At 37.7% G+C, this 72089-nt stretch overlaps 2 protein-coding genes across 2 annotated transcripts; both read left to right on the top strand.

The window, feature by feature from the left end:
* The first annotated feature begins 18195 nt into the window (after window positions 1-18195).
* LOC134749683 (hornerin-like) lies at window positions 18196-46239 on the top strand. The gene is made up of 7 exons (XM_063684701.1): window positions 18196-18369; window positions 20589-20784; window positions 21389-21763; window positions 22797-22997; window positions 24135-26842; window positions 42380-43181; window positions 44899-46239. Exons 1-7 carry the CDS (start codon window positions 18361-18363, stop codon window positions 46083-46085), a joined length of 5478 nt encoding a protein of 1825 aa, XP_063540771.1. The 5' UTR covers window positions 18196-18360; the 3' UTR covers window positions 46086-46239.
* Window positions 46240-55335: 9096 nt separating this feature from the next.
* On the top strand, window positions 55336-57478 carry LOC134749298 (pupal cuticle protein 36a-like). The gene is made up of 3 exons (XM_063684197.1): window positions 55336-55886; window positions 56359-56489; window positions 57122-57478. Exons 1-3 carry the CDS (start codon window positions 55363-55365, stop codon window positions 57433-57435), a joined length of 969 nt encoding a protein of 322 aa, XP_063540267.1. The 5' UTR covers window positions 55336-55362; the 3' UTR covers window positions 57436-57478.
* The last annotated feature ends 14611 nt before the right edge of the window (window positions 57479-72089 follow it).

The following is a 72089-nucleotide window of genomic DNA, read 5'->3' as shown; positions in this document are numbered from 1 at the left end:
TTTGGCATACAGATAGTTTGAGTCCCGGAGAAGGATATAGGATAGTTTTTATCCCGAAAATCATCCCTTAAGAAAGTGAAAAGCGGGGTGGAATTGAGATAATTAATAAAGTGTCTGCTAATTTGTGTGCATAATATTCCCAAATTGAATGATTGCCATGAGAATTTTTCCAGGCGCTATACTTACTTTATCTGCTGTTACTAAGTCCGCGCAGACGAAGTCGCGGGTAAAAGCTAGTGGGAAATAAAATCAAGTATTAGATTTATCTTAATAACTCCACAACTTTTTGCTCGACACCCATAAGTCACAATTACGCGTGATAAAGATTAAGAGCTTACTATAAAAAATATTTTTTACAACGTGCAGTAACGAAGTGATATCACAATCCGGATGTTTGGGTGCTGTCAATTAAGCTGTCGATATGACATCACTATTAATGCTGTCAGTAAGCTTAGGTTCTGTTGTACTTAACGTTTTCGACGCCAATGACGGATATATCCGCACCGTAGGTCCAAACGCCAAAGACGGATTAATGTGTCACAGACAACAGAGCAAAATAGACCTAGGTGTACATGCATAAAGTTCATTCGGTTCAACGTGAGACACTTCATTCGGTTCTTGTCTGTTTGTCTGATTTAATTTCTTGTCTTTTAATTACTTTATATAACAATTCAAGTCTTGGAGACCATTTACAACTCTAGGATAATTTGATGATCGTTTTATTTTATTATATAAACACCTAGACTTTTACATCTCTAAACTATTTTAGTACGTGTCTGTTGTTTGTATATTTTTCAAATATCTGGGACACCGAGCTTTGCTCGGAAAACATATAAAAACTCAAAACTGCCCGTTTTCCCAGAAATAAGACCTAGCTAGATCGATTTTTCGCCCCTAAAACCCCCTTATAGCAAATTTCATCGAAATCGTAAGAGCCGTTTCCGAGATCCCCGAAATATATATACAAGAATTGCTCGTTTAAATATTTTTTAATATAGTTTTTTTTTTCGTGTAACTCGACCTTTAGAGACTGGATACATCTCTAACAAAGTATCTAATATTTCATTGATTCCATATTTGTAATTGTTTTCTGTAATCTTTGGTCATTTTTATTGCTTGTAAAAAAATTACATGCAAAAGTGCCCCTGTGGCCTATATATTTGCTGAATAAATGTTGGATGTTTCAATTTCAGTTTTGACACTTCCAGTGACGTGGCGTCCGAGTGACAGCTTTTGTGTTTGACACGGCGTCGAAAAGGTTAATAATAGACTAATGGGTCTGACCTGTGGACCTCACGAACTATTTTAAACGAAATTCAAAACTAAATCGACAAATATTTCCATATACCGTCGACTGGGGTGAATAGGGATGGCTGGGGTGAATACGGACAAAACTTAAAACGTGATTTACCTGACAATTTCTATTAAAACACCCATACAAATTGTATCATTCGATTGAAAATAATAGTAGATTTTGTATAATACAATTTTTGTAGGTATTTTTTTAAATTGATAGGTAAAATACATTTTATCCCTATTCACCCCATTGTCCCTATTCACCCTAGTTGACGGTACTTACCTAATTATTGAACCTGATCATGTGCAAAATGTTTTAAGAGAAACTGTTGAGAAATCTATCTGTAGATGTGAACAGCCGATAGCAGTTTTGGCCGAGCTGAAATAGAGACCTTCTCTCTCGCTCGGTCAATTATCTCAATAAATAATTTCATCTGAGGTATTCCACAAAAAGGTCTACTTTGTCGTGGACGTGACGCGAATGACGCGATACGCTTAATTTTTTTTATCATCCAGGAAGTGTTAAAATAATAGCGGCTCGTACCTTTTCGACACTTCTGTAATGCCCCGCCTAAATAATTTCATTTTCTCTGTTAAACTGAATATTTACTAGAGTCAGACCAAGAAAAGTTTGCAACGATTTCGATAGCACACGCAGTTGTTGTCACGTATTTTAAACGTCAAACCTCCATAAAATTATGACGTATAACACTTGCACTGCGTATGCTATCAAAATAGTTGCTGACTTTCCGGTGTCGGTGATGATTGTATCACATAGGTTAACAGAAAGAAAATAGAGAAGAAATTTATTCCTGTATCAGACGGTAATCGATGCACAGCAATGATTATTCACTTGCTACATGAAGTAATATGATGATCTCTAAAACTCAGCATCCGGTTTATTTTAATTGGGCACTCATTAACACAATTTAAATGAAAAAAACTTGCAAAGCGCGAGGCGTGATCAACTGATCAGACTGATCAGCCGTATTAAGATGATATTATGACAGCTGCGTATTACAAAAAACGCATATATTATATTACGTAAATGTACTTTAAATTTGCTCATAGCTAAATAAGGCAATGTTTTTAGGGTTTCATCTTCTTCTTTTGGTGCCATGCCCATCTAATGGGCGTGGGCAGTCAGCATGGCATTCAGCTTCCTGGTCTTTGCTAATCTCTTGAGAGTGGCTGCGTCTTTTGTAAGTGTCCAGTCCTTAATGTTATCTATCCATTTATATCTAGGTCTACCTCTCCCTCTTCTTCCCTCAAATTTCCCCTCGATAATTGTCTGTAATAAGTCGTATTTCTTATTTCTGTATATGTGACCCAGATAGGCTGTTTTTCGTCTTTTAAAGATGTTGAGTATTTCTGGAATCTTCTTCATTCTACGCAGTACTTCTTTGTTCGTAACGTGTTCAGTCCATGATATCTTTAACATCTTTCGGTAGAGCCACATCTCAAACACTAAATATTTATAACACAACTAAAGGTAGGGTTTCATAGTTAACAAGAAATTCTCATCTATACAGGATACAAGATAAACGATACAAGACAAACGATACAGGATACAGGATATAAGGTAAACGTCCGAGTGTTCGACGCGGTACTAGTATATAGCATGGCCACTCTATGTCAAAGTGACATGGCTTAAATTCGAACTAAGAGGATTTTTCTTCATTCGAATTTAAGCCATGTCACTTTACCGCGTCGAGCAATCGGACGTTTACCTTAGACTCAGAAAAAAATACTAAAATGTTAAAGAGATATAAGTAATTATGTTCAAAATATCTTCAGTGCTTTCGTAATTTAGATGTAAAAGCCCGCCTGTAACAATAGTTTGCAATCCCTTTTACGGCTGGCGTCCACTAGACTCGCCGAGGCGAATCGAATCGAATCGCAATAATTCGCCTTCTATACATTTACTATGAATGGTAAATTCGATTCGACGCGCTGCGGCTCTTCATCAATAGTCGCAGTTTCATAGTAAATGTATAGAAGGCGAATTATTGCGATTCGCCTCGGCGAACCTAGTGGACGCCAGCCTTTAGTTGTGTTATAAATATATAGTGTTTTATTAAGTTTGTTATATATGATTTACGGATTTACTGTTTACTGGCCGAGGTGTGTATACTATTGATATGTTCGACGAAGCCGGAAAGCGGCAACTTCGTTTAGCGCAACGAGTGGAAATTGATTTCCTGCAGCGCCAATTACAATGGCTGAATGACATGGGCCCATTTTTCGAACGATATTAGTCTAATATTATTAGTGTGTTGTCATGGCAACTCATACGATATGACAGTTCGTGGACTAATAATATTAGTCTAATACCATTCGAGAAATGGGCCCCAAATGTCATTCTGATATCAGTGTACGTTTGAATCGGCCTGGAAGATGACACCGCGGCCTCCGCGCAAGGCCGGTAGCGATCAATGGCGATCATATCAGTGAATTATACTCGTATCGATTCGTTATAATAATGGATCACGACCGACTATTATATAGATATATGGTTTATTTGAGTCGTGGGCGGGCACTGTGGGGGCTATTCTGGCGATCGGTCGAAATAATTGGATATATTGGATACATGTAACTAACAAACTAACTATTTTGGCTGAGTGATCCAAAGAGAATCTTGGTCTCCGAAATGAGAGTGTGCCACCTGTCCCGATCCTGCGAAACTTCCTGACGCGAAGCTGTAGCAGATCCGTCGTCACACTGTCTTCCCAACGATACCTGGGCGACCCACCGGACGACTACCAGTCGGTTGTACCCAAGAACGCAATGGATAAGGGGCGTAGAAATAAAGGATAAGTGAAAACCTAATATTATTTTAGTATTTCTACAACGGGTATTTCTACAGCTCAACAACGGGAGTCATGGAAATCTAAGGGAGAGGCCTTTGCCCAGCAGTGGGATACTACAGGTTATAAAAAAAAAAAAAAATCTAACCATTGTGTTAGTGTCTGCAGACTTTTTTGCTTAAATGTTATGGGTCTTTTCAAACCATTTTTCATTTCGCTAGCCTGAATGGCTACCTTTGAACTGGATAATTGAGAGTCAAATATACTTCTTGTGTTCTCAAATCGAATAGTAAACGTTAATTTGCTATTACTTTACCCATATTGTTTTAATAGTAATACGACACACATAATGTACCTATTAAATATATTTATTCTTCAGATTTATGTCTTTTGTACACAACAGATATGTAGACCGAGTCGAATCGGATCACGGGGTGAATTGGATCCAAAGAAAGTATCACAGGTCGAGCGCACAAGAATAGACCCCGTAAGGTGTATGCGCGGAAGTGTGCAGCCAAGGAGATGTCAGTGAACCCTGACCCGGGCATCCATCGGCGGTATTCAAACTTGTATTCTGTGCTATTGATCGAGAAGGGTGAGCCCTAAAATGAGGATCCTCTATCAAAACCGGACAGCTGCAGATAGTTGCCCCCCCCCCCCCCCCCTGCAAACAAACCCCCTGTAATGCGGCAATCTGGAGTCCACACGAGTCAAAATATAGGTTAATGTTGGAACGCATCCAAAATAAATTTATTAGATTTATATATTTAAAATTATACGGAGTATACCCTTTTTATCCGTTAAAGTATCCTACGTTGTTCGTGTTAGGAATGGTAGTCAAATTGACCTAGAGACAAGTGTCCGAAACACCTGCTGTTTAAAAACTGTAGAGTTCATCGAACTATTGAATAAATGGCAAATTATATCAATGTGACACAATCTAATTTTTACAGTTACAACGGTAGCCTGTCATAATGTCATTTTGTTTGACAACGAGACATGGAATTAATTACGATACAGATATACAATAAAATATCCGATTACGTACAATCAGCAACATGGATAGATTGGATAGCAAAGCGGGAGAAGTGTTCAAAACGATCTGAATTCGCTCTAAGTAAGGTTGTGTTTTGACCGAATTTCACCTTCCCATACAAACGGAGTTTCGTTCTCATTTTAAAACTACGTGTTGGATTATATTGAAACTTTGCACATACAATGGCATTAGGTATATCTAGGTCTGTAATTAGTTAGCTCTAGTATATAAAACAAACGAAATAGAGCATAAACAAGTTTTGTTTGAAAAACTTAAATTCGCTGTATTTTTTACTATTGTATTTGAAGCTACATAAACTAATTACAGACATAGATATACCTTATCCTATTGTAAGTACAAAGTTTCAGAGCAATATAGCTAGTCGTTTAAAATGAGAGCGTAACTACGTTCGTATGAAGAACGGAGCACCCCGGGGACTTAAGATGAGAATACGCTCTTTTCTTTTTTTTTTATAACTTAATAATTCATTTATTATTTATATTTTACAGTTAGATATTTTATTTTTTACAGTTCTAGTAAGTTACAGAATCTATGGCGCCATAACAAAACACCATTCAATGAAAACATAAAAAAAACATGCATACTGAATTATATACTACAATACAATCAAAATCATGAACTGAGCCTGAGATTAATTATTTCCAATACATTTATGACATAACAAATAGAGGTTAATAAAATAAGTAATTTTTCAAGCGTAAGCAATGATGATGGGTTATGGTCATGGGATGATTAATGATTTATTAATGAAATTTCAAAAACGGGTCAATACATATTATCGAATCGCTATCGCTTCAGCTTATGGAAGTGCACGAACTAAGAGACAGGAGGGCCTACCGCGAAAATCGAAATTCACGGGGATCTTTCTTTTACTAGTTTTACTCTAACGAAGGCGTAATTAGAGTGACAGAGAAATATGCCCGCAATTTGAAAACTTCGATTTTCGCGGTTATAGGCCTGACTTTTAAGCAATACTGTAACTTTACTATGATTGTATTATTTTGAATTCGTATCAAGAAGGACGTATGTTCATGTTATTCATATATAAGCTGGCTTGCTTTAGTTAATTTATTAACAATTGAGCAGTATAGAAATAAACTATATGTGGTATTTTCTATAAAAAGGGACCTTATTGTCGATTGCGCTCACACCATTATTAACGATGCTCGGACATAAATACAATGCCGCGCGACGCTCTGCAGCGTAAGCGCCATCGACAATAAGGCCCCTTTTCATAGAAAATGTCCCATATAATTGCGTATCTAGCTGTAATATTGCTTCTAGAGTTACACCAAGAAAAGTCTAAGCTTAGAAGTTTGACGTAAAAAATAAATCGTTGCAGACTTATCGTGGTCTAACTTTAAGATTTTCTATCGATTGTGGATGTTTAGAGAAATTGCGGGTTTTTACTGCACAACTCCTTTTGTCACCGCACGGTCAAATACCTACAGTAATCGCGAAAAAAATCCAAAAAGGCCGAAACTTATTTGGCCTTCCTCTTAATCGTGAGCTCTAAGAAAAGTGATATAAAAATGGTCTGAAATTAGGTAAGGCGGTGGCAATCAAGTTTAATGGCCACTGCATCTATCGCTTGATAGCCTGATAGGTCATATCAATTGGTGTCGCGTCGACTAACTCTCTCTCTGGACAGATGTATAATCTAAGATGTGACCCAGACTCTTGCAATCAGATTTACTTTAATTCTTTTGCCGCAGACAATGTTAGAAATACGTTATTTTACGAATTTACCTCTATTTTTCTTACAAATAACAAGGTTTTGGTGGCTATTTTTCCGGAAATTGTGTGATACTGTCATTTCTTAAGTTATGAGACCTATTAGCATAACCTACATTCCGATTGTTGTAATTATTTGACATCTTTATAACATAATATTGTCTTCGGTTACCGCGATAGTTACTCATGAAATAAAACTATGAAAACGGATTATATCGCGTATATTGAATTTATAATACATCCCGACGTTTCGGTCACCCGTTGACCACGAACGCTGTAAAGAGTTCGAAACGTCGGGATGTATTATAAATTCAATATACGCGATATAATCCGTTTTCATATCTTTATAACAATTTCAATCGACGAAATAGTGTAATATTTCTAATAATGACATTGAAACGCATACTTAATATAATTCATAAAAAAACTGTTTCGGCCATTGGGCATTGGTCATTTGACAAAACGTCTAACTTTCCACAGACCAGCCACACCATCAAAATCACCAGCCAGCGAGTAAAAACCCCTCTTTCCAACGAAAAGCCAATACCACAGAGTTCATCCTACCTGGTCGGTTCACACATTACGAGCACCTTCTGTTTATATGGCCTGTCATTTCTAATTACTGTTAATATGAAAAATGGCTTCAAAACTGATCGATCATGATACATTTGCGGTTAAAAAAACTCATCTTCACTATCTTCAGAACCTTATTGTCTTTAAAACAGAGACCGCTTTTGAAATGTATCTAGTTGACCAGTTACTGTTTAATGTTGTGATTAGTTTAACCTTATACGCCAATATGGTCACGATATTACGAGTGCAGTATCGGTTGATATGGGATGATTTGAGATACTTTGCATATTTTGGTTATTAATTGCTATTATTTCTTTAATTACTACATACAATGGTAGATAAATTGTTTCAAGTTCTATGTGGATTGTTCGTGATATATCTGCCCACTTATTCGTTATATTAGGTTGATTTTATGTGAGTTCGTTTTGCAATCTGACATTCAACTTTTTGACTGTTTATGTACCTATTAGTATCACCGTCTGACGATTTATTTTATTCACAATAGCATCTAAACTATCATCTGACAAAGTTTTAATCGGGATGGGATGATAATTTTTTTATGTGTTTGAATTTTTAATCTTTGTTGTATTTATTTTTGTATCTTACAAAAAGAAATAAAAATAGCACCATTCGACTCCTAGAATTTTATTAAAAATAAATTGTATTTAATGTATATGTACTTTAAACGCAATATTTCATCGCCAACATCGCAATTTTCTTGCTTTCCATACTTCAAGACGGCTGGCTCGGCTTCAACTAATAAACTACCGTTTAGTAAGAGGTCTGTATCCCTAGTACAAATTTCATTCGATAGCGTGACGTGACGTGTGTCTCATTTTGCATGGGATCTTGAGTTTCCAAAACGTCCCGCTTGGCGCGCTGTTCAAAATCTCATACAAAATGAGACTTAACGCAAACGCGTAGTCTATCACGCTATCGAATAAAATTTACACTAGGGGCTTGGCATTTGTTGGTATATAAACAAGTGAAGGTCGCGGAAATTCGGTGGAAGCGAGCGGCACAAGATCGGTCGGAGTGGCGAGCCCTGGGGTACGCCTACGTCCAGCAGTGGACGTCTATCTGCTGACATCAAAATGAATCAATCGTCTTTTTGATTATGGCCCATGAATCTTATAATGCAGGTAATGTACCGTTATTATCGATTACCAGATCATTGGCGCCTAAATACTTGCATTAATTTTTACGCCAAGTTCAATGACTTTAACAGGTTTGTTTCAACAGCTTTTCTGGAGATTAACTTACTAGGGTTCCGTTGAGATCGAAAGTGAGTCGAGCTTTGATCCTTCTAATCCAAACGAGTCACAGCCACGTAATGTTAAAATGTCTTGTTATAACTTACAATTAATGTATTCTAAGATCAACAAGAAACGTGAAATTTAGAAAAGTCTAATTAAACAAATAAAAGAAAACCGTATAAGCATTATCATCAAACTAAAATGCATAATTAGGTGATTGCTGTTGGTATATTTATATATATCGATTGTCCCTATATAGTTTTGCAAAGAAAAGTTTAGATTGTACTTAGGTCAGTTTAGCATTTCTTTTTTTCAGATTTCGATCAAATTTGGTGGATAGAGAGATTTAGCACAAATTCACTGTACTTATGTTCTAAAATATGTTTTGAAAATGTGTTATTTTCGTAGCTTGGCATTCCTATTTTATATGCGACAATTTTTTTTCGGATTTATTCCGCCCGGATCTAACAAAAGAACTTGAACTTCAATATATTCGGAACTTTAGGTGTGCAGTTCCGATTCACACTTGGCTGTTTTTTTGTCATCGACCGTTTAATAACTTGAGTAATTAGATTAGGTACGAGTACATTGTCCATAGTGTTAACTGACAATTCAATGTAAACCTTATTGTAAGGACATAACGGTGTTGTTGTGCTCGTGATGATTTAATGTCATTAAACGGCTTCTGATACGATGTAGGATAAGATTTTGATTCAGGCAGCATTTCTTATTATAAGTTGCATTAGTTAAGAGATGAATATTCAATAATTTTAATTATATCGTTTTGTAGTACGGGCGATTTTCCGCAACTCGACGACTGGCGCCTATTTTGCGTAACATGGGGGTGGGCTAGTCCTGCCAGCCCAGCTCCTCGAGGAATCCTATCAGAACTTTTTAAGTTTGAGTAGGACCTGGGGGAGGTCTCTCGGGGATCCGAGATGTTTTGCCCTGTATGGGGCCACTCCGCTGCATTCCAGCACCACGTGAGAGGCTGTTTCTTCTGTCTCTATGCATCCTCTGCATAGGAAACTGTCTGTGACACCTGTTATAAAAAGATGTTTGTTAAATAGTCCATGACCTGTTATGACACTGGTTACCATGCTCAGTCGGGTCTTCCCTAGTTAAAGGAGCACCCTTGTGAGCTTTCCGTTGATACCAGGCATGGCTTGTTTGGCCTGTCTGTATCCAGTCTGGTTTAGCCAATGTTCTGTGTGTAGTTTCCCTGTACGTGCCAGCAGCATTGAGCGTACCTTGCTGAACGGTATCGGGAGGATCGGTTCTGGGCCAATCGCTCCCGCCGCAGCATCGTTACCCCGGGATCCGCTGTGTCCTTTGATCCATTGTAGGGTGATCTTATTGTTATGATATACATCCATTAGTCGTTCGTGGCATTCGTGTATAAGTTTGGATGTGACTATATGGCTTTTTAGAGCCATCAAGACTGCTCTACTGTCGGAGAGTATGCGGATGGAGGATCCTACTTCCTACTACCTTCCTTGCAGTGATGGCAGCCGCCGCGTTTATGATACCCATGCACTCAGCTTGGAATACCGAGTTATGGGCTCCTAGCGGAGTGGTGATTGACATGTTCAGGTCTTCGGAGAAGGTTCCAGAGCCCGATCCGCTGTCTGTTTTGGACCCATCAGTGAAGATTGGTACGTTTGCCATCATGGCTAGGCCCCCAGGTTTTAGACGCCAAACATTACGTACGTCTTGCAAGATATTGAAGATATGCCATCTAAATTATGTTAAAATAAACCATAACATGTGTGTCATCAAAATTGTTGACTAAATAACTCCCTAAAACATGTCACGACGACGTGGCTTCATAGGATGTAGATTATCATAATCATCTTAAATGAATCTCAATCTTCATCTCATTGTATAAAAGGGCGCGTTTTAATATAAACGCTCTGTCGTTTACGTCCTTTTTAAACAAAAATTGTATCACGATTTAATATTTAATTGATATGATTAGTTAGTAAATGGTATAATCATACCGTTTATGGTGTAATACGTGAATCGCTACTTAAATTACTATGTGCATGATTTTGGTGGTCGAATTATAAAATTGTATGTTAATAGGATATTAAGGAAATGAGTAGATAGAGTAAATTATGTTAAAAACATATATTATAACTGTTTTTTTATTCCGTAGACTAAAATGACGTTTCATGTGTAAGACATGACATTTCTAGTACCACATGGAATGTCATTTTAGTCTACGGAATAAAAGAAAACAGAATTTAGTCCGCCTAAGCTAACTTTGCACAAACATGACAAGCGGTAGAGCATGGAACCGCCACCGGGATATTATGACGATCATAATGCTGCTGTTATAAAAAAAAACTACACAAGTGTGATGAAAAAGACGTTGAATCACGTTCGATTATAAGTTATGGTCTTATGGTGTAGGTAGCTCATGAAATGCAAAATAGGGTCTAAAATTCAATTTATTTATATATCTAGTTTCGATGACAATGCCATTATCGGATGTCCTAAGATATCAAAACCTAGTAAGGTAGAATATTTTTTTAAATTGGTTTTTAATCATACTTGGACCCACCTAGTAAGTCCTCACCAGATTACAAAGACACCTGCTCAAAAATCGGCATAATTAACAGATTTCGACACCTCCAAAACTAGTAAGTAGCATGTCTATTGACGGTTTACCATTGTATAACTCAGCAAGTTACAAATCCTATATCAAAACCTAGTAAGGGACTGAGACATACTAGGTTTTGGCGTGGATATCGGCCATCCTTACTAGCTTTAAACGGGAATTTGATGGTATATTAGTGGTTTTTTGTCTTGTCAGCTGAATAAGTACTTTTTAGGGTTCCTTACCCAAAGGGTAAAAACGGGACCCTATTACTAAGACTCCGCTGTCCGTCTGTCTGTCACCAGACTGTATCTCATGAACCGTGATAGCTAGACAGTTGAAATTTTCACAGATGATGAATTTCTGTTGCCGCTATATCAACAAATACTAAAAAGTAGAGAACCCTCGGTGCGCGAGTCCGACTCGCACTTGGCCGGTTTTTTTGTCTGGTCAGCTGAATGAGTACTTTTGACGCTACTGTGGAACACAAGACACACAACATACCCACATACTAACATAAGTACCTACATGGCTACATACATATATACATACATACCTACACTGTTACGATCGTCACTTTCATTGTTTCAGTCTTTTAAATGACAGCTGATCAAAATCTGGATGCAAAACATTTAAGCTACAAAGGTGTCAGCGCGATCAAATAATTAAAGGTGTTATTGTAAAAAGTCGGAAGAGAACAATATGATTGTGAGCAAGACGAGTAACGCCCAATGTTTAATTGCTTGTTCAATTGTTGACTGCATAATTATACGCTATTTGTTAGAGATATTTGTTTTCAAACGATGTTCCGAAATAATTCTATGATTTCAGTGCGTGTTTTATTGCTATCCTTTACATATCCAGAATATCCAGATGTTATAACAATGTCCTCTTATTTTTTTTAGCACTATAAGAGTAATTGAAATGAATATAGCTTTTAGTTATTTATTATAAGATTAGTTTTACTTATTTTTTTTTTTTACATAACAATAAACATTTATTTACATACAAGATATACATATACAGTGGTACTACGTTTATTATTTACTACGTTTTACTTATTTTTATTCGTTGTTACATTGAGTAAGTAATATATCGTAGTAAAAATTCGGTAAGTTTGGCACATCAAGTTAAATTAATGAGGGGTATCGTTTTTTTGCTCACCAGTTGGCGCCTCTGTTGATGGTGGTCCAAAAGACTAAAGAACAGCTGTCAGTCATTGAAGTGATAAGTGACATTTGACATTTCGAACTATGGAAAAGACCACCATCTACACTAGCGCCCCTAGCGGCGAATTCATACGCGTTAGCCCTCATTGACCTTAAGAATTTTCTTGCCCAATAAAATACCTAATTGTGGTTTGTTTACATTCTTTTAAATACCTACAGATACAGACATATATTTTTTTTAATGAATGTATTCACTACTCTATAGGTACTTTACAAACGCAGCAACAATGATTATAAAAATAAGATTTTAGTACCATACAATAATACAATTCAAAATATTTAGCTCGATAATCTTTTCACCTCAGCAGCTCAAACAAGCCTACTTTCTTAACTCCCTGGAGTGAGGAAAGTGCGACTTTCCTCACTCCTGGGAGTGACTAAAGTGCGACTTTCCTCACTCCAGGGAGTGAAACAAAGTAGCTTTTTAATTTAGTGAAGGCCATGAACTGCCACTTCATTACAATATTATTATTTTTTTCATTTCTCTGTATTATTCTGTGTAATTCGAAATACATTTTAACCTTTAATATGTTCTCACTACTGAAGTGAGAATTTTTATGTGCAACGCGAGAGCAAAGTTATTTTACATCTCGTGTTTTTGAGTCCCTCGCTACGCTCAAGATTCTAACTTAGAATCACACGCTTCGCTCGTGATTCAATTATAGAATCTTTCGCTTTCTCGGGTCTCAAAATAAACACTCGCAAGAAAAACCAACTTTCCTCTCTTGTTGCACAAATAACTATTCATACTTTATCAGATACCTTTTCCTTTTTTTGGTAATTTCTCAAAAACAGCTCTAGCGATTTCGACAACATATGGACAATATTGGGACGTATGAAAAGGACAATTCGATCAAACTAGGGTGCATTTTTAAAATAATTTGGGTATTAAATTATATAGTTATTTGTGCAACAAGAGAGGAAAGTTGGTTTTTCTTGCGAGTGTTTATTTTGAGTCCCGAGAAAGCGAAAGATTATATAATTGAATCCCGAGCGAAGCGAGTGATTCTAAGTTAGAATCTTGAGCGTAGCGAGGGACTCAAAAACACGAGATGTAAAATAACTTTGCTCTCGTGTTGCACACATAATTTTTCACCTCAGTAGTGAGAACATATTAAAGGTTAAAATTTATTTCGAATTACACAGAATAAACAGAAAAAAAGTATTTTAATATGTACGATACTATACGATACGATACGATACGATACGATACGATACGGGACCGGATCGGACCGGACCGGACCGTACCGTACCGTACCGTACCATACCATAAAAAAAAATGTAATAAAAGTATGAAGCTCATGGCCTTCACTAAATTAAAAAGCTACATTGTTTCACTCCCTGGAGTGAGGAAAGTCGCACTTTCCTCACTCCAGGGAGTGACGAAAGTAGGCTTGTTCGAGCTGCTGAGGTGAAAAAGTAATAATTCGATTTAATTTCAAACCAGAGGCTAACGAGGGTGAAAAAATCGATCCATCTAGGTTTGATTGTTGGTAAGATTCGCTTTTTTAATGTTTTCAAATAAGAAATTCAATATTTATAACATACTTTCATTGTGCTAAAGTCGTTGCCTATGTTATTACGTGGCAGTGGGACGTAAGTATGTATATATATATATATATATATATATATATATATATATATATATGATCGTGATGATGATACAATCATTGTTTACATGATATAAAGTCTAATTTCTTGAATTTTCGAATAAATGCCTGCAAGAAAATAGGAATATGATAGATTTTTTTGCCGCTACTGTACTTCACCAAACAAGATATCAGAACTTGTCGAAATAACAATATGATTTCTCCAGGATTCCATCATTAGATCCTGGCTTAATGACACTAACACCAAATCAAACATACCCATTCAAATAAAAATAGGATTCCCCAAACAGCTCCAGCAGTCTTCCAGGAATCGTGAAACATACATCAAGAACATACAAGAAGTTTTTTGTCCAAAATGTCATATGTTTGATACAAGCTTATAAAAGCTTACTGTATTTTTCTTGCAACTACTACATCAAGACAATGGGGTTGGCCGGTCGAAATTATTAGCAGATGGCGCCAGCATAGCTTGCCCTGTCAATCCCTAGAATTGTGTCAAATTTTTGTTTTATAATGCCCTGGATGCCAGCTCTTTAAGCAAAATCTCATAGAAAAAGGGGCAAGCTATGATGGCGCCAAGGTTAAACCTTTGACAGTTGCGAACCCCATTATTACAAACCCAAATATTTTTAAAGAAAACTTTATTGAAGTTAAACTTCCTTAGGCGCGACTAGACGGTAACTCAGATTTTTTTCTGACGGAAGTAACGCTCAGGAGCTTGCAAGATTTGACCCGAACAAACATAAATAGGTTCAAATTAAATAAGAGCTTGTAAAATCAAATATCCCGACAAATTGAGAACCTGAAAAAAAAGTGTGTGCGTGTAATCTTTACGCGCGATTGAAGTAAAACTTGTTTGACGTTTATCGCTATGATGGCACTGAGCGTTACTTCCGTCAGAAAAAAAACTAAGACCCTCTAGTTGCGCCTAAAGAAGTTTTACTTCAAAAAGTACTGAACATCACCCGGGAACAAAAACCCCGCCACATATTTGGCTCACAAGCAGCTGTCTAGGTTTATTTTCTCAAACAAACTTCTGAGCCCCTTTCAGTCAGGTTTTCGGCCGGGACATAGCACCTGTACTGCGCTGCTTAAGGTGACTGAGGACATCAGACGTGGCATGGAGAATCAAATGGTCACTGTACTTATCCTTGTAGATTTTTCAAACGCATTCAACACTGTTGACCATCAGATTCTCCTTGCCCTTCTTGAGCACCTCAATGTGTCGCCTGGTGCGCGAAATTGGTTCTCGGCTTATCTTTGCGGACGTCAGCAAGCGGTACGAGTTGATCGCGCTTTGTCGGAATGGTGTGACCTAGCCACTGGCGTGCCTCAAGGAGGTATCCTTTCACCACTACTGTTCTCCATATTTATTAATTTTATTACTCCTGACCTTCGCTGCTCGTACCATCTTTACGCCGACGACCTGCAACTCTATGACCATTGTAGCGTTACTGACCTAGCTGCTACTGTTGACAAATTAAATCTAGACCTCTTACATATCCAGCGATGGTCTGAGAAGTTCGGTCTGTTTGTTAATCCGTCTAAGTGTCAGGCCATTATCATAGGTAGCGAACGCCAGCTCGCGAAAATAGATTCTACACCCCCCGTATATTTCAATGGCACTCCGATTCCTTACAGCCAGAGTGTAAAAGACCTAGGCGTCTATTTAGACAGCACCCTGAGTTGGAAGATACAGGTAGCTGAAATTTGCCGAAAAGTCACTGGATCTCTACATGCCCTTAACAGACTTAAACACTTTTTACCCGTTAAAACAAAAATATTATTAGCACAGACATTAATCCAACCCATAATTGACTACGGTGATGTGTGTTATCCAGACTTAAATGAAGAGCTCTTGAACAAGTTAGATCGTTTACTAAATAACTGCATTCGTTTCATTTTCTGTCTTCGTAAATACGACCAGCTCTAAACTCGGCTGGTTTCCTATACGTGTTCGTCGAAATATTCGCATGCTTTGCACCCTCTTTTCTGTTATTAATGATCCCCAATCTCCCGAATATCTCAAATCTTTCTTCAACTACTATGGTGTTTCTCGTGTCCGTCAACTTCGCTCTACTGGCAACCTTTCTTTGTCCATACCATTTCACCGAACAGGTTTCATGTCCTATTCTTTCTCTATTCAGGCAGCTCGCCTTTGGAATAGTCTCCCTGTTAAAATTAGACAGTGTCCGAATAGATTTGCATTTAAAAAATCCTTACGTGAGTACTTTGCTGGCAGAACGATGAATTCTTAGTGTTTCTGTTTTGAAAGTTTCATCTGATATCTTATCTATTTGTATGTATGTATATTGTATGTATTTATATGAATATTATATATACAGATATATGTATGTATGTCTATGCCTATCCATTATTTAACTATACTTGTATATATGTAATCACTATGTTGCACCGCCTACAAATTGTCTGCTTTGCCCGAAGGTTGACTGGTAGAGAATGCCTCATAGCATTAAGTCCGCCTTTTGTACGATTGTATTTTCTTTTGTGCAATAAAGATTAAATAAATAAATAAAATATTTGAGACCCCTAAAAATAAATATGCACACGCCTGCTTTGGTTTAATCATTAGAATCGTTTGTCTCTGTTTCGCAAGCCATTGTAATGTTAGATAGCTTGATAGCTATAATTAGCACAATCAGATCCTAGTTTGGGGCTGTGATGCCATTTTAGGAGGATTTAGGTCGAGTAATTTTAATTACTCATATTTACTTTTATAGTAATAAAGCGTGTGGAACTTTGGTACGAAACAGTTTTTTCTGGAATTTAAGCGAAATTTAAAATCATTGTCATTGAATATAGTTGGTCAAACCAATTTGTCAGTCAGTAACAACCAGGAAAATTATACTCATCCCTTTCTTTTGGGTGCTAGTACTAGTGTAAGACAAAGATAATATGATTCTCTCTGTCTATGTTTGAAATGAGACAGTCCTTTGACAAACTATACCTACTTAATGCATGTCAACATCATGTCAATAATTAAAAAAAAAGTTATAAATAGGCTGGAATTGTAGATCATCTAATAAAATTAAAATTTATGTCAACCAGAATTTAGAATGTTAATTTTTTTTAATAATATTTTTTTAGCTTAAAAATGATATACATCCATTATATACTATATAGATTAGGTAGGTACATACATATGACAGATTTGAATTGAATGGGGATATCGTTTTTTTGCTCACCAGTTGGCGCCTCTGTTTTTTTTTTTTTTTATCCTATCTGGCTTTTACTCCCCGCAATTTTGCACGGGGTGAATTTGCCAATGTCGGTTTTTGACTTTCACACGTGAGGAGAATGTTCGGTAGTCTGGGAGGTGGGCGCCTCTGTTGATGGTGGTCCAAAAAACTAAAGAACAGCTGTCAGTCATTGAAGTGACAAGTGACATTTGACATTTCGAACTTTGCGAAGACCACCATCTACACTAGCGCCCCTAGTGGCGAATTCATACGCGTTAGCCCTCATTCAATCGAATCACTGTCATGCATGAGTATTTTTATGTTTCATCTATCAGGAACCGGAAGAATATATCAAAATTGTATGGTTTTTAATATTTACTCGGCCAAAATATTGAAAACAAAGTTACTCACCTGACTTACAATTAACGTTTGAATGAACGCAAATAAACTAGATTGGAATTATTCTATAAAAGACGTGACCTAGCGTAACCTCACGACAGCTCGTGAAAATTTACATCCAAACGTTCTCCACCTCGGCAGTATTGATTACTCTATTCATAAGACCAATGGTCAAATTCCGATTCTACCAATAAAAAGAGCATATTATTTTGCCCTTTTTATAGATCACGACGCTCCAAAATATATAATGACAACATTGTAAACATATAAATAAACATCATTCCCAATTAAATTCTAACATTACTTCGCTACTTGAACTTGGGATCTCCGCGTGCATCTACAAACTTATCACGTTCACTTTTGAAAATCAAAGCTTTTAGATTTCGATCTTACTGCAACGCAACAAAGTAAGATTTCTGATAGCATTTGAGGATGTTCCAAGAAGTAGCTGCAAAGATAATGTTGTTAGAATTCGTGAGCACGTTTTTTTAGACGACTTTTGAAGATGTATATAAACCAAATGTGGTGCGTTTTGTAGCATCAGTATCTGGGGTTCGCTCATTGGAGCTGGTTTCGGGAGTTAGTTCGGCACAAGAGATGAATTTGGTAATACATTTGTTACGGAAGCGGTGATCAATCATTTGACAAGTGTTTTTTTTTATTGAGCAATGGCATCCAGGGATTTGTGCCATCGGGCAAGTGGAACATGCGGATCTTATTTAATAATGGTGGCTAACGGTTTCGAAATGTGAATAATTGATTGCTTTTTCGGGATCAGTGATTTTAATTGTTGCGTAATAAATATGTCGCCATTATTTCAAATTTTTATAAAAACAACCGTCATATGCTGAAGTTTTAGAAATTTAAATTAACTGCAAGAAGCATAGCAACAATAAAACGTATAATTTGTATATTTTCAAATTTATCAATAAAAATAGCTAAATAATTTGCATTAATCGCTTTCGTAAAAACTAGTGTTACGTCAATTCTTGGGATTGGTTGTCAAGCGGACGCCAGGCTCCCACGAGTCGTGGCAAAATGCCCGGATAACGCGAGGAGGAAGAAGAATAAATAATTTGCATTTAATTAGTTTCTAAATGGATACCTACTTAAAGTTCAACAGCTTGAAATATTTGCAATATGAAAAATTAATTTATTCTTTTTTGCCAAAAATAATTTATAACAGAAAATCATTAATAATGGCACCTAATAGAATAGAATAGAACATTTTTATTCAACATCACATGAAATGGCAGAGTTAACAGATAGCGTAGTACATTTTTTACAGATAAAAAATAATAAACAATAATTCACAAATTTGCGGAAATAACTCTATATAACCCTTTTGGTGTTGCGGGTGTCCATAGGCGTCGGTAATCGCTTACCATCAGGCGATTCCTCTGCTCGTTTATTGCCTTCTATATTATAAAAATAAGGATCTTTAAAATCGGCCAGAGGCCGATTTTTAGGGCTCCGTACCCAAAGGGTATAACGGGACCCTTATTACTAAGACTCCACGGTCCGTCTGTCTGTCTGTCCGTCTGTCTGCCACCAGGCTGTATCTCATGAACCGTGAGAGCTAGACAGTTGAAATTTTCACAGAATCTGATGATGTATTTCTATCGCCGCTGTAACAAAAAATACTAAAAACAGAATAAAATAAATAATTATTTAAGTGGGGCTCCCATACAACAAACGTGATTATTATGCCGTTTTTTGCGGAACCCTTCGTGCGCGAGTCCGACTCGCACTTGGCCGGTTTTTTGAATTTCGAGCTCTCGATTTCGTAACTCTAGTCTGTGGAAAACAGCGAATTTTGATATTTTTGAAATACGAGCAATAGAAATTGGGAATCTAGCGGTATTGACCACTCGTTTTTAATTCTATTAGTAGAATTTAAATACCTAGTAGTGGAGATAATGTTGAAGGGAGCCACACGAGATCGAACGCTTGAAATTAAATAAAAACAGATATATCACGGTTCATGAGACAGCCTGGTGACAGACGGACATACAGACGGACGGACAGCGGCGTCTTAGTAATAGGGTCCCTTTGGGTAGGGAACCCTAAAAATAGGCCCCCTGATTAGTTATTCCAATTTTGAGCTTCAAGATTCGTTCTATTGTTTTTCTTAATTTTCTGCGTTGCAAAAAAATATCCTAATTAAATCCTGAGTAGAGATAATTGTGCGTGAATTTTCAAATTCTTTCTCAAGTCTTACTAGCTATAAATAAATATCAGGGGACATTTTACACAGATCAACCTAGCCCTTAACTAAGCAAAGCTTCTACTATGGCCGCTAGGCGACGATATACAATACTTATATATAGTTGGTCAAGCAAATCTTGTCAGTAAATAGGAACAAAAAAAACTATACTCATCCTTTTCTTTTGGGTGCTAGTACTAGTGTAAACAAAGATAGTATGATTCTCTCTGTCTATGTTTGAAATCAGACAGTCCCTTGACAAACTATAGATAAATACATACCTACTTATATACATAGAAAACACCCATGACTCGGGAACCAATATTTGTGTTCATCACACAAATAAATGCCCTTACCGGGATTCGAACCCAGGACCATCGGCTTCACAGGCAGGGTCGCTACCCACTAGGCCAGATCGGTTGTCAAACGACAAGGAAGTAATTGAGACACCATGTTCTATTTTGAGTCCGTCCGTGCGGAGTTCAAAAAGCTTTGACACGTCTTAATTTTATAAAAAATTTATATGCAGGGTTAGCTTGGTCTAATATCTGCTATTTATGGAAATATCAGAATAGTTGTGTCTTTTGCTATAAGTTAACAAAAAAAAACTTTTCTCCAGTTAATAGTAGCCGCGTTGGCCGCGGTTTGCGGCGCGGCCAAGCTCGACCGCACTTACCTGCCTCCTGCATCAGCCAGGACTGCAGGAGGCAGTGCAGCATCGCTGCAGGCTCCTAACTCCTTCAGCCAGAACTCGGCTCCTAAAGGGAGCTACGACAATGACTTCCAGGGCGTGGTTGTCGACGCTGCTCTTGCAGGTATGTTGTCTAGTTACAATGGAACCTTTACATCAGCTGCCCGCTTAGCCAGGACTCCAGCGGGCTTAGCACGGTGGCATTTTTATCGCCTGTCACCATGCCTGTCACGTTCTAACAAGTATGTTAGTGCGAAAGTGACAGGCATAGTAACAGGTGATAAAAATGCAACCATGCTGACACCGTAGGAGTCTGTGCCGCATCACTGCAGACTCCTAACTTCTTCCAGAACTAGGCTCCTAAGGGAAGCTTCAGAGAGTAGTTCTTGACTCTTGTAGGTTTGTTTGCTAAATACTATTGCCTCTGTCAGGGGTACGGATATCCTGCTTTTGGCCAGGACAACTGGATCAATATGCACTCTTTCATCTAGATCGGAAACTAAGGAAAATTACATCAACGTCTTTATTACCTAGTTATTAATAAATGATTTTTTCAGGGTAGGTATAAAACCAGATCTACTGTGGCAGCAATTTTATTTTAGGTCTATGATATTAGTTCTCGAATTTTATTTCATTTGTCCTGGTGACACGTAACGTTCGTCATAAATAGCTTACAGAATAAGAATATACTTGTCTTCCATTTCATTAACCAATCTTTTAAATTTTAGGAACTAGAGGTGCTGCAGGATCCGAAGATACTGGCCTCGGCGCTCCCCGTGACACCTACGGTTCCACTGCCTCTAAAGTAGGCGAAGCTGCCTTCCGAGGCGCCCAGGCTGGATTCAGGTTCCCTCAAGGCTTCGGTCCTAACTCCGCATTCGCTTCCCACACTTCACATGATTCAGAGTTTGAAGCAAGAGAGTCGCCTGAAGGTTTAGAAGTTTCTGGAGAGTCTCAATTTGTAGATTCAAGACCAGAGCGTCCCCAAGCAGCTCAGGAACGCGCTGCCAACACTTTGAGGTTCGACAACAAAGTTGGTGATGAGGGCTTTACCTACGCATTTGAAACTGATAATGGAATTTCTGCTGAAGAGACTGGAACAGGTAGATCTACTCAAAACTCTACTAGTGGTAATTTATTCAGGATTTTTTGGTACCAATAAAAATATACCATCAACCGGGGTGAATAGGGATGGCGGGATGAATAAGGATAAAAACCGGGACTGCAAGTTACTTGCAAACTTATTAGCAAAATCTACTATTATTTTCAATCACCTCATCACTCACCTCAGGCGTCAAGACATGTCTATGATCGATGCGGCAAGAAATACTGTTCGGCCATCATTGGATTATTCAGCCATCGCAGTCGATATAGGCTGTAGACTACCTCCTTCGATGCAGCAACTATAAACTGCAAAGATACTGTAGCCAATGACGATGATGATGATAATGATGATACAATTTTTGTTAGTAGTTTTTTAGAAATTATTAAGTAAATTGCCTTTCCGGTTGCATTTTTTTGACAATACTTAGTACAGATACAGATACAGATCTTTTATTGGTAAAAATAAAATACATTTTACAAGTCATTCAAATTCTAAATAAAAATAAAATTAATATTCACAATAATAAGTTGATAATTTGGAAGAAGTACCTAACGAATGAATATTTTTAGTAGTAGGATAATATAAATTTTCATCTCAGCAGGAAAGTGCGACTTTCCTCACTCCAGGGAGTGAAACAAAGTAGCTTTTTAATTTAGTGAAGGCCATGAACTGCCTGAAGTGGCAGTTCATGGCAGTACTTCTATTACATTTTTTTTCTCTGTATTATTCTGCGTAATTCAAAATACATTTTTACCTTTAATATGTTCTAACTACTGAGGTGAAAAATTATATGTGCAACACGAGAGCAAAGTTATTTAAACATCTCATGTTTTTGAGTCCCTCGCTACGCTCAAGATTCAAACTTAGAATCACTCGCTTCGCTTGTGATTCAATTATAGAATCTTTCGCTTTCTCGGGACTCAAAATAAATACTCGCAATAAAAACCAACTTTCCTCTCTTGTTGCACAAATAACAATTATATGAGTGCAAATAGTTAATAGTGCAATAAACTATTTTGAATTTCGAACAGCAACCAACGGCGTCCAAGCTCAGGGCGGTTACTCGTACACTGGAGACGACGGGAAAGTGTACACGGTAACGTACACTGCCGACGAGGGCGGGTACCAGCCCAGGGGTGATCATCTGCCGACCCCGCCTCCGATCCCGGAGGAGATCCTGAAGTCATTGGAGCAGAACGCCAGGGATGAGGCTAATGGTGTTGTTGATGATGGTGAGCTAAATTATTTCTTTAAATTTAAATATATGTCTTAAAAAAGCTTAATCCACATGCACTTCTTCAGAAGTAAGCATGTGAATATTTTATCGGGTTATTTATGCGGAATAATATTGATAAATCTCAAGTAGCATGATTGATATTTTTAAATTAAAGGAAAATAGAAAGAAAACACGCTTCGGGCAAGATTCTATTCGAGAAAGGTTCAGATGGAACTGGAATTTTTACTAATAATTTAAAAAAAGTGTAATATCGCCTGTAGACGTATAAATTTACTCACTTTTTACAGCCAAATTTTACCGTATTATATGACTAATGCTTACTTCTGCGGAAAGTTTCCTCATGGTTAGAAATTCAAAAGAATCTAAGACAGGAAACTAAAAGATCATTCATTACTTAATTACCTACTTACTGTTATCCGATCGTCTTTTCAATAGTTACCATACCATTAAAGTGAATCAAGGTTAACTATTGTCTTAATCCTTTTTAAAACCGTGTTTCATTTGTTTCACGAACACGTTTCCCATTTGACGATTATTACTTAAAAGGCAATCAATAATGAATGTCTTTAGGGTTCCATAGCTAAAAGGAATGCGATGGTACGTAACCCTCGGAGCGCGACTCTGATTAGTGCATCGCGGCTTTTTTTCTTTCAATTTGAGTTTAATCAAGCACAAAGCTTTTATTTATTATTTAAAGGGGGAATTCGTAAGCATATTTTTTAATTTGGTCAACAGTCTTTTCTTTTAACAACGCTGGACTTACGCATGTTAATTGTTTCTTTAAGACTAAAACAAAAAAGTCGTAAAATCTGCCTAATATTACATCTTAGACTATTTAAAACTATTTAGAACTAACTAGTATAACACATTGTGTTCTAAGGAGGCATCTATTAAATTATTCAATAGCAATGTTGAATGTCTTTTGCTACTTAAATTTTCACTTGCTTAAACAATTATAAAAATCCCCTACAAATAAGAAACCACTCAATTCATTATCGTTTTAAAATCACTGACAAAATCCGTTACGGGACAGCTCAGCATTATACCATTGTGCCGTGATAAATGTATTTGCCGACTGATATATCGTCAACCGCTTGACAAATGGCTAACAACTTTCATTTTTTATTTACAGGCTTGTACGATGCTCAGAAGTACAATGCGGGAGGCGATTACGCGGAAAGTGACAGCGCTAATGGTAAACAGAATGGCGGGCCATCAGCCGGTACTGGGAACACCGATGTCGATGCAAGCCGCACATTCATTAATCAGAACATTCAGAACGAGCCTTTCAACCCCAACAGACAAGGCGGTGACAAAACAGTGAACCAGTTCACAAGCTTCCAAAAGAACGCTGCGAACAGAGTTGGATCGAGAAACGAGTATTTGCCTCCGTTCCAACAGACACAAAACCAAAGGCAACAGAACCCTAACACGGATAGTTCAGATGCTGATTCATCCTCAAGCTACCAACATGAATCGACTGAGGGTTCTGGAAATTTCCATTCCCCGTCTCAACAGAACCGACCAACTTCTCAATCTTTCAGTTCAAGACCCACCACTAATCAATTCAATGACTTCAAACAAAGCACCATCGGAAATCAGGTCAACCAACATGGAAACCGATTATCTTCCCAAAGCAATAGGCAGCAGTTTGGCTCCGCGGCAAACACTGCCCCCCAAAACGGACGTAACCAGTTCTTGGCTCACACTTCAGCCTCTTTCGACTCTCAACATGCAACTTCCGTCCCTGATACTGAACTGACTACCGCTTTTGAAACAAGTCCCCAAGATGCTCCGTCAGCTCCATCTTCTGCACCTACTACCAACGCATTTGGTTTCAAGAACCAGCCTAGTCACAACGGACAGTCGCACTTTGCGTCACAAAACTCACATCTTCAGACTTCCCAGGCCCCTGCACAACCAACCACTCCATCTTTCCCTCAGTCTAGACCTCAAACCTCTAATAACCGCCCAGTTGGTGGAAATAGGAATACTCAATCAGCACTCCCTACCCAAGCACCCCGTCAGCAAGAACAGTTCACCCAACAGACTGCTTTTGGTAGCAGGCGCCCTCAATTTCCTCAAAACCAATTCTCTCAAAACGCTGATAACCAATTCTCTCCCAGCACTCAGAGACCTCAATTCGCCCAACAAGCTACCGTTCAGGATGATTCTTATTACTACAATCAGCCTTCTAGAGCTTTTAATACACCCCAGTCACCCTCGAGGTTTTCAAGCGCGCCAGCTAATCAGTTTGATAGAGTAACCCAACGCCCATCGTCTTCCCAAGCTCCCCAAGAAGAAGAAAACTATCCTTCAACTGTATTCCCATCGCAAAACAGCCAGCGTCAAAGTCCATCTAGGCGACCTTCGTTCCTCACTCAATCGACTCCGTCAGATAACCAGTTCCAGAGTAATGCTATCGCTTCAGCTACCAATGGGATCACACAAGCATCCGCCTCTCCTTTTACTGCTCCTACATCAGCTCCTAGTTTCAACGGTCAGCATTCGAGCCACTCCAGGCAACAATTGCAACACTCATCCCTCCAATCAAGCCGTCCTTCATCACCTCAACCCAGCAAGGCTTCTTACAGTGCGCAACCCACATCCCAATCGCAGTCCAGTGGAGCTCTATCGAGCCAATTTGAAAAACAGAACTTCGAGTCGGCTAAGCCTTTGAGCCAGCAGCCATTGCAAGAAGTGAAAGAGATCAAGCTTGATGACGACACCAAGCCAGAAGCGCCTGTAACGAACCTACAGTACACTGGAGAGGTATATGAATACACCAAGCCAGCGGAGATGCTGCCGCCTCCAGAAAATGGATTCGGACAGTTCGGAACTAAATTGCCAAGCACTCAGAAACCTGCTGATCCGCAACCCCAATTAGGACAGACTGCTTCAGCTCAAACTACTTTGCAACCCCATTTTGGACAGCCTACCACTACAGCTCAAGCTACCTCTCAAAATTTTGCTCCCCAATCTACTCCGTTCACTCAAAGCGCTAAGGCTCAACAAGCCAATCAATTCGGATCTCGACCTCAATTTGGACAGTCTACCGCTTCAGCTCCGGCATCATCGAAGCCGTTTGCGCCGCAACCTACTCAGTTCAGTCAAAGTTCACAAGGCAAATTCGGATCCCGGCCTCAGGTCGGACAACCTGGGACTTCGTCTCAACAGGCAACATCTGAATCGTTCGCTCCTCAACCTACCCAGTTCAGTCAAAGCGGCAAGATTTCACAAGGCAACCAATTCGGATCCCGACCTCAATCCGGACAGTCTACCACTTCACCTCAACAGGCTACATCTGACTCATTCGCTCCTCAACCCACCCAGTTTAGTCAAAGCGCAAAAGCCCAGCAGAATACCTTCGGATCCCGTCCCCAATTTGGTCAGGTACACTCACAGTCCCACCAATCAACATCGTTTAGTCCAAAGCCCCAATTTGGTCAAGCTATCCAAGGTGATCAGTTTAGCGCTCAAACTCAGGAATCCACTGACGAGTTCGATGCTAAACCTGTCAAACAGCAGTTCAACCCAGCGCAAAGTCAAACTGACCAAAATAGTCATCAATTCAACCAGCGTAGACCATCTCAAGGAAATTTTTTCGCTACTGCTGCTGAAACTCCCAAACCTTTCGGTCAAGGAGATACGAGCACATGTTGCCAAGGTGTGTTCGGTCAGCAACCCAGCTTCGGCAAGCCTAGTCAGGATAGTTCCATTGCTTCGACTTTCCAAAGCAACTCCGCCTTTAAACCAACGCAGAGTTCGTCAGTCGCCGGAAAAGGAGAAGTTTTTGGAGGACCCAGGGCGCCACCTAGCTTTGACGAATCGGGTTACCATTATTAATTTAGAATAAGTGCCATAGAATTATACGCTCTAGTTTTGAACGTCTAACGTCCGGATGCTGAACCCAAACAATGATTGTAAAAAGGTAATTTTTAAATCAATCGGCATTGAAACTGGAACTGGAGCATTGATTGTGATACAATAGGGTGGAAGTGGCAATAATATAAATGAAATTAAATAATATCGTAGATATAATGTAGAGATAGCCATACGTGCTTCGGCTGTACGTTTTGAACATGAAATATGCTCTCTAATAAATTATTTCTGTAAATAATAATTGAAATGGTTTTATTTATTAGTCTGACAAATCCTATGAAAAAAGAGAACAGCAATGAACAAATATACAATCAATGGTAACCTGAGAAGTGAGGTGGCTATATAACGCAAGGATAAGACATAATCGTATGACACAATCAAGAAACATGCCTTTTCACTGTCTGATCCACCAAACCTTGCCGGTTGCTTGATGTAGAAGGAACCACCATCAATTACAATGCCACCATTTGTAATTGACGGTGGTTCCTTCTACATTGAGTCGTGTGGCAATCCAAGAAAAATAAAATATCCTAGGCTCCCAAAATTTAATGCACACCTCCTTAGATTGCGCAAACTCAGATTACACGCATTTAGGACCAAATGAAGGTATTAGGACGGTTTCCAGCTTACTGGAAATTAATTCCTCAAAACGCTTTTTTATGGATCTAATTTGGCCTATGGTGCAAAACCAACACTAGGTACTACATATAAAGAGGATATATAATAGGGCGCTCTAGCGCTACTGTCATAGTAAAATTTGTAGCCACAGCAAATTCACTGCCATCTATCGACACACGATTAAAACTAAAACTAAAAATAAAAATATCAAAAAATGTATTTAATTTATATATGGATAAATGATTTTTTTTATTTGCAATATTTGCATTAATTATTTTTATATTATTTTGACCCATGCTCTTTCACTGATATGCGTTAAAATTGTTAAATAACAAACGAAACCGTCGACGCAATCTATACGAGAGTTGGCCAAAGAATCAAATTTTCTTGATTTTCGAGGCACGTTTTTTCCTTAGACTATATCCATCTATTACGGAGTTATATCTATCTTTGGTACATATAAATAAAAGAGTAACGCACGCTTTCTGTTACTTTATCAGTTATTTTTCCGCGTGTCGTCCTGTAAGATTGTATTGATTGTCACTGGCTGAAGTTTATTTATTACAAATAATATTAATTCGATCCCACTTGGGATCCACTTTGACGTTGGCAAAATTATCGACAGTATCGATGATTATTGATTGAATAACTAAAGCTAGAATTGGCCTCTTATGTTGACATGTTACAAAACTAATTCAAAAATGTATCATTGCTCACATCAGTCACCTGAAGAATTTTGTCGTTAACAGGATAAAGACAAAAAACCGGCCAAGTGCGAGTCGGACTCGCGCACCGAGGGTTCCGTACGTTTTAGTATTTGTTGTTATAGCAGCAACAGAAATACATCATCTGTGAAAATTTCAACTGGCTAGCTATCACGGTTCATGGGATCACTGAGATACAGCCTGGTGACAGACAGACAGACGGACAGCAGAATCTTAGTAATAGGGTCCCGTTTTTACCCTTTGGGTACGGAACCCTAAAAACGATTACGAAGATCATAATATATTATGACCACGAAAAGTATCCAATAGTACTATTGATGACATAACTGAAAACCTGCCACAAAGGTCAATGGCACACAAACACTATAATAGCGGTGATAAAAATAACTTGACCATTAATATTATCCACGCTTCATTGAGAAATATTTAAGGGATTAAAGTCCTAGGAACAATATTATTGATGCTATGAATAAATATGAATGAGTAGTAGATTGTTGTACTTTAGGTCTCGGGGGGGGGGGGGAGTGAATATAGCGAATCCAGGACACCTCCCCAAACGGCACTTTGTGGGAAACGCCGGTGTGGGTTTAGTGGGTAGGCTCAGGCTCCTCCCCCTCTTTTTCATGGGAGGTGAGAGTCCCACATACCTATACCCCAAAAATGGGCCAAACTCATAATAGCAGTCCCGCACCGTAAAAAATAAAGATTGTTGTAAATTACAACTTGTAATCTTATACTTACCTATTCTACATAATATCGGGTGATATCGGGGATCTCGGAAACGGCTCTAACGATTTTGATGAAATTTGCTATATGGGGGTTTTCGGGGGCGAAAAATCGAACTAGGTCTTATGTCTGGGAAAGCGCATTTTTGAGTTTTTATGCTTTCCGAGCAAAGCTTTGTCTTCCAGATATTTAGGAACTAATAAGTACTTACGTGACAATGATAGGAAAAACAGTTTAATTTATTTTCTTTTAAATAATAGTGAGTATGAATTGCAAAATGAAGTTAACATGTCAAATTCAAAACGCAACAAACAAACTCTAGGTAAACCTATCTGCCGGCACAACGCTAATTATTTTAAATAGGTTTTGATATAAAACATCTAACTTAAGTACTGTTAAATCACCCAACTTCAAAAGCTCTCAGTTATTGTCCAAATAACATGGAATAGGTATCTATGATATTTTTTGAATGTCGAAGTTCTATTGAAAAATATGTTTATAAATGGATGAAAAAACCTAGACAAAACCAAACATAATTAATTATACTTAAGTACGCTTTGAACTTGACGACCATAGTTGTAGTAGTTGGGTGGTAGTACAGGACTATACTTTAGTTGGGTGGTTTTACTGTACTTTCTGAAAAACATTGTTTCAGTCGTTTGGTAAAATTACAACAGTCATTTTCGAACATCTAAATGCAAATTCTAAGATCCCAATCTCTCATCTCACAAATTTAAAATAAACGAGCCTTAATCAATCAATCAATCATTTTTATTTCGTCATCACAGGTGTAAATACATTAGTATAGATGATATTAGGGTGTTTTTCATGCAGCGGCTATGATGTAACTAATAACATATAACAAATGTTGGTCAGTTTGAGGTGTACAGCCTACAGCTTAATTCATTGCTCCTGTTACAGGAAACACCCGGCATGTTACAAACTAAAGAAATAAAATATATAAAAATAGTCAACCAACTATGGATGGTATAGTAAGGATGCCAATCTCTTATGGCAGAATTGTTGCAGAAGTGACCGCTTTCAGCTTTAAATAATGGTTCCTAATCTCTTCGGTGGCGCTAGTTAGGCTCTGGGACATGAGTAAAACATGAACCATATAAGGCAACAAATAACCCGACCAAATTACGTAGGTTGTTTTGGTAGTATTTCGGTGTATGGTGGCGCCGCCTAATTACTGTTTTTTGATGGACACTTTTCATACATAGAGATTTGGCTCCTTTATATAGTCTCCATGAATAATGTAATAACTTAAATGTCAATTGTCTTAAATGTCTTAATACAGTTAGACTAGACACAATTCAAAGAGGTCGTATTAATACATTTATAAAAATTACTTATTTACAAACAGTTAGGAGTGGCTGACCGACCACCCAGAGAACCAGATCATGACAAATGTCTTCACATTCATCATCCATTACTGATTATAATCATTTGTAATAACAACAAGTAAAATGACCAGACAAATTACTTAAGTATCTATCTGTATTGCTATCAATTTGAATGCAAGTTGTTAATTTGTAATATTTTAATACCTTTTATGGATTTCGTTTTTATGAGTACCAAGTTACTAACAGACTTTTAGGCGAGGCATTATTCTTTTTTAAGGCAATTGTGTGACAATATATGGGGTTATTTGAGCGTTCCTTTTTTTCGTCAAATTTCAGATTTTTTTGCTTATAAAAAAGTATTTAAAGAAAATAATTTTAAGCGAGGGAAGGCTAAATCCTTCCCTGCCGAAAATAAAACCAAGGCATTCTTTACCACACCTAAAAGAAAAATACATATGACACATATAATTACAAACGTATACATAAGTATATAAAGACGAAACATAAAAGCCAAAAGGTACACTAAGAATAAACAATTTTGGAGCCAGAAGGGTCATTGTCCCAAACATTTTAGCCCTAGATGGTTTCAATTGCGTAATGTCATGATCTCTTTAAGGGAGACGCATAAAAGGGAACAGTTTTTGATAATCATTGGTGATAGCTTGTTAAATAACTTAACCTCGACATAATTTGTATATATAATATATACTTTGATCTTGATATGCCTTTAAATAACGTTAAATGTGCCAGTACTTGACACTGCTCTAATAGTTGCCACCTGCAATCTCAATAGCTGTGACATGTAGGATGTCAACTGTTAGAGCGTTTTCACATTGTCTGATCCAATATCGGATGTCGGAAGGAAGTAAAATGTATGTGTTTCTCTGTATTTATTTATGCATTTAATAAATAATTATTACTAAAAACGATAAATAACGCAAAAAAGGCGGACTTAATACCAATGGCACTCTCCTGCAGCTATTTTTGGCATAGGCGCCTTCCGACATCCGATATCCGAAAGGCGCTTCCATAAATTCAGCCATGTCGGAGCCCCCCGTCAGCTGTCGGACCGATAATATTTGTTTGTGTGCGTATGTGTAGTCATAATGCTGTGTGCGTGACCGTTAAAGATGGCGCCCGGGAATAATTATGACACTAAGCCATGTGGACCATGGAAATTATAAGTTTTTCAGATGTGTTATGCTCAAGCGTATTGCACAGACCCATTTTAAAAGGATTCTGCGTGTTAACAGGCAAAGGTACAAATATTACTCACAGTGGATTCTAGGCATAATTAAGGCCAAAGATAGATATAACTCCGTAATAGATGGATACAGTCTAAGGAAAAAACGTGCCTCGAAAATCAAGAAAATTTGATTCTCGATCAGATGGCGCCACTAGTTTTGGCCTACTCTCGTATAGAGGGCGTTGACGGTTTCGTTTGTTATTTATAATTTTAACGCATATCAGTGAAAGAACATGGGTCAAAATCATATAAAAATAATTAATGCAAATAAAAAAATCATTTATCCATATTTTAATACATTTTAACGTATTTTTATAAATCTTCATTTTTAGTATTAAAGTATGTCGATAGATGGCAGTGAATTTACAGTGGTTACAAAATTTACTATGAGTCTTATTATATCCTCTTTGATTGAGGCATATAAACCTAATCTCAGGTGTAAACAAATCATCAAATTCCGAAGATCCATCGTTCATGACTGTGATTACGTGGGGCCATTACCATAATGTCTGCTTTTAAGGCAATCGCTCAATAAAACCGTACCGATGATCGTACCTTGAGGGACTCCGAGTCGTGAGATGTTATTATTTATCGACATACCTTCCTTTAGGTATGCTTTCCTAATTTGGCTACGGGAAATGTTAAAGTTATGGTTTTAGTTTGCGATGACAGGTCTTCAGGCGGTCTATAGCATAAGTTGCGTTCTCGCGCGCGACTCCATAGGCCTACATCTAGCGCGACTTCAAGTATGGACTCGCGCGAGAACGCAACTTATGCTAGACCGCCAGATCGACTTTTTTTATGATTTAGGAGGCAAACGAGCAGACGAATCGCTTGATGGTAAGCTATTACCGTCGCTCATGGACGACGTCGTCCAACACCACAGGGGTTATACGTTGCCGGCATTTAAGATGGGAGTATAAGCTCCTTTGTTGATTAGGATTAGGTACCCTTCCTAAATCTGAATATCAGCAGTTATTCTACAATACAATACAAATACTCTTTATTGCACACCTCAATAAAAAAAAAACAATACATAAAGAAATCAGCAACAGAAGTAGAGGTAAAAATGGAATCCTATTACAAAGACTCCACTGTCCGTCTGTCTGTCTGTCACCAGGCTGTATCTCATGAACCGTGATAAAAGTTAAAATTTTCACAGATGATGTATTTCTGTTGCCGCTATAGTAACAAATACTTGTACTAAAAATTAAATGTACGGAACCCTCGGTGGGCCAGTCCGACTCGCACTTGTCCGGTTTCTTTTTTGAAGAACCCCATACTGTAGCCCCTCGGGAAAACCTCGGCAGGGAGCTCATTCCACAGCCGGAGCGTCCGTGGGAGGAAATTCCTCTTACGTTGCGTCTTACGTAGGCGAACACTCGCATACGCGAAGCGAAGCGGCGCGGCGCGGCGCGGCGGGCCCACGGCGTTCGCAACGCAACGAGATCGCCCCCGTAGGCCACTTGTATAGGTATCAAAGGATTGATTCACCTCGCTTCGCGTTCGCGCTCAGAATAATGACTAAAGCATAGAAGTCGGGCAAAAATGCTTCGCAAATATGTATACCCGTACTTTACTTCCTTACGAATTAGATAATGTGCCGAAAAGAGATGCATATATGCTTGTTATTTCTCATTTACGTACGGTGTCATAAGTTTGATAATTTGCTAGGGATGTAACTGTGTCGACTTTTTATATCGATAAATTATGCATAAGTTTATGTGCCGTGTAAAATAATAATCACGAAATTGGCAAATTGATAATAGTCTGGCTAATGAAAGTTGAACCTCAAAAAACGCGGCAATTTCAAGAAATCTGTAGCAGGCGGCTCGTTGAAATGAAATGAAATGAAATGCGTGGAATACAAGGATTGCATAACTTTTACACTTTTTATAATTTTCATATTCTAAAAATCGTTAAAAAGTATAAAAATTATGCAATCCTTGGAATCAAAGCCGGCAGCTTGGAACCGCCTGATATGAGGATTAATGCATGTACCTAATATAGCTTTTATCTCATTTGCAGTCTACCACTCAGAACCGTCTAACTATACCTCTCGTTTTTTTATCATTAGAAAGAAGGCGAGCGATCTTAACGTGTCGTTTTATCGAAAAACACTTGGAAAATAAGTCACAACAAATATAATATACGATCATTTACATACTTTTGCTTTCATAAGTAAAATATTGTTATATTTATAAAAAAACTTGTCAATAAAAAGACACGTGGAAATGGTTTACCGTTTTTTCTAATGCTAAAAGACTAAGAATAGTTTCTAGTCATGTACAGTCAGCTGCAGAGAAAAGGCACCCCCCTGCATACAAAGTTCTGTAAATTAGTATGGACGTGGGGTACCTTTTCTCTGCAGCTGACTGTACCAAATAGGAAATAATAAAAAAAAAACGTTCGTGTAATATTTTTTTATTATTTAATAATAGGGAATATTACGCGAAACTCGGCGTAGGTGGCGCCATTATCACAATCTGAGGGTCTATCGCGAAACAAGAAAATGGAACTTTCGTTATCTAACATCTCTGTCACTCTTGCGTATTCGAGCGATAAAGAGGCAGCTAGATAACGAAATTTCGGATTCGAGTTTTCCGGTAGGTCCCCTGAAAACTTGTCAAAAACCTGTTAAAAGTACAGTATGAATAAGTTACTCTACGGTGCACTAAAAAAGCTAGTGCTGCACTCTGGTGGCAGAACATTGCAGTAATATCCCCTATTCCTCGTCCTTTGGAAATCTGAAATAAAAAGTTGAGTTTTGTGACCAACAATATTAATAAAAGGAACATTCATCAATGATCATTAATGTCTTTTTTATTAGGGTTCCGTACCCAAGAAGTAAAAACGGGACCCTATTACTAATACTTCGCTGTCCGTCTGTCTGTCACCAGGCTGTATCTCATGAACCGTGATAGCTAGACAGTTGAAATTTTCACAGATGATGTATTTCTGTTGCCGCTATAACAACAAATACTAAAAAGTACGGTCCCCTTGGTGCGCGCGTCCGACCCGCACTTGACCGGTTTTTAGTATTAAACTATAGTCTGGCAAACACAATCTGTCAGTAAGTAAGAACAAAGAAAACTATAGGTACAGTCGAAGGCAAAAATATCGATCCAGACAAATGGCTTAAAAATATGTGAACACGATTTTATTGTCTGAGCGTACACATATTTTTGAGACTTTGGGAATGTATATATATTTATGCCCTTGACTGTACTCATCAATTAAAATGAGACAGTCCTGGGCCAAACTATAAGAAAGCTGTAAATGTCGATAGGTTATTGATCTGAGGTCGATACATCACTATGCCAAAAATATAACCTTTCATACTTAGCAGAAAAGTTCGAAAATTTATGCAAAAATCTATATAGACTTGAATGCAAGTAATAATTACATAAACAATATATCGATTTCTATGTTTAGGGTCAGGTCCTATAAATTAATTTCTTCAAAATTGAACAAAACTCACCGATTAAAGGTTATCGGTTCGTGCGTATTTTCTTTTCTTCCTGTATGCGATTTACAGCCCTCGATCACACAAGACATTATCACAAAGGGAACTTCAAACCATTACAAATAAAAACTCAACACGTTTTCCAACAATCTTTCAGGAATAGCAAAAATATAATTAAAATAAACCAAGATGACCGCTGAAACATCCCGAAATATTTCAACTAAAATAATACGACTATGTCAAGTTGTTACAGTTGACACTTACCTGTGAAATAACGAACTTATATTTTATTTGGCTGGATTATATTATAGAACCACATAGGACCATTTGACATTTCCCTCAGTACATCTTATGACAATACTGAAAAAAACGAAAGAACTTGCGGATTGTTGTCTCACTCACTCATAGAAAAAAAGTAATAACGTGTTGTGAATACGATATCTTTTACCAAGCTTTTATTTTTGCCCGGCTTCTTTGCTTTAGTCATTATTCTGAGCGTTCGCGTGTCGTTCGCCTACGTAGACGTAGTACGCTGCGTTAAACCGCACAGTGCGCGACTATTTAGGCTCTTTGCTGCCTTTGCCGCGGGTGTGCTGCCTTTGTTAAAATTAAGTTAAAAATCAATATGTTCTGTTTCAAAGTATTCAAACTTACAATGTGACCTTATAAATTAAATGCAATTAATAATGCAAACCCATACATTAGTCAATCTTCACTGCCCTACCTTTCCTAGTTAAAATTGAATTTTATAATTGAAGGATCGTAAAATTAACATACAATTAGCAATTACTTGATATCCTTTACATGCCGTTACATATCATTTTCAACACCGGGCCTACCGCGAAACACGAAAATCGAAATTTCGTTATCTGCCTCTCTATCGCTCGAATTTGCAAGTGTGATAGAGAGCAGGGAATGGATACCGGTATTTTTTGTATGGGAACTAAACCGGTATTTTTTGTATGGAAACGAAACCGGTATTTTTTTGTTCTTTGTCAATTATTTCATTTCTAATTGGGCAATCTAATACTAAGAAGTCGTTACACAAAACACAACTGAATCCTACATTTAGAGTATAAAAAAATATATGATTATTTGGAAGTTTTTGCAAAAAAACCGGTTCCGATTACTGATATAGAGGCAGATAACAAAATTTCGATTTTCGTTTTTCGCGGTAGGTCCTCAGTGATAGGATTCGTGCTTCATACATAAGTATATTTAATACTTAGATACTGTTGGAATGTAAGCTTTTGGGCAATGGATAAAACTTTAATATGGAGGATTTAATAAAACTTTATGAACTAGTTGGTCAAGCAAATCTTGTCAGTAGAAAAAGGCGGCAAATTTAGAAAATGTAGACGCGAAGGGATATCACCCCATAGAGAGTTGGAATTTCGCGCCTTTTTCTACTGTCAAGATTTGCTTGACCAACTAAAGTTTGTCAAAGGACTGTCTCATTTCAAACATAGACAGAGAGAATCATACTATTTTAAAGGCATCTATTGTACTGTCTTACACTAGTACTAGCACCCAAAGAAATGAATGAGTATATTTTTTTTTTGTTATTTACTGACAATTTGGTTTGACCAACTGTATATATATAAGTATTAAAAAAAAGACTTTCGAAATATCACATTTTACGGCTACCACCAGTTTGGCACTGTCATATTCGCTAACGGCTACGTAACTTACTTTCTATACATCTCGCTCGCCCTAATATGCGAGTACGAGCGAGATGCATAGAAAGTAAGTTACGCAGACGTTAGCGAATATGTCAGTATCAGATCAATGTCGAGCACGTGGTAAAAGCATAATGGGGCTTATTACACTTTGCTAAATTTAGTAACCAACAAGAGGGACGCCGCTATACGTGAGACGCGATAAGAGATACATCCTATCGTTTCTCACGTATAGCGTCGTCCCTCTTATTAGTCACTAAATTAGGATAGTGAAATAAGCTCTTAAAGAAAGAATTAATAATCTAAACGAGAGCGTTGATGTCTTTTGCTCTACCGTTCAGTTGCGTCTTTCAGTCCGGATCCGGAGGTCGCGAAGTTTCTTGGAACATGATCGGCTTAGTGCCAGGAAAAAATACTAAAATAATTTTAAATTAATCTATTTTTAGGGTTCCGTAGTCTACTGTTTATAGTTTCGCCATGTCAGATGTCCGTCTGTCCGTCCGTCCGCGGCTACAATGGAGCTGGCCGGGATCTGACCGCCGCTGTCAGTTTCGCAATCCCCCTGCGGATCGAAGATGATAGCATAACAAAGGCGAACTATTAACCTATTAGAGTTTTGTACAGTCAACTGTAATAATATACAATCCATACTAATACTAATAATACTAATTATTAATTACTAATTTACTAATATTTACTAATTTACTAATATTACTAATAATATTATAAATGCGAAAGTCTGTTTGCCTGTCTGTATTTCTGTCTGTGTGTTCCCCTCTTCACGATTAAACCGCTGAAGTTGAAATTTGGCATAGAGATATTCCCGGAGAAGGACATAGGATAGTTTTTATCCCGAATGAACCCTTAAGAAGGTCAAAAGCGGGGTGGAATTGAAATAATGAATGAAGTGCTTGATAATTTGTGTACATAAGCAATTAAGCATATGCTCAAATTGCATGATTGCTATTACACTTTATCCAGGCGCTATTCTTACTCTAGCTGCGGTTACTAAGTCCACGCAGAGAAAGTCGCGGGCAAAAGCTAGTGCAATAATAATAAACAACGCAGCGCCCAAAAAATTACAACAAGGGTCCGTTTTGTTTGACACCTGAGTCACCTGACAATGATTATTTCCTTTCCATTTCTGGGTACCAACGCAACAACAACAACGGCGTTATAGTTCGACAAAGAATTGTAGAAAATTATTGATGGCGCCACTTCCTACGTAACTGTCACATTTTTGACGTAAAAACAATAGGGTATTTGAATGTATTTAAAATTAAATATTTTACACTATGCGTGCAATAAAGCACCAGAAAATTAATAGAGAAACGTAGACAGCAGTAAGTTTTAGACACAATTTCTATTTTAAAACTCGTAAAAAACTATAAAGAGTAATTAATTTGATTGTGACGTCACATGCTAGTGTTTCATATAAATCAAAGATTATAACTGCGTAATAGATGGATACAGTCTAAGGAAAAAACGTGCCTCGAAAATCAAGAAAATTTGATTTTCGATCAGAGGGCGCTACTAGCTTTGGCCTACTGTCGTATAGATGGCGTTGACGGTTTCGTTTGTTATTTAACAATTTAAACGCATATCAGTGAAGGAACATGGGTCAAAATCATAAAAATAATTAATGCAAATAAAAAAAATCATTTATCCATATTTAAATACATTTTATCGTATTTTTATAAATCTTCATTTTAAGTTTTAAAGTATGTCGATAGATGGCAGTGAATTTACTGTGGTTACAAAATCTACTATGACAGTACCGCTCTATCTTATATCCTCTTTGATATAAATTCAATAGTAGAAAATCTTTTTGACAGTTCGTAAAAAGAAATTTATTTGACTAGTAGTCAAATACCCTATTTAGTATAGATTTTTTTTAGTTCCATGTCGCACTATACCTAGCGTCAATATTTACTATCATTCATTCTTTTAAAATTATGGCTTCAGTCCAGTGGGACTATTTCGCCAGTATCAAGGTCTTAGGAGCTTTAAATACTACCAAGCTTGATACTACTAAAATTGTACGGTTAGTTAGTACAAGACAGTGTACGGTGATTTTATTAGCTCTTGTAAAGCGATAGCTGAACTTTACAAGAAACACGTGGGGCTAATTGGCTTTGTCGCCAAAACGGGTGGGTACAGCTACAGTACAGACTGGCAAAAAAGAGTAGAAATTAAAAAGAGGAAACACTGTAGTGTCGTCCCTTTCAAATCAATCTAAGAAAAACGGTTTTTAACTTGTACTCTTTTTTGCCAGACTGTAAACTCGTATCTAGATTAGTTCTTCATTATCCGCACACTTCCACATTAGTTTATTGCATAATAAGATATCAGTATTACACTTTAACCAACGTTAATGAGCAAAAACAAAGAAATTAATCACGACTCGATATCATCAAGATGGCGGTCGACAAGCAACCAATCTTATACCCTTTAACGAGCAATTCTTGTATACATATATCTATCTATATTTATATCTTATACCCTTTATATATATATATATTTATATATTTCGGGGATCTCGGAAACGGCTCTAACGATTTTAACGAAATTTGCCATATATAGGGGGGTTTTCAGGGGCGAAAAATCGATCTAGCTGGATCTTATGTCTGGGAAAACGCGCATTTTTGAGTTTTTACGTTTTTATATGTTTTCCGAGCAAAGCTCGGTCTCCCAGATATTACTCGTATTTACTTATTAGACCAGCAATGTACGGTGAAATTGTCAATGTCAGGATACAATTGTCAGCGCGGTGAAACAAAAGGTTTCGTACTTGCGTAGCCAACGTGCAATGTCACTGTCGCACTAGTTGAGAAGAGTGATACAGACTATAGAGAGTGATGACTACGAATACTACGATACGCTACGGATCGTTAACGATTGGCACGTTGGCTACGCGCCCTTGTCAAATAAAGAAAAAAACCGGCCAAGTGCGAGTCGGACTCGCGCTCGAAGGGTTCCGTACCATTACGCAGAAAACGGCAAAAAAATCACGTTTGTTGTGTGGGATTAAATATTTATTTTATTCTGTTTTAAATTCAAAATTCAAATTCAAAATGTTTTATTTGTAAATATAGGTAGTACATACAGTGATGGTAATCTTACAATAAGTGAGAGTTTTTAGTATTAGTTGTTATAGCGGCAACAGAAATACGACATCATCTGTGAAAATTTTGACTGTCTAACTATCACGGTTCATGAGATACAGCCTGGTGACCGACAGACAGACGGACAGAGGAGTCTGAGTAATAGGGGCCCGTTTTTATCCTTTGGGTTGGGTACGGAACCCTAAACATGATTTTTACAATTTCGCTGTGAATGTACTTCTGTTTTTTGTGGACAAATTTATTTCTTTTCTTAAATATACATCGTGAGAAGATCTCTTAACATACCAGAGGGTCTACCACCTGGGGGCCTAGCCAAGATGCCAATCGTTTGCGCTGTAGCGAACGAAACACTAATCTCTCTATCACTCTTCCATATTAGTGCCACAGAGATATATTAGCGTTTCGTTCGCTACGGCGCAAACGATTGGCATCTTGGCTAGGCCCCCAGGTGTAAGTCCCACACTAACGTTGTTACTTATCTTAATAAATGTTACTGAAACCAGTTCATATGTTATGATATCATGTCACAAACAAACACAAGCAAATTATTCAATTACAACCTCATAACAACCCGTTACATGTCAGGTTAACCAGGGATCTGACCTCACAGTACACTTAAACTGATTTTAAAACAGTTTGCATTTTTGCACAACATGCTCTCAATGCACGTACAAACTATTATCCATTTTAAACCTTATTTCGAAGACCATAAGGTCCATCGTTGGTTAGTTAAATGTGTTACTGTTTGTACATAATTGCGTCCTTGCACTTGTCTGATTGTCAAATTTTTTGCCCAACGCACGTCGCCTTTAATTTTTATAATGTTCGACCCCTGCGTAATTTTGCTTAAGATCCGGGGGGCTATTCTTAATGCGCTAAAGATGGATTTTATTTTGATGGAGTATTGGTTGGTGTTTGTGGACATCATTGCAGAAACGAAAGCCGCTAGACTCCAACGGCTCGGGCACGTAGTCCGGATGGGTGAAGCTTTCAGCAATTAACTTGTTACTCGTAGCAAAAAATAAATATTGAGCACAGTAAGTACCGACCGGTCTGGCCTAGTGGGAGTAGTGGGTAGTGACCCTGCCTGGGAAGCCGATGGTCCTGGCCGTCCTGGGTTCGAATCCCGGTAAGGACATTTATTTGTGTGATGAACACAAATATTTGTTCCTGAGTCATGGGTGTTTTCTATGTATACAGGGTGGCTACATTTTTTGTCGCGATTTCGTGGTTGGTCCCATAGTAAAAGTTGCTCAGTATAATCTCAAAACCTCCCTGGCAGAGGAATGCACTTATTTGTTAGCCACCGTGAATAAGTATGTATTTATTTATATAAGTATGTATATCGTCGCCTAGCAACCATAGTACAAGCTGCTTAGTTTGGGGCTAGGTTGATCAGTGTAAGATGTTCCCGGGTATTTATTTATTTATTTTTATTTATTTAATTTAATTGGGTGTCGCAGAATGCAGACCCGGGTTAAAGATGACGCACAAAAAAAAGCTGGTAAACACGCACACGCACACACATAAGCACACCCACACATGCGCCCGCGCAAATAATTAGTAATATCGGAGGAATATCGATCGGGAGGTTTTGAAACGACGCACACATGCAACTGTTAAGGAGACGAACGCAATGTAGTTTTTTTGTTATTTATTAGTGCCAGGATTAATTTATGTCAGTAAAAGTACAGATAGATTTATATTTACTTATTGCTCACTGGTGACATTTAATAGCGATACAATATGTAATTAATTAATTATATCATGAAATAAAACAAATAAAAAAAATTAAAGGCAAAAATTCAGTGGAAAAGTTAACTACTTAATTAATAACAAAACTTCCGTGAGCATAGACATATTAAATATATATACCCGTTATTAATATACTTAATTAATATCAAATTTGATTGCATTCATATTCAGGAAAGTAAAAATCTTTGTCTGCGGTTACCGCGATAGTTACTCATGAAATAAAACTAAATATGAAAACGGATTATATCGTGTATATTGAATTTATAATAAGAATAATAATACATCCCGACGTTTCGAACCCTTTACAGCATATGCATACTACAAATTCTATGTATACTTATTTTTTTCTGTTACGTTACTTTAAATGTACGTATATCTATTTAAAGATAGGTATTAATTACATATTCTTTATTTGGCTATTAAAACTTAACGCTCTCATAAAATATGAATTGCAATAAATTAAACACACGATTAACTTATTATTTCTGCGAAGTCGAACGTACTCTTAACTAGGAATCTTCGGCAGTCAAAGGTTAGGACCGTGAGTAAAGCTTTAAGTAACTCGCTGTGAACGACTTTACTCCATATAAATAGGATGAGATCCATCAGAAGAGCACATTCAATCCCGTCCATCCACACAGCTTAGACATGAAGCTGGTAATTTTAATAATTTTAACCCTAATACAAAGCCACAAGCATCAATTTCCGTAATTGGTCTACAATTTAGACAAATTACAGTTTTAATCTTGACCTCTCCGTCCTTTGACCTTTCACGGAAAAATCAACATGTTTTTTTCTGTTTTCAGATTATAGTCCTATCCCTTATAGCCTTTGGCTATGCTGCGAAGTTAGACAGGACGTATTTACCACCACCTGGAGCTGCGACTGCCGGGGGAAGCCCTGGGTCCCTAAACGCGCCTGGACAGAGCTTTGGGCAGCAGGCTCCAGGATTTCGAGGATCTCAGTCTCAGGCGGGACCTGCTACTGGACCGAGCCAGGCCGGTCCTGGCTTTGGTGGATCTAACCAGCCTTCTGGACCTGCTGGATTTGGCAATACTGGATCATCATCAGGATTCGGACGTGGATCTAACCAGCCTTCTGGATCAGGATACGGACGGCCTGAATCCAATCAACCTTCCGGACCTTCAGGATTTGGCAGCAACGCTGGTTCATTCGGCCGCCCTTCTGGACAGGCTGGGTCTCAGGCCTTCCAGCCTAGCGGCACTGGTGTTCAACCTCCTTCTTCCCAGTTTGGTTTTGCGCAAAATGGACCCCAGCAGCCTGAGCGTCCTCAAGCGGCAGCTGACAGGAACGCAGAAATCCTCCGATACGATAACCAGAATGACGGTGAAACGTTCTCTTACAACTTCGAGACTTCGAATGGCATTTCTGCTGAGGAGTCAGGAGTAGCCACGAACGGTGTCCAGGCTCAAGGCGGTTTCTCGTACACTGGTGACGACGGCCAGTTTTACAAGATTTCGTACACCGCTGACGAGAACGGATATCTGCCCCAGGGTGACCATCTGCCTACACCTCCCCCTATTCCTGATGAGATCCTGAGGTCCATTGAGGAGAACGCGAGGGCTGCTGCTGCTGGGACTCAAGAAGGTAAGAAATATATTTTTTCTTTACATCATTAATGGCGATTGATCTTAATATTCTTAATCTTTGCTGTGGAAAAAAGCTATAGCTATATAGGACTAAAGATGTAGCTTAACTACTTGTTTTTGTAATAGCTACGAGTAATCTAGATCTCTAATGCTATAACATAAGAGACCTAGATCGGCTTTGTTACAAAAACTTAGATAAGAGGGAAAATTCTAATATTTAGCAGTTCACATTAAGAAATGATCATGCAAATCGCTTCGTGCGAAAAATGCTATTAAGATTATTTATATCAAGACTACTTTCGTGTATAGTTACCTATTATGTGCTAACTACCTTTGCTTAATAATTTAGCCATGCAAATAAATTCAAACAGTAAATAATTGATACATTTACCTAGGTATGCGTGATTCGTATAAATAAATTACAATCATAAGAAATAAATTCTGATCGTTGCTACAAAACTTCGTGTAGATTTAATTATAAACGTGGCTATCAAATTATTTCTAATTAAAACATCAATCAAGGAAGAGCATTGGCGAGGAAAAAAACATGACCTTATTTTTCGTGCAAAGGGTAAAAGATTTTAACACTTCGCACAAGAAATAAGGTTGCGGGTAATTATAATTTTAAACAGTAAATACTTTTGCATACACTTACATGTTTTTAATAATGAGCTGTTACTTTTCTAAAGTACCTATTTAATTATATATTATCTTGTCTAGCAGTATTTGTGCAAGTTGCGGAAACTTTCACAAAAGTTAGAAAAGTTCTCGTAATGATTAACGAAACTTTTATTTTGGAAACGGAACGTTTTGATCCCCATATCAAAAACATGAAAAGTCTCCGAAAATGTTCACTGTGGATGTTTCATAATTTTGTAAACTTTCCGACATCACATCAGTAGCAGTACTTATATAATTCTCGAAGTTTTTTGTCCATTAGGATCCTTAAAATTATCCTCACGATTTGTGTGACTTCCCGAGTAATAGTAAAATGCAAAGATTATCGCGTTGTACAGTCACGAATCTTATTACAAAATGTTATTTGCAACATCAGTAACATAGTAATTTGCCATCTGTTGTCATATACCGAAGCTATTATTTCTAATGAGTATATTTCCATATTATTGCCGAGGATAAAATATGTGTTAAAAATTGCAGTTAAATCAACATTCACTGTTGTTGGTGATAAAATCGATAAAAAATTAAATATTTGAATAGGTATAAAGTTGATCAACATAAAATTTAAAACAGAAAGTAAATTAACTTAGGATGTTGTAAGAGGCAAGCTAAGTTTGATTGACTGCATTGTTCTGAGATTCTGTGTTCGCTTGATGCCGTGTACAAAAAGAAGGCATTGAGATTGCACATGTTCATAAGTTTTAGAGTACAAACTACAGTCAGCATTAATAATAGCAGACGAAACAACGCGCCAAAACTATCTGCCAGATATATTACAAAAGTGTCTGGCGCATTCAAAAGAACCTTACTGCAGCTAATTTTCCTAGTCAAAATACAATATCGATTTTTGTTAAACCCTGAAGAATCTGTCTCACACAAACCTCAATTTTATAGCATAATCTTTAATTTTACTGCCACACAAAATATAGGACTGCCTTCATCTTATCACTTTCACTAGATGATATTGATATAAAATCTACAAATATAACATAAATAGCATGTTTATAAATGGCTAATGCATTTTCATTACTCAAAAGGTGCCTACAACCCCGAAGAAGACAACGCTCCGGTATACAACGCTCCCTCCTTCAACAAAGCTCAACAGTTCGGCGGCTCCAGCGGCTTCGGACCTTCGGCCTCTGGTGGACCATCTGGACCTCAGGGATCTGGCTTCAATCAGGGCTCGACCCAAGGAAGTGCTGGACCAACTAGACCTCAGGGATCTGGTTTCAATCAGGGCTCGACTCAAGGAAGTGCTGGACCATCTAGACCCCAGGGACCTGGTTTCAACCAGGGCCAAGGAAGCCATGGATTTGGCCAAGGACCTCAAGCCCAATCAGCCTTCAACGGAAATGGCAACCAAGCATTCTCTGGCCAGCGTGCTCAAGGTCAAACTGGAGGTCAGGCTGGCTATGACTACGCCAGGCCCCAGAGTCAGGGTCGTCAGCTTAATGGAAACGCTAACGCTATACCATCTGGACCCTTTAAGCCTTCAGGCGCTCAGAACCAGGCCAGGCCCTTCCCAGGCCAGAATCAGCCGAGCCAGCCCTCAGGTCAAGCCAGACCCTTCTCAGGACAAAACCAGCCGTCTGGCCCAGCTTCCAACCAGAGACAATACCTGGCTCCTGAGCCTCAGCAGCGTCAACCTGGAAACCAAGCCGGATCTGCTCCTCAGTCATTCAACCAGGGTCCCCAAGGTCCCCGAAGCCAAGGTCAGGGCTCTGCCCAGTTTAACCAGAACCAAATTGGATCTGGATCGCAGCCTAGCCAAGGACCGTCTAACTTTGGCCAGAACCGCCCTTCCAACCAGCCATCTCAAGGTTCCCCAGCTCAGAGAGGCCCCCAGGGTCCCCAAGGCCCAAGAGGTCAGGGCAACACTCAACAAGATGGCTACGAATACAACCGACCTCAAAACGCTTTCAACGCTGGCAGCCAATCCAGGCCTCAGGGTCCTAATGGCTCAAGACCTCAAGCTGCTTTCCCTGGCTCAAGCTCTCAAGGTCAACCTGGATTCCCTCAGACTGGTTTCCCTGGTGCCCAAGGGCAAGGTGCGTTCCCTGGATCTAACCGTCCAGCGGCTCCAGGACCTCAAGGTTTCCCTGGTTCCCAGGCACCCAGAGGTCAGGGTCTCGGACAGCAACCCCAAAGGCCTTCCAATCAGGAAACTTTCGGAGGACCCCGGCAACCACCCAGCTTCAGTCCTGAAGAAGGATACAAATACTGAACAGCCAAAGGACGATAGCTCATATGAATGCGGCATTAGAAAATAAACAAAAAAAGTTACTCTGTACGTAGTTTTATGTTGTACATAGTAAGTTTAATGTTTTGTCACTGTGTGATAGAAGGGAAATAAATTATGCAATTTTCGAAAGCGAAAACTTTTGTTATTTAATTCTCCTTTGTTTCAACCTGTATTGAGTTTGTACAGTCGCCATCAGATATATCGGAGCAGCCAGGGTGCTCACAAATATCTGAACTCGCCTCTATTGTCATGGCGTTAGGTGCGTGTTCAGATATTTTTGAGTCTTTCGGCCGCTCCGATATATCTGATGGCGACTGTACCGTTTATTAAACACGGACAAATATGCACTTAATTATTCTTTTAAATAATTAATTCAGAGTAGCGTAGGAAAGTGATAAAGAAAATACAGTACAACTGGAATGAGAAATGAGAATAGTCCAAACTTTAAGTTCATAGAGCTACCTAGATTATAAAGGTATGTATAGACATACAACCATAAAGCCCCATTTAGAAGGGTTAAGAACTTGCATGCAATTTTCGTTATATTGCGGTATATGGTCGATCGACTGAATTCAATGTAGGTACCTACTCAGTAAGTTAGCAATGTATCGAATATTGCATGCAAGTTCTTAAACTATCTAAATTGGGCTTAACTTAAAGGTGGCATATGAAAAAGATAGTGTAGATACAGTGTGGAAAAAAATTATGGGCCCTTGCGGGAAAGTACCTTAAATAAAAGCTTAAGTTAGCTTATTTCACTTAAAGGAAAAATTCTTTTATTTTTAAAAAGAAGCAAAACTGCGTTTAAAGATTTTTTTAAATTTGCTTGTCTCGCCCGGGAATAGAACCGACTAAAATATAAAAAAAAACTATTTCTACTAGTCGATACAGTTAATGTTAATAATAAAATTTCTCCAAGAAACATTAGGGCCTACACTCATCTATCGTACAAAATATCCATAAAATCGAATATTTAGTACTCAAGAATATTTTTAGTCAAGCAAAATTGAAACCACTCACCTTCCACCACTGGAGGGCTTCGTCACTTTTTCTTTAATATATGACATCTATTACAGTTTTTAATTTATATATAGTAGTGTGATTACTTAAAAAAACACAAATCAGAATATTTAATAAAATAATTTGATTTGTTCTCAAAATTGAAAATATAAAATTTATGCATGCATTTTGTTTCTTTTTAAAAATAAAAGAATGTTTCCTTTAAGTAAAATGAGTTAAGGTTTTTAAAACACTCCCTCCAGGGCCCATTAATTTTTTCCACCCGGTTTAAGACCATTTATTCTCATAAGAATTTTACAATTCACTTGACGAGATAAATACAGAACAGTATATTAGATTTTGTTTAGAGCGCACAAAAAACTTAAATACTTAACTAATACCTGTAGTTTAACAATAATAGTTATTATTACTAGTCTTTACAGCAAAAACCTAAAAATCTGAAAAATCGGATAACAAAAATTAAACTAATCACAAAAACTGTTAATGTGTCGAAAAAACCTTCCCGGAAAACATTATAAGTATTAAGGTCATACAAATTCAAGACCAATTGAGACATCCTGGTTTACAAAACATGCCAGATTTCATTGCTGTCAATCTTTGGTAATGCACACGCACCGTATTAGCTGCCCTGGCATTTTAACCAACAGTCAAAAGTAATGGTAGCCTACAAAAACTATATAATTAGCGTCCAACTCATAAAAGATTCACACGCGTGAGATGCAAGTGTTCTGCTTCGGGCTATCAGAGTTAAACGAGTAGTATACTTCAAGTAGATGATAGTACGCAGTACGCAATCTGTTATGTGGTACGCTCACAGTGCACGCAAAAAATATTTTCATAAAAGATTTTTTTTCTGTTCTGATTTTGGCAAGATATATTTTCATCATCATCATCATTTTAGCCTTCAGACGCCCACTGCTGAGCATAGGCTTCTCTTCGTGTACGTCACTTATCCCTGTCCTGGGCTCCTCCTCCTTGCGTCGTATTCCTCAGTATTGAGGGTCGTGACCGCCCTTTTGTATCACTTTCTCTCTTACGATCTTTCTCCATCTGCTTCTGTCTTTGGCGGTGTGGAGAGACATGTGAACTGTGGAGTCAAGAGCGGTGCGGATCTGGTCAGACCAACGTATTGGACTGCGTCCCCTTCCAGGCCTTTTCCCTTCCACTTTGCCGTCCATACCACTTTGCTGTCTTGGGCTAGTCTCATCCAAAAGTGCCCCGCGATTTTTCGAACGTCATCCACCCAACGAGCCAACGGACGCCAGGCGCTTCTTTCACCCGAAAGCGGCCACCAATTCGTCAACATTTTGGTCCACCTGCCATCACTCTTTCTGGCAACATGTCCCGCCCAACTCCATTTAAGCTTGGTAATGACATCTCCCACATCTCTCAAAAGTTTTTTTTTATTGGCTGTCATAGGTATCTACTGAAGGAGGCACCTACTGAATCAAATTCTCGATTAAGATACTGTAAAAATTCAAATATCCTTTTTAGATATATCTAAAATGTACATTTTATACCACAATATATCCGTCTCGAAACGGCACTCAGCTGTGCTATCCTTTCCACTCGAAGACAGCATTCTTTGCAAACAATGTGTTATGTATGTCTATAAAAATATTTAATAACTTACCCGTAGAAATAAGAAACTCTGACATGCCTGAATTTAAATACAAATTATACAAATTTTGCTTGGATAAATGTTATTACAGAATCGACGAATATTTGACATGCTTACGCTTATGAATATGAATAATAAACAATTAATAATGGAAATAATGAATGATGATGAATAATGCTTATAATATATTGTATATCTTAGATAGAAATTAATAATTAGTATATGTGTTCTAACTGATGTAAAGTTAACTGATACTATATGATTGGTTTGCAATAATGCATGGTTTATTTAATTGTTCTGTATACTTAGTTATAGTACCTAGTTAATAAGGAATGTTTGCATGCTTCTTTAAGTAAAATGTACGCACTTAAAATTACCCACTGTCCAACTATGTTTACCACTACATTTTTGCAAATAAATATATCTTATCTTATCAAACCTTTCTGTCTTCTTTCGTTCCCGTTTCTCATTGCTCTAAGCAATGCTACAGCAGATTACATTGACTTGATTGAGATATGAGATGAGATAACCTACTCTTCCCACAAACTTTGACCATCAACTACGCTTATTTAAGCAAGCAATTATCATATCTTATCTACTCGCAATAAGGTAGGTAATGTAACGTATAATGGTCAGTTAAAGATGAGATGGTGTGAAGAGGGCTTAATACCGGTAATCATATTGACTGTACAAATTACTCAGTTTAAATGTGATTATAATATAGCTAATGAGTGTTATGAAACAGCGTATAATTTTGTATGCTTTAAAAGAATAATTCAATTATGTCTTTGTTTGTGTTTATGTGGCATGTTGTTAATAGATGATAATAGCTAAGAAAATGCTTACAGATGTGAGCGCCACCGTCAAGCAAATCTACACCTAAACCTCAAATTCGGATGGTGAGCAACGATGTAGCTTCGCAAACACATGTTACTATCAATTTCCTTGATAAAATGCGTTGCTCTCGCGATTAGAACATAAAGTTTGTTAAGGAAATTGACAGTCGCCATCCAATCCAAATTATTAACCTAACTTTAACTCCTGAGTCCTGCCATAGGCAGGTACGTTAACAGATTTTTAGAAAAAATCTAATTAATTTTACTTAAATAATTTGATATGCGTGGTTCTTAGAAAGACGCCTATAGTAACGTCTTTCCGTCGCGAGCGATCTACTTAATTAAGGCGCGCTAGATATAATATATGGAGTCCGACGCAAGAACGCAAGTCATGCTAGCCGATCTAAACTCATCTGGGTGGTCTATTGGTACAGTAAGTGCTATTAGTAACCTAGCCATTAGTTTTACGGGCAGAGGCATTAATCAGATTTGCTACGAAATAGTAAAGGTAGCTCTATTTAATGGCAACAAATTATTTGTTTGTTCTTATCATACCAATCATTATGAAACACTGTAATTGTTTAAAATTACCTAAGATCTAGCATCAACTGTACCTACTGTATAAACCTTAGAGGATATATCCAAACGGAGTAGCCATTAACAGGCGTTCCCCTCTGTCGAAAATAGGCGGCAAATGGTCATACACAACGTTTATCTGACATGGCTATTTTTAAGTTACGTATACATTTGACGTGCCCCTCCCCCGCAAAAATCGGCAGACTGTTTTGTACAGAAAATATGGCGTCTCCGTTTGGTTATATCCTCTAAGGTATAAACGGTTAACTCAGAGTTAACCTTTTATATAGTACACTTTAACCCTGTACAAACGGTTAATAGTTGACTAACCCTGGAACGCGAAACGCGCAAGTGGCCTTAAGACTATTTATCAAAAACCTTTATTCAAAAGAAAATAACACTGCAAAGAATCAAATATCAGGCCATGAAGGTAATTTAATATACTGTCAACCTGTTACCTGATGCTTTATCCTTACTGACAAGTATATGAAGTAAGATTTGCATTAAATCTATTATAATATGATCAGGGTCATATCTAGATATTTAGTCACAGAATAAAATAAGCGCGTATTAATATACGTTTAGGCTACTGTACAGAAAGGACACTTCCTACAAACCTGAAGTTTGACAGCGATTCAGGGTCCAATCATGCTATCCCTTTCTAATGTATGGCATTATCCCTTTCGGCTATTTAAGGTTGTCAAAATTCAAGTCATTATCTTATCTGTGGTCGTGCACGCAAAGGGACGTCAAGTTGTGCCAACCCTAATAATTGCTCGGAGTTATGCTGAGCTGAACGGAGCCGGGTTTGCCAGGAGGAGTGTCCCCAATTTTTAACCAAATCGGTTCAGCGGTTTAAGCGTGAAGAGGTAACAGACAGACAGACAGACACACTTTCGCATTTATAATATTAGTATCGATTTGCCATTGGCGGCAGTAATGCAGTCGGTAGAGTTAAAATTGGAACCTATTTATTACAAAGACAACAGAGTATTGTCTGTCTGTCAGTCAGTTTTATCAGGAAGATAGGCAAAACCTTTACCTTATCAGATTCATTATCCAAGTGAAGTAGCTGTCAGTAGGCGCACGCGCACGCCGTGTAAATCTCATCGCTTGCGCGATCGCGGGCGGTTGAGATACGCATGGTTATGCGTACGAGTCGAAAGGTCAAAATTGATTTTTGACATTTGCTGTAGCAATACTGCAGCGCAATACCGCAACAGTAACGCTAATGCAGTCTGCATCAGAATGTTTCTTTAAATTTTTACAGTAACAACTATATGTAGGGTCAAGTCGGAAACAGTGGCTCAGCACAAACAATGGCTCAGTCGCCCAAATATCGCCTCTCTCGTGTTGAAATTAGGTTGAGCGAGAAACTGTACCCGGCCTTTTTCTACCGAGCTACTGTTCCCACCTTGACTCTATTATATTCTATTCTATTCTAAATTGAATCCGAGAGCAGTATGCAAGAATAACTTAAGCAATTTTTTTTTATTTTAACACATATTTTTACGCGAAACAAGCCGCGTTAGTGACTATAAAAAAGGGACGGCCGCTTCTCCATACAAACGTTGTGCCCATTTTCCTCTCTGAGTATTGACATCATGCGGAAATTATTTTTGCATTATTTGATGTATCTTCACCATAGCTCTGCCCCTACGTTCGACTTTTTTCGATTTTTTGGTTATTGTAAAAATTAGAAGCGAAAAACTGATTTCATATACATTTTTGAATGCTCCTAACTTTTATAATAATTAAAAATTCGAAAAATATCAAACGTAGGAGTTTCCAAAAATTTTCAAATTTGAGTAAAAATTTCACAAAGGGAAACTTTCATTTAGGAAATGGAAAATTTTGATTCCTAACTGTACCAAAAAATTAAAAAATTTCCGAATTTTTACCAAGTGGAAATAAAAAAAAAAAAATACTTTCCGACGGCACATCCGTAGTTGTGCTTTTAACTCACCTGGGCTCGTTAAGTGATTATAATTAGACGTCGTGCAACAATTGATACAAATTACGATTATTCACGCACAATTTGCGATGGTCGATCTTCTGATGACCAGCGTATAGCTTTTAGGGTTATTGCAATGGCCAGATAGTCGACCGCTTTACTGTCTAATATAAACTCTGATTTATAATTAAATTCCAATAATCTAACCTCACTTTTTCTCTTTTCCGTATGTTTTAAGAAACTAAACAGAGTATGCAAAAGGGAAATTTGAGTTTACTTCTTTTTTTCCATTATTACGAAAGAAAAAGGATCTGAGTGAGGTTAGTTTTTTGGAATTTAATTACAAATCAGAGTACCTATAGATGGGTTCCAGTGGCAGTGCATCAAACTTATTCGTTAGGCAAGTTGGATTTTATTTGGCCAGATGGCTCCTTTTTCTACTTAGGTAAAAGTTACGTTGAATTAGGCAAGTCGGTAGGGATTGAGTTTTTTTACGCCAGTAGATTTATTTCGCCTATTTCTCATTGATTTATTGCTCCGTCGATAGAAATACATAGCGGAACATGTTTTTGGGCAGCAAAACTATTTATTTTCTGGTCTACCAAATATGAGCTGAAAGTTCGCAAGCACATCCCTAACAGCATTTATACATCATTATGACGTCAGTGACGTTATTATGACGCCATAATTACGTCATTATGACGTCGCTGACGTCACTTTGCTACATGGGATGCACTTGCCAGCGCCGACTGTGTGCCCAAGGGCGTGGTATTTCAGCGGGATTGGCGGGATGGATGTAAGGCCACGCGTTGGGCGGACAGAATAACGTCAGAGACAAACGCCACACTGCAGGCTAGTATGCATTGGGCTAAAGACAGAACGGCCTGGAGAGCACTGGTGAAGAGTGTCCACATTCGTCACGTCCCTCAGCCATGAGGTTACGAAAAGGAAGATGATGTACGATATTTTGTTATGTGCATGAATTCTTATATAAATAATAAATAAATAAATATTATAGGACATTCTTACACAGATTGACTAAGTCCCACGGTAAGCCCAACCCAAGGAGGCTTGTGTTATGGGTACTCAGACAACGATATATATAATATATAAATACTTAAATATATAGAAAACACCCATGACTCAGGAACAAATATCTGTGCTCATCACACAAATAAATGCCCTTACCGGGATTCGAACCCAGGACCATCGGCTTCACAGGCAGGGTCACTACCCACTAGGCCAGACCGGTCGTCAAATCGTTATATCTATACTTCCATTGTCCATGAGCTAATCCCAATACCATTCAGTACCGTAAAATGGGGTGAGTAGGGTTGGCGGGGAGAGTTGGGTTATGAATGGGGAGAGAAGGGATGAAAGGGGGATGAGAGGGGATTTTAAGGCTACTGTTACAAAAATAATGTATTCCAATTTAAAATGGAGCTATAGTAATACTCATAATAAAAAAGAAACGATCCAACAATCTTCCAAAATCTCCTTTGTATGAAATCCCATCTCACCCCAATTACGAGGGACTACGGGGTGAGGTGGGATTTCCTGTTTATCGTCAAAGTTATGGAATGGAACTATCCAAAACAAAATAAAAACTAAAATACAAACGTCCGGAACACATATTATAATACACCATTCAGGTTGCATATGTAAAAATAAAATTATATCGAGTGAATGTCAGTTTTGTCCCTACTCACTCCATTTTACGGTAGCACTTTGGGGCGATTATCAAAACCAAAACACAAAAAAACAAATCATATTAATAATATAACTCAATCTACATCAAACATCAATAAAATCTAATAGGTCACAATTACCTATATCTAGTCCAAATTGCCCACGATAGAAATTAGACCGTCTTTTACATAGAGGTCGGTCAAAAGGCTCCAGTGGTCCAAGGCCGTCGATATGTGGAAGCATTGATGCTCGTGTGGTTATTGAAGCATTCGTGGGTGTGCCAAATGATGGTGTTATGCGAGATCGAATTATTTTTTCTAACTGCGGGGAGATTTATGATTTTAGCAGTCCATGTGTATGACGTATGTATGCATGAATTGAATGTATATTTATATTTGTGGGTATACAAACAAATACATATATTTTTTTACAAATTGACATAACAGATTGAACAACATAAATTAGATTTTACAATTAATATAATGTGTAAAGGGGCCCACTGACTATCAGTCTGCCGGACGATATCGGTCTGTCAGTTGTTCGGAACTGTCAAATTTTTGTTTTAACTGACAGGCCGATATACGGCGGACTGATAGTCAGTGGGCCCCTTAACGTGTAGTGCTGTGGTGCATCGTAGCATCGTAGGTCGTTTTATGCTTTGTCCATCGACTCGTCTCTATTTTGCTGGTGACATAGGCTACATTTTTAACTGTGTTTAGAAACATGTAACTGTAATCGGGTTACAGTTTCTTAAACACTTCGTCAAAAAAAAGAAAATATACTATTTTATTTATCAAACTATTGCCACACAGCCTAGAAATGCTCATCTTTCTACACATCATAGGATAATAGATGTAAATTATGGTCTAATTTATATCCTACATATCCTAAAAATATCATTTTTCGGTTTGTGTTGTTTATTGTACCTAATAATATTTGTCTTAGAGAAAAAAATACGAATGTCATTTTATTATAATTACAATTTAAACTATATTTTTCTAGTTACTAAAACGTAGTGTTACGTTTTCGATTTAATTAAAATTTTAAATGTCGATTCTTTACCAAAACTTTTGAAGCATAAGTACCTCTTGCATAAACACGTCCACAACAATTAAGCGTCCATCTTTGCGTATTACATGATTAAGCAATAGTGAACCACGACCGATCGGGCCATCTTCAATATCTAAGTAGATCGATCGGGTATAAATATAGTACAATGTTTTAATTGCTATCACAACATCATTCGGATCAGAACTGAGTGGTAGCTACAGCAAAAAAGATGAAATTGGTGCGTAGTTTTTGTATTGGAGCAAAAAATACATAAGCTGCATTGATAACTTGATTTGAACGAGGTTCACTGACAAGTGTTTTTTTTGGTGTTTATTTTGATAACTGTTCTAATCAGTGAAATAAATAGTGAACTAATTCGGTGTTCAGTGTTTTAAAGCATTTTGTATTTTATACACCATTTACCTACCTCATTGTTTTTACACAATCATCATTCAGTTTGGTAACATGTCAAAGGAAGGATTCGTGAAAAAGGTTTTTTACGGAGCTCTAAAAATGTTTTCTATTTTGTTGCAGGTCATCCTTCTCTCTGCCGTGGCCTGGGCTAGCTGCGCTAAGCTAGACAGGACCTACCTCCCCCCAAACGCTCAGTCTTCATCTGGATCCAACCTCCTCCAAGCCCCTGATAGCCGGGGCAGTGGGCAGGGCAACGGTTTAAACGGAAACGGGCTCATCCAGAACGGAAACGACTTCAGCCAAAACGGAAACGGGATCAACCAGAACTTGAACAACTTCAACCAGAATGGAAACGATTTCAACCAGATCGGAAACGATTTCAATCAGAAAGGAAATGGATTCAACGGAAATGGCTTCGACCGCCCTGAAAGACCTCAAGCCTCTTTCGAAAGGAACGCTGCTATCCTTCGCCAGGATTCCCAGAATGATGGAGAGACTTATTCTTATGCTTATGAAACTGAAAACGGCATTTATGCTGAGGAAAGCGGTGTGGCTACTAACGGAGTTGAGGCTCAGGGTAGCTACTCTTACACTGGTGATGATGGGCAGGTCTACACTATCAGGTAAAATTGATGTCATTACCTGTTTATTTAGGTATTTTGCGACAAACATGCCCACGTACAGCTGGAGCATTCCTTGTAAGCATCATCTGCCTGAAACGCTGGACCAGATAAAGGTATCAACGCGTGTATTATTTGTACACAATCAATATAACTTGATTTATTTTAAAACTGAGTCAAACTACTTAACTTTTGCAAAAAATTTAAAGTCTTGTGTATTTTTTGTCCATGTTTTTCAATGTATTAGAAAGTGGTAGAGGTCCAGTCATCTAATGTTTTGGAGAAGAATCATACGTGATAGTACTTAAGTTACATTATTCGAATATTTAATAACTCTTTAATGTCAGATGTCAGAGGTTGTTCATATTTCCATTGTCACCTTTTTGCTACGCAATATTTTAAAAAGTCCAAGTCAACTATTCTCATCATCTATGTCATCATCATTGAAGATTTCAAAGTGTATTGTTTTTCCCAGTTACACGGCTGACCAGAATGGATTCGTGCCAGTTGGTGACCACCTCCCTACCGCTCCTCCCGTGCCGGAAGAGATCCTGAAGGCTCTGGAGCAGAACGCTCGTGATGAGGCTGCGGGCATCTACGATGATGGTAAGATGGAGATGATATGCTTTTATCTTCTCTTTGTCTCTCTTTTTTCAATTAAGCAACTATCCCTGTTACTTAGCTAGTGTTTTTGAGTTCTGAGTTCGATAGGTTAAAAGGCTAAAATTAATGTGGAGAAGACCGACATATAAAATGTATCGCAGGGAAAACCGTCATAGGGAATAAAACTCTTGAATTGTATTGTACTTGTATACCTACGTCGCTCAGACACGCTTAGGAAGGAACTCCATCTGCCCTACCGGCTTTCTGTAAGTGGAGTATGTGTACATACGCAAAAGTTCAACGCGACGAAATAGCTTATAGAACGTCGCCTCCACACTGACCATACTTTAAAATTTGTAATAACAAATCGACCAATCATATATTTAGCTCAAATGATTAGAGAGTTCGCTGTCACACATCAGACTTGCTCTTGCTCATTTTCCTAATTACATCTCTGTCTAAATCCTTGGACCAAACTTTTCAATATTTGTATTATCAATGCATTTGTTCTGCTGTTTGTTTCTCGAGTAAATTATCTGTGTAGATAAGAAATAAACCTGTGCAGCTGAATCATATAGACATTAGCAATAAACACAATCTCTAAAAATCTTACAATCTTTTATCTCCAATTTCAGGCTCTTACAGTGAAGGCAAATACGGTGACGACAACAACCAATACAACGGTAACTTCAACAATGGTAACAATGGAAACAACTTTAACGGTAACAACTTCAATAATGGTAACAGTTTCAACGATAACTACAACAGTGGTAACAACGATGGCAACGATGAAGACACCGTCGCCACCAACGCCGCCTTCAGATCTTCTGGCTCCCGGGGCTTCGCTGGCGCCACCAAGGCTTACCTCCCTCCAGTCCAGTCCCAGGGCTTCGGTGCTCGCTCCAGGTCTCGGCCAAGCTTCAACGCAAGGGACGGATACAATTATTAGATGAATTTTGTTGACTGCTTAAAGAGTAAAGATTATTTATGACTATGATAATTATAATTGTTTTTACTTTGAGTTAGGTCACGTTCTGAGGACGTCACTTTCCGAGTACGTCACTTTCTGTGGACGTCACTTTCAGATTGCCCATCCGCCTTTTCCAAGTTATAAGCTATACTTATGTGGTTCGTTTAGCCCATTTTGAGTTAAGGAGGAATAAACATCCAAACATGTAACATGAAAATAATACAAACTTTCATCAATATCTTAATGGTATCACGAAAGCACTTACGTCATCATACCATCTTTACGCGGACGACCTACAGATTTATGCAGCGGCTAATATAGATGATCTTGCTTCAATGATTACTCAAATCAATTCTGATTTAGAGTCCATACGGGATTGGGCGTGCAAATTCGGTTTGAAGATTAATGCCCAGAAGTCGCAGGCAATTGTCATTGGTGGCCCTTACTATGTAGCTAAGCTCTCAGACATGGTGATACCTGACATTTTTTTTGATGGGACTAAAATCCCCTTTTCCTCTACTGTCCGAAATTTGGGTGTCATCATGGACCAGACGCTTTCCTGGGAACCCCACGTGGCTGAGGTGAGTAAAAAAATTTTTGGTTCCCTACACTCTCTTCGACGACTTCAGAATTTCCTCCCTCTTCGTACCAAATTGACTCTTGCCCGCTCTCTCTTGCTCCCTCTACTAGACTATGGTGACATTGCGTTCTTGGATCTTAATGAGGAATTGCTGAATAAACTTGAGCGCTTACAAAATGTCTGTATCAGGTATGTGTATGGCCTCCGTAAATACGACCACATTTCTAATTTTCGTAAGCAGCTCGGGTGGTTACCGATCCGCCAGCGCAGGGATGTGCATGTTCTGTCGTTGCTTTTCAACATACTCTTCAACCCCTGTTCCCCATCTTACCTAACCGAGAGATTTAACTATCTGGCTGAAGGAAGTGATCACCGCTTACGTTCTAGTGCTAATCTTACGCTTGCTATCCCTTCGAATAAGTCTCGAACGTACGCAAATTCATTCACAGTGCGCGCGGTGAAGTTGTGGAACGAGTTGCCCCTGTCGCTCAAACGGTCCCGGTCTGTAGCATCACTCAAAGTTAATCTGAAAAAGCTTTGGCTTTCCCACGAACTGTGATTTGGTTGAGTGCTAATATATATATGTATATTATTTATATATTATATATATATATATATATTTATTTAATATTTATTTAGTACTATATATTTATGTATGCTAGTACATATTCATTTTATTGCATAATGCAATTGATGTATTTTAGTTATTCGTAGACGTTAATATTGTAGTTTTCCTTCTTAAATATTATTGTACGTTCTGTAAGTTTGTCTATCTATCTAATTCGAATTTTCCACTCATTTACTCTAAGGTTAGCTGGAAGAAATCCCTTATAGGGATAAGCTCGCCTTTGTACCTAAATTTATATGAATTTCATGTTATCAATTTTTGTTTTGTACAATAAAGTGATTTACTACTACTACTACAATATCATAAATATATTGATATGATGTGTTACATTGGATTTAAAACAATTTGTTGTATTAAATAACAGTCTGGCATTTAGAACCTAAGGTATAAAGTCGTAATACAAAACTTGTATCTTGAAACCCATCTCCTTTAACAATAAAGACTTTCCTAAATGGAAACAAAGATAAATCTTTAGAAACACTCAATAGGCAAAGTAGTTAGGTTGAGTTTGTACATGTACACACACACAGCTGCAAAAGTGCATGCCCACTTTTTATGATATAGGGGGCAAACGAGCAGATGAATCGCCTGATGGTAAGCGATTACCGCCGCCCATTGACACCCGCAACACCAGAAGGGTTGCAAGTGCGTTGCCGGCCTTTAATATGGGAGTACGCGCTTTTATTAAAGGTTTGAAAGTCGTATCGGTTCAGAAATACCGCGGACGACAGTTCATTCCACAGTTTAGCTGTGCATCGCACTAAGATTTGGAGAAACGCACTGTTGGGGATACATACCATATTTATTAATACCACGTCGGTGGCAAACAAGCATACGGCCCGCCTGGTGGTAAGCAGTCTCCGTAGCCTATGGACGCTTGCAACTCCAGAGTGTTCATGCGCGTTGCCAACCCTTTAAAAACCGGTACACATATTTTTGAAGAACCCTATACTGTAGCTGTAGCCCCTCGAGAAAATCTCGGCAGTGGCTGATTCCACAGCCGGAGCGTCCGCGGGAGGAATTTCCTCTTAACCGACCATTTTAGGTTTATAGGGTGTGTGTATGAACACCCTGCCCAGATTACTTACTTACTGCTGTGGCGCGACGACTTGAAGTGGATCTTGGCCTCCGACACCAAAGACCGCCATGCTACTCTGTCCAAAGCCGTTTCTGTCCAGTCGACGGCGCCGAGTTCGCTTAGGTCTTTCTGCACTTCATCTCTCCAGCGGTACCTAGGGCGTTCAGGCGCGGGGTCTGGAGGGCGTACTCTGGAGTACCAAGTGGCTGCCCAGATTGAACAGTTAAAATTAATATAACATTTCAGGTTTGCTGTCATTTGCAAACGTAAAAATGGTTTATCTCTAGATACATGTACTAATAACAGAGCACTTGCTGTAAACTAAATGCTAAGCATTTCATAAGTGGACCGCAGCGGGACCAGTCACGAGCTTCACACGGATGCCACCTAATCACAGCAGACCACTTACTTACGCAGATTAATCATAATAACCTTTAATAGAGAGAAATCGACAACACAAAACTGTTTGAAATGCCATGCGCTGGTGGCCTAGCGGTAAGAGCGTGTGGTTTGCAATCCGGAGGTCGCGGGTTCAAACACATCAAACTGATATAAAATTAGATTTACCAGTCGCTTTTCGGTGAAGGAAAACATCGTGAGGAATCCGGACTAATCCCAACAAGGCCTTGTTTACCCACTGGGTTGGCAGTCGCTTTAGTATTAAAAACCAGCGCCTACATCAATTCTTGGGATTAGTTACTAAGCGGATACAGACCAGGGATGTTGCTGATGCCGATTTTTTGACATCCGCGGAGGCGGATGCGGATTTTTAAAGGCTCACATGGACGGATGTCAAGATTAGGCACATAAAAAACGTCAAATATTACACTTTAATAATTTTTATTAAAAAAAACGACAGTATTTCAACAAGAATATAGTGCCCCACAATCGCATTACTATACTAAAGTCCAAATAAAACAAATTATTCACTTCTTGTCGCTGTCCGTCATAGCACCCGAACGGAGCCGAGAATACCCGAAAGGAGGAGTTTCGCACCCCTGAGATTAGGAAGTAAATTGACTCGAATAAGGCTATTTTAATATCTGAAATATTTTGAGTACACGTTTACGATCTGGACGTAGGTACTATATCAAAATGTAGTTTTATAGGCGCCTGCATGTACGAAGATAACAATGCTTTATAATGGCGGCTGACAGCCAAACATAGAGATCACACGTATATTTATGTATTTACTGTCTTTCATGTAACCTATGTTTAACATAATAAAAGAACTGAACAGCGAAATATTTTACAAATAAAAGAATGCTTACACGAGTAAACACTTTATAATGCGGAGTCTGGACCAGGTGGTCTGTGCACCTGATACTTCATATCTGGGTTATGTAAGTACCGATATTGCACGATAATTATTTTGCACATCTATCTCATCTTAATGTTATAAAAAAATAAGTATAAAACTCCCGTGAGACTCGAAAATATTAAAAATATGAAGACCAAAAACGTCATTTTTGACACTGACAGATCAGTATCATATCGGAATCAGATCTAATTACTAAAACTCGAATTGGCCCGCTAGTCTGTTGTATTTTTATCTAGGCCTATCTAGACCTCGCGATTTCTCGATAAGAGGTTCACGACCCCTTAAAAGGTTAAAAAAACAATGCACTAAAAGTTATGTAAGATTATCGATATTGTACTAGATTCGTTTGCTTATCTTTGCATATCAGTTATTTAACATAAGCAAGTATTTAAAGAAATAATTTTGAAACAATAAAATTATTCACCCGTGGTTCACCCACTAAAGCCTTGTTTTGTTTGTTCTAATCTGATCGAAATCTTTCTCTACAATTAAGTAGCGCGCTTTTTATATTTCCTACCGGTTTTTTTACTTACTTTTTAAAAGACAAGATGTGCAGATTTTTACTTCAATTGAATATAGTCCTGGCGGTTCACCAAGAAATTCTGTAAAATGCTGCAAGTGGTGTTAATTTGTTAAAGCTATGAAGATCGGTACCATTGATTTTTAATACCGTATAAATCAATTTGACCCGAAGCACCAAAAAATTAAATAAAAAGGAGAAGAGTTATGACGTCAACTTGATGATGGAAAAATTGTTTTCCCCTCACTAGCTCGGAAAGCCGTCTTTTATCCTTTAAAACAAGCGGGGAAAAACGCATTTTATCCACGAGTGGGGAAAGTAATTTGACCTTGGATGGAGCGTGTTTAAGTAGCTTGACAGATAACAAAACGTAAAACGCCCATAATAATGGTTCGTTCGGTATTAATTATCATTAAATAAATGGTTTGAGAATCTAATAAAAAAGACCAAATTTAGCTTTATTTAATAATTTTAACTCATACACCTTAAATTTCCATAAGAAACGTTAGATTTTTTATTTATATAAATATAATTCTGAACGCACAAGTTGAGTCGATGCAATTTCAAAACGCATCGTTGACATTTCATACGTCAGAACAGAAATGTCAACATTGTTAACAAATTTTTTACTTAAAAACACTTCGCACTTAAACTATCGTGAGACATATTTCAAAATATTTATCAGTACGGTTTTTACTCACTATTATTTTTAGTCGCTTTTGGCGACATGTTTCGGATTCTTTGGGAATCCATCCTCAGGCACGAGTGTCCGCGGCGGTTGTTCGTCGTGCACTCACGACGACGAACAACCGCCGCGGACACTCGTGCCTGAGGATGGATTCCCAAAGAATCCGAAACATGTCGCCAAAAGCGACTAAAAATAATAGTGAGTAAAAACCGTACTGATAAATATTTTAAAAACACTTCTTACCGACTCACGTAAAAATCAGAATTTCCAGTGGTTTCTGTTATAATATCGTAAAAAGTGATTCCAGTGATGAAGATGATCTAACGCCTGTGGATGTTGCACTTTCCTCGCTATAGTGAGGGGAAAAGTTTTGTGTTACACACGGGTGCAAATGTATTTTACTTCTCGTGTGTTGAACACTCGCTACGCTCAGGATTCTATTTTAGAACCACTCGCTTCGCTCGTGGTTCAACTATAGAATCCTTTCGCTAGCTCTCGTGTTTCAATTCCACACTCGCGGGTAAAATACAACTTTGCACCCTTGTATAACAAATAACTATTTTTGTTCAGAAATCTATCGTGTGTGGTATTGTATGTAACGGCATTCTGAGCCGGTTCTAAAAATATCATTACATTTCAGTCACATGTTTTAAATTAAAATTAAAATAATTTTCAAAACATACCAAGTCCGGGCGCAGATGTAGGATCCTACATCCAATATCGGTGAGGACAATGCGAAAACGCTCTTAGCTTCGCTTCTACGCGCGACGGCTTCTATAATTTCCCATTACGAAATCCTTCCACCCAGTATCGTAAAATTAATGTACTTAGTTATCTAGTAGCATTATTACTGTGGGCGTAGAGTTATAAGGATACTTAAACTATAAATTCCGCTCAGTAGCGTACCTGGTTCCATAAAGTGGGAAACGCCAAACATCATTTATGTATGATACTAGCTCTTGCCTGCGACTTAGTCTGCGTGAAATATGTGCTTCCTCTCGGGAACTATCTCCATACCAAATTTCATTTAAATTGGTTCGGCGGTTTAAGCGTGAAGTGGTGACAAACAAACGGAGTTACTTTCGCATTTATAATGTTAGTTGGGGTTAGTAGGAATTTCCATAGGTACCAACGTATTTGGGGGGAAAAGTGACACAAAGCATTGTTGTAAATTGGCACCTAAAAATGTGTTTTAACTACAAAAATTACAAATAATGATCTGCAAGGGAAGGACGCATTGCTTGGTGATAGAACCGCTGGGGCAGGAAGGTACTTGAATAGCGACGGCAATCTGGAAGTCGCATTCAGGGAAAGCTTCCAACGAGGTGGATCTTGATTTGGGGGAGATCGCAGGGGACGTTGTTCGAAGGCAGCTCATTAGGTACGTACTGGTCATTGTCTAGATTTTTGGGGAAGGCCTATGCCCAGCAGCGGCCGTCTTTAGGCTGACATGATATGGTCTTTGGGTTGGCTACCCACAACACAAGCCTTCTTGAACTTACTGTGGCGCTTAGGCAATTTGTGTAAGAATGTCCTTTAATTATTAAATTTATTTTATATAATAATGTAAAACAAGTGCGAGTCCGACTCGCGTTCCAAGGGTTCCGTACATTACATATTTTTTTATGTGAAACGTGAGTAAAATGTCTTTAAAAAATCCGTAGGGGTCGGATCAAAAACTAAGTAATTAAGTTCGACTCACGCTTGACAGCACATTTGTAATAGGTTTTCCTGTGATCTATATGTAAAGAACTATTTTGTGTAATTTTTTCAAAATTTTTGACCCAGTAGTTTCGGAGATAAAGGGGGGGGGGGGGGGGGGGGGGTAATTTTTTGCCTATTTTCTTAAATAACTTCTAAACTATTTATTTTAAAATTACAAACAAGATATATTTGAGATTCTCACAACGAGCTCTTTCATTTGATATGTAACACAATATAGTTTTAAAAACTTTATTTTTTGATTTTCTTATTTATCCCCAAAAGTGGCCCCATGTTTAAAATTTATTTATTTACGTCACATGTTCGTCTTTGGGACACAAATTTACATGTGTGTACCAAATTTCAACTTAATTGGTCCTGTAGTTTCGGAGAAAATAGGCTGTGACAGACGGACAGCACGAGTGATCTTATAAGGGTTCCGTTTTTTTCCTTTTGAGGTACGGAACCCTAAAAAGAGAAAAATGTTTATTTTAGGCAACTAGTGCAACAACAACAACAACAACTCAGGCAAGAATTTTTAAATACTATATCTTAAAACTAAAAGCTACAAAATGCATGCATTTCTCAACCTCGCAGTGTTAGTGAGCCGGCCGCGGAACCGCCGGAACTTGGCACTTCGGCCAAAACTCCTCCTTGGTAAATAATGTATCAGAGAGGGCCTACCACGAAACACGAATGACATATTCGATCGATAGAGAGGCAGATAATACGCATAGCCATTTGTTATGCATTTGTTGTTAAGGCGCTTCGCGCAGTTTTTGGCCAAAAACTGTTACTTTTTAGAGCTTATAACTTCTAAATGAGTCAACCAAAAATTATGAAAAAAATATATATGCATCTTCACTCTATGGACAATAATCGCAACATTTGACTTTTTTCCTGAAATTTGTAGTTTCACCGAAAAAAAAATAACACGACAGGCCGTTTTGCGGCTAACTTTGCTTATAACTTTTAAACGGCTTAATCGATTAAAATTATTTTTAAACTAACAAATATGTTTTAACAGGTTCTACAAATGCAACATAGCTTTTCTTAATCAAAAAATATTTTCTTAAGAAATCGAACGTTTTTCCGCATTTCATGCGTATGCAGCCTGAAAATGGCGTGGCCGGCAGTCGTGTGCCAGCTTTGAGACGAGGAGGCTGTGTCGCTCGTCGCTCCGTGCCTTCCTTGCACTATGTTCGCTTATGCACAAGCAAAGTGCTATAATATCGGAGTTATTGTGGCCAAAGAATAAATAACTGCAGAGCGCTGATTTGGTTGCGACGCTCATTAGCGAGCGCAACACGGTATTTTGCGGTCTATTACAATGAATGTAATGATAATATCCGTATATATTATACTATAATATACGTATGTTTGAGAAAACTTCATTTGAAATAAATAAATAAATGTTTTCTAACCGACATATTATAATGTCATTCAAGTTTTACGTTTTGAATAATGTTCCATTCCATCTCGAAACAATAAATAATTGATTTAACATAAGCTACCTATTACCTATTACGTTGTATGTATGAATAGTACCTGTTAAAAACATTGTTTTTGTAGTTTAAAAATAATTTTAATCGATTAAGAACTAGCAAAACAGCCTATCGTATTTTTATTTACGGAAAAACTTACTATTAAGTTTATTGTTGGTTTAGTTAAGTAGTAATTAGTGTTAAATAGTTTAATTGTAGTTATGTCTGTAAATTTTTCATGGGTGATGCTTGCCTGTTAATAAACGTTTTATTCTTTTATTATTATTTGTATCTCCTTCTGCATTTCAGTAATTATTTCATTGGGTCAACTTGGTGTATTATGTCTTCTAAATGGGTAAACAAAAAATTATGAAAAAAATATATATGAATCTTCATTTATTGTTCAACAATTATAAAATTAAACTTATTTCCTGGTATTTATAGTTTTACTGTAATAAAAATAATAAAACAGGCCATTTTGCGGCTAACTTTGGTTATTTTTACTAAACAACTAAATCAATTAAAATTATTTTTAAACTAACAATAATGTTTTAATAGCTGACGGTCTTTCCACCGCGATACAACCGGCCGACGATTTGTTTTATAAACAATATCATCTAAACTACCATCTGACAAAGTATGAAATGGGATGCGATGACTGAAAAGATTTTTTTACATGTTCATTTGACCAGCTGACGGTCAGCCGTGATACAACCGGCTGACCATTTTTTTAATTCACAATAGCATCTAAACTATCATCTGACACAGTATCAAGCGGGAGGCGATAACAATTTTTTTTGCGTGTTTCGGTGGCTGCCATTTCTCAACCCATCAACGGAGCGGCAGCTGACGTCCATAGGGGTTCATCATACATAGCCGTTAACCACTAAAAAAAAATGACTGCAAAGCGCTGATTTGGTTGTGGCGCGCTTGTAATAAAAACCGGCCAAGTGCGAGTCGGGGTCGCGCATATTACTCAAATTAAACAATTTATTTTTTATGTGAAACGTGCGTGAAATATCTTTAATAAACCCGTAGGGGTTGGATCAAAAACTAAATAATTAAGTCCGACTCACGCTTGACTGCTCATTTCTAATAAGTTTTCCTGTGATCTATAGGTAAAGATCGATTTTGTGTATTTTTTTTTTTAATTTATACCCAGTAGTTTCGGAGATAAAGGGGGGGGGATGCTAATTTTTTGCCTATTTTCGTGAATAACTTCTAAACAATTTAAAAATGCTTTTTGCTAGGCCTATTTGAATAAAGAATATATTGAATTGAATTGAATTGAATTGACTGTTTATCCTAAAATTATAAAAAATATACATTTGAGATTCTCACAATGAGCTCTTTCATTTGATATGTAACACGATATAGTTCAAATTTTTTTTTTTATTAATTTTCTCTTTTACCCCCCAAAAGTGGCCCCCGTGTTTAAAATTAATTTGTTTACGTTACATGTCCGTCTTTGGGTCACAAACTTACATATATACACCAAATTTCAACATAATTGGTTCAGTCGTTTCCGAGAAAATAGGCTGTGACAGACGGACAGACAGACAGACAGATGCACGAGTGATCCTATAAGGGTTCCGTTTTTTCCTTTTGAGGTACGGAACCCTAATAATGATGATATTCCCACGTAATGATTGAGAAAACTTCGAACTTCGAAAAATAACACATTTGTAGTAGTTTATGAAGCTAGTAGGTACTTTAATTTTATAAGTTAACTATTATTGGCATTATTTATATTTATTTATTACGGATAAAAAAACACTGTATAAAATAAACGCACTGTACGCCTCAATTTAGTACATACCAAGCTTTAGCTATAAATCTTAATCCGTCGATTTGACTTAGGTATTTATTTGTAAGAAACAGATAAAACACAAATTAACTAATTGAGGCTTGTAAAGTATAATGCATAAGGGAATATATTTTTGTTATAATTTACGACCTCCACTCACGCATGAACTACTCATATTCAAACAACAAAATATCTGCAAAAGATACACAAATAGGAGGTATAGCGCCAAATGCCGCGCGCCTCTGGGCTGTAGGTTATTCTTTGAACCTCGTTCCGCCGCAGTCGCCGCACCGAGACGAAATTCACGTACGATCGCAGTGAGCGGGGTGCGGGTACAGAGACGCTGAGACGCTCAAGGCCAAATCAGCGAGAATCGTCTTAATGTTGTTATCCATAATGACATTGTCAAGTACTGCCATAGACAGTAGACAAGATGGCGCTGGTCGCTGCTACAAAGGCTGCGTTCAGCTTATGGTTGGGCCGTGTCGTACGGCTGCGATTGTGGCCCAGAATGGTCCCGCCGGAAGATCAGCGCTGACTTTCGGGTCAGCATTATGCTGAGGCGAGACCATTTTCGTGGTAAACTTTAACTCCTACCTATTTTATAAATTCTTATAGTTTTAGTTATACTTCTGTATTAATTTTAGTTTTAAGTTTATCACGAATAAAACATTTGATTCTTGATTCTAGATAACGAAATTTTGATTTTTGTGTTTCACGGTAAGCCCTCAGACCCGAAGTTTACATCCGTTTGTAAAGTAGACTTTAATAGTAACTACTGAGAATCTGTAGACTTTAATATAATAGTAACTAGAGAATCTCAGATAAACCACTAGAATACAAAGGACTGTAGTCTTCAGTAGGTGTAATAGCGTCAACAGAATTATGTCATATTGCCACTACGATATGTGACTAATGAACAGATTTCCCATATCGGAACAATGGAGCGTAGATGTTGGCGTGTGAATGACGCTCACATCATCTCGTAAGCTTTATACATATATACATATGTCGCCATACGTCGCACGCTCATTCATAAATAAGTTAAGGCGAAGCTGTTTCAGGAGAGAATTTTTACTGAACACAGTTTTCTAGTCGTTTATTGATATAAACGTTTGATTAAAGGTTACTCGTAAAGTATTCTCGTCACAAAATATATTCCTGATACCTACCTAATATATCGTTTTTGCTTTACACTGAAATTAAAAGTAATTATTTCCCAGCTTCTTTATTTCAATAATTTTAGATCATATTTTGTAAAAGCACTATGAAAGAATTGAGGGAAAGAACGGAATTAATCAAAACAAATAGGTAAATACAATGTTAAATTCACATTCACGGGTCACTTTTGGATGAGATTAGCTCAGGACCGGGACAAGTGGCGTATTAAAAGAGAGGCATATGCTCAGCAGTGGGTGATAAAAGGCTGAAATGATAATGATGATGACAAATTGACAATAGTAAATATTAACATGTCCGCAGTAATCTACAGAATGGCCTAAAATACGTCGACAAACATTTACACAACGGCGTATTTTTATGAAATTATGTAAAAGACGTTGCCTTAGCGTATTTTTGAGCCAATCTGTGGTTATAGTGATTTCGTCGCACGTAAAGATCATTCTTCCATCCAACATGTATGTAACTTTTTCGGGTTTTTGAACTTAATTTTATGTTGGTATCAGTGTTGTTGTTATGTTCCTATAGTGAGTAAGCTTTTAAAAGCTCCTGAGGATACTCTGTGTTGGCAGTAAGGGACCTGTATTTGTCTCTTAACCTATCAATACAGCCACTTCTTGTATTCTTAAGTACCGTAAAATCTAACTGTAGTCCAAATTACGGTACACAACTTTAAAACTAAATTAAGTACCAGTACTAAAGTAATACCTAGTACCTGATACGACACGACTAATTTATCAAAAACATCATAGAAGGGAAAGTTGAAGCAAAGAGGAAGAAGGGAAGACCAAGGAGAGCGTACATGCATCTAATAAAGGAAAAACTCAACGTCGTGTCGTATCAGGCTGTCAAAGAGAAAAGGCAGAGGACCGCCAAACATGGAAATTGATCCACCGACAAGAGTTTTACTCTTAAATATAATATATGATGATGAGTATGATGACATTGATGACTAAAGTAATTTTTAGTATGCTCTGGGTGCTCTCCGTCATTTATGAAACCTGTGTTGCCTCAGTCAGAACAGTGCTTAATTCAAATAATAGTTACATCTACATTCAACCAAGATATTTTAGTTAGATCTTCAAAACTACGCAACGGATTTTGATGCGGTTTTTGTTAATAGATAGAGTGATTCAAGAGTAAAGTTTATATGTATGTACATCAGCATTGCACCCGTGCGAAGCCGGGGCGGGTCGCTAGTATACTTATAAAAGGTTGCATGCGTTCAAGAGTCGGCGTTGAAAACTTTATACTTAAGTACTTAAAACTTTATACTTAGCCTTTACAAGTTCACAGTTCAGGGTCCAGCAATTACAAGAGACATATTGATTATCACCGTCGTGAGCGAGTCGACCTCTGACAATTGTTCTGCCCAATTCAATGCCATTGTCTCCGAAGATGACCAAGTTGACCAACAAACAGGGCAATTCGAACGTACACTGATATCAGAATGACATTATTGGGCTTTATACTTTTACTAGCGACCCGCCCCGGCTTCGCACGGGTAGTTCAACCAATTTACATAAAATCTATACAAATTATACATATAAACCTTCCTCTCTCACTATAGCGATTTAAATAAACCGCATCAAAATTCGTTGCGTACTTTCAAAGATCTAAGCATACATAGGGACAGACATCCATCGAGACAGCAGGAAGCGACTTGTTTTATATATAGGTACTATGTAGTGATGATAAGGAACAAAGATAGTCGCTGCACGCTGAATGACATTGTTGGTTCGGCTTTAAAATAAAATCTTTAAAAACTGCAATAATATTTTCGAGGACGATTACGACACACCCTGAAATGCCTTTTTATGAAAATCATAGAGTAACTTATACTAGAGCGGTACTGTCATAGTAAATTTTGTAACCCCAGTAAATTCACTGCCATCTGTCGACACACTTTAAAACTAAAAATAAATATTTTTAAAAATACGATAAAATGTATTTAGATATGGATAAATGATTTTTTTTATTTGCATTAATTATTTTTATGATTTTGACCCATGTTCTTTCACTGATATGCGTTAAAATTGTTAAATAACAAACGAAACCGTCAACGCCATCTATACGAAAGTCGGCCAAAGCTAGTAGCGCCCTCTTAACGAGAATCAAATTTTCTTGATTTTCGAGGCACGTTTTTTCCTTAGACTGTATCCATCTATTACGGAGTTATATCTATCTTTGATGAAAATAAACGAAAATAAGCCTAAAAGTACCCATTCAGTTTCAACCACAAATAATCAATGTTTTGTAGCAACCCCTACTAAACTTGTGTGAGTATTATAAAAAAAAAAGCTTTGTCAAATATAAATTAAATTATAACTACCAGGGGCCCGTTTATCAAAAGCTTGTAGCTTGTAATACAAGTGGAAGTCCCTTAATAACAAAAGCCTTTAAAAAGGGACTTCCACTTGTATTACAAGCTACAAGCTTGTAATAAACGGACCCCAGTGCCCTGTTTATCAAAAGCTTGTAGCTTGTAATACAAGCGGAACTCACTTTTTGACAGCTTTTGTTAGAAAGGGACTTCCACTTGTATTACGAGCTACAAGCTTTTGATAAACGGGCCCCAGCAATCAACTGCTTATCCCGATAGAAGCTTTTAAAATTGTATAGAATATGTTTTTCGCTCCAATCTCTGCTTTGCCCACCACCACCTTTTGTACGATAAGTTTTTCTTTTGTGCAATAAAGATTAAATAAGATTAAATAAGGAATAGAATAATAATAAAAATATGGTTGTCTGTAAAGTCGGTTTACGGACGATAATTTTGGGTGATGACGTCATAAGAAAACATTGATGAAAAATTGCATACTTTTATTTATGAATTGAATTGAATTATTATCACTGTATTATCATTATTTTGTATAATACAAAGAAGGAGTTAATTGAAAAATACAAATTTTGATAAATTAAATTTATTTGTTTTTGGCCGTAACGTTACCATGCAGATCTGTTCACAACGTGAGACTTTTTCGTGAATGCTACCGGTGTTCATCGATTTATAGTTGGTCAAGCAAATCTTGTCAGTAAATAAGAACACAAAAAACTACACTCATCCCCTTCTTCTGGGCGCCAGCACCAGTGCAAGACAAAGACAGCATGACTCTCTCCGTCTACGCCCGAAATGAGACAGTCCCTTGACAAACTATATAAGACGTTATCACGTCAAAAAACAAAAAAAGTCAAACTTGAGGGCATTGTTAGGTATATGTGGTTAATCCAAATATTCCCTATATTGGATTGTATTTAAAATTAATGCATGAAATAAAGCTACACAAGATTAATAGAGAAATGTAGACAGCAATTATTTTTAGACACAATTTCCATTTTAAAACCCGTATAAAATTATAAAGAGTGGGTAATTTGAGACGTCACATGCTCGTGTTTCATATAAATTCCATAGTCTGTAGCAAAATCGTTTTGTCAGTTCGAAAAAAGAAACTGATTTGACTAGTAATCAAATACCCAATTGTAATGACAACATTCGAAATTCAAATTATTTGTCGGAAGTAGGAACGTTGTAAGGGCTGACATAAGCAATGGTTTTTAAATGGATTTTAAAAATATTGTCTTTCGATTTGATAGGGCTGATATTTATTTATTTCCGATATTTTTTCGTCTGATTTTAATAAAGTTAG

Source organism: Cydia strobilella, chromosome 18, assembly GCF_947568885.1.
Source record: "Cydia strobilella chromosome 18, ilCydStro3.1, whole genome shotgun sequence".
Lineage (NCBI taxonomy): Eukaryota > Metazoa > Arthropoda > Insecta > Lepidoptera > Tortricidae > Cydia > Cydia strobilella.
The sequence above is the reverse complement of the archived record's forward strand: the minus strand, read 5'-3'. Positions and strand labels throughout refer to the sequence as shown.

Coding starts and splice junctions, on each gene's coding strand:
- LOC134749683 (XM_063684701.1), top strand. Junction 21,764..22,796: donor TGCTGAAGAGACTGGAACAG/GTAGATCTACTC, acceptor AATTTCGAACAG/CAACCAACGGCGTCCAAGCT. Junction 22,998..24,134: donor TAATGGTGTTGTTGATGATG/GTGAGCTAAATT, acceptor TTTTATTTACAG/GCTTGTACGATGCTCAGAAG.
- LOC134749298 (XM_063684197.1), top strand. CDS start 55,363: ATGTTTTCTATTTTGTTGCAGGTCATCCTTCTCTCTGCCGTGGCCTGG. Junction 55,887..56,358: donor GGGCAGGTCTACACTATCAG/GTAAAATTGATG, acceptor TGTTTTTCCCAG/TTACACGGCTGACCAGAATG. Junction 56,490..57,121: donor TGCGGGCATCTACGATGATG/GTAAGATGGAGA, acceptor CTCCAATTTCAG/GCTCTTACAGTGAAGGCAAA.